Raw genomic sequence first — 72,089 nt, forward strand, 5'->3', positions numbered from 1 at the left:
AACAGTTTTTTAACAGTCATTCAAATGTCACTAAACATGTAATTACACTACTGTTTAAAGTGAATACTGACCTGACTGACTTCCTGGAACTTGCGCTTTTTCAGTCTGAAAATGGGCACGTGTTGTCCTTCAAGCACAGCTTTGGCTTCCTCTCTCCAGTGTGCAAATAGCTTGCCAGAGCTTAACAGAAAATGTTGATATTGTTAAGGTGTGTAAACTTTGACACAACATATAACGGAAGTCAAAATATAAATACAACATACAATACAATACAACAGCAAGCACCACCATTTACGCAAGTAGGGCATGTCTGACTGTAAAATATTAATATGAAACATATTTAACAACTTTCAAAAGATTCAAGACTCCATTGCTGTGAAAGTAAATAGAATACTTACTATAGTATAGTCAAATGAAGCATCCTGTGCCACGTACAGAGCAGACTATTTGGAAGAAAAAATAAAAATGTCATTTTTTTTAGAAGCTTAAATTAGCTTCTGTATGAATCTCAAGAAGAGAAAAGAAAAATTACCATCAGCATGAAGATCCCACAGTCAACTCCATAGTCTTGGCTTGGAAAACCCTGTATTACATTGAAAATAAAGGCTCGTTAATAAAATCCCTTAAAAGAAGACTAGTGTAATTCATATTATTCACCATACACTTAAACTAGCACATACCTTCAAGTCAAAGCTCTTTTTTTCTGACCACTGCCCGGGAATGATCTTCACTGCAAGATACCTTTTTTTTTTTAAAGACAGTTACATTCACAAGTTAACAGATGTCATGATGATGGGTGTGAAATGTTTATTGCCAATAGCACCAACTGTAACTACAGGCCTTAGGAACACGACCTCAATAAAACAGCATAACAAAATGAAAAAGTACAGTCACATGCTCACAGTTGGTCAAAATAAAGCATTTACAGCTTTAAGTTAAGGTTTGCATATTTCATAAACTAATTTTTAATGGTGTTTTATGTTAAACTAAAACATTGGAAGACCCTATTTATGTCTGAAACTCATCTAAAGACAGCATCACTGACTTGATCATAATGTGAAGATGAGAAATAGAATAAAATGTTGAATCATCATGCTGATATATCCATCCATCCATCCATTCGCTTCCGCTTATCCTTTTCAGGGTCGCGGGGGGCGCCGGAGCCTATCCCAGCTGTCATAGGGCAACAGACTGGACAGGTCGCCAGTCTGTCGCAGGGCCAACACACAGGGACAGACAACCATTCGCACTCACATTCATTCACACAGTTACACCTAGTGGCAATTTGGATTATCCAATTAACCTATCCCCACAAGCTGCATGTCTTTGGGTGGTGGGAGGAAGCCGGAGTACCCGGAGGGAACCCACGCAAACACGGGGAGAACATGCAAACTCCACACAGAAACTTGCTGATATAGTTTATAAAAAAAGCATGTGAGTGTACTGTATGTGTGAACACTCAAGATCAGCAGAACATGATCTGGGATGCACTTAACCTGGAACACTGAACAGGTTCCTGAAAACTCCGGAACAAACCAAAAATGCTTATAAAAATGTGACCTCAAAAGTGAAACATATTGTTGGTCACCAAATCCTGCCTTGGTGTATAATGGGTCAAGAAAGAGGATTTCTCTTTTAGGTGGCTTCAGTACCTAAAAGACAGTTAGCCATGACTTCAAACCTGAAAACAATGTCATTGCAAGCGATCACAATCAAAGACTTTTGAAACTGCGTCATAAAAGCTTGAATACATCTCAGACACATAGCAAAATTCTAACAGTTTGTATGTGTCAAAAAACAAGACTTACACACAACTGGAAATGACCAGGTGTCCAGAGAGGGAGAACTATGATGTGCATCCTCTGAGCATCAGTCTGAAACAGAATTGTATTTTTAAGTATCCTGTATATGAACTCTCACCAAAGTTATAAAAAAAAATCATTTTGATTACTTGCTTGTTTCTTTAAAGGACGGTACACTTACAGGAAAGGACTGCAATGGATCACAGCCATAGGGTGCAAGCCAAGTCCGGGTGACATACAGATTTTCTATGTAAATGCTTATCCCCTAGAATGTAAAAAAAAAACATTTAAAACAACAACTCTTTAAATTAAAGCTTGACAATCATCATATACAAGATACAGTACCTTTGACTAAACAATTTTAGTGATAAGCTCAAAACAGCCATTTCCAATCTGAAACAGAAAAAATCATGAAAAAAAATGAATTTACACTTTATTATTTCATATTCATAGAAAAAAAATACTTACAGTGAATTCCATTTGTTTGTTTAAACCCAGTGTCCAAAAATCTGCCCACGTGAGGCATCCAGAAGACGTTTCAACATACAGCTCATCTTTGGGTCTGCTGATGTCCAGTTGAGCTAAAAAAAAACAGGTGGTGTCATAGACTGTGGATGACAAAATCAGATAAGCACTAAAAGTTGCACTTTGCGACATCTGAAAACTTTAACATACAAGCTGTTGTTGACCAGGGTGCGGTACAAAACACCATGATGAACGGCTGGCCAAAATGTTCTCAGGCTTTGTCAGAGCTTCGCACGGTGGTCCACACAGGTCAGGAAAAGTTGCATCTGTTGACCTTCTATTGGCTTTCTTGTTGTCAACTCTTTCCTGAGGTTCTATAGGGATTTTAACAGGTTTCAGACAAAACACTACATAGAATGCATATTAAATGCATACAAATGCAAGAAAAATAACCACTATCTATAGAAGGAAATTCATTTGAAACAGCATGTAACAAATTCGTTTATGAGCCATCAACTACAACAAGATAATGAATGCAAGATTATTATTTCACCTATATATGACAATCACTATTCAAAATAAGAAATTTTACCAGTGTCACCAGACATTGAAGGTGCTGGGTTCAACACCGTTTCTGTGATTTCTCTGGGTTTATTGCACACCTGTGGGGCTAGGTACACAAAGAAAAGAATATACACACACAGATAGGAACAAATCTAACATGTAAACAATGGTAGCGTTCTGGTCATGAGACAATGCATGTACTTACCTACGACAGCTTGACCCAGTGCCGACAATGAGATATTGATTTGTGTGTTTCTCTGCCATGGAGCACGATGAAAAAACATTAAAATAAGAAGGAATGTTGTTGTAACGCAAAAAAAGTGGCAATATGATCTGTCATGGTCCTGGGCCATGTTGGCCCAGTGTTCTTAGTTTTCTTGTATGTTTGTATTTTGTTCCCTATTTAGGCCATGTTTCCTGAGTTGCCCTGTTGTGTTGTTCCCTAAGTGTTTTCCCTTCGTGGCTTTTACCCCCTGTGTGCCCCTCTGTGTATTTATGAGCCCTTGTCTCTCTTTGTGTTTTATTCTATGTTTTCCCCAGCCCGTTATGTCTGTGTTCTCCCCGTGCTCTCTCTCCTCCTGTCTGAACCTCTGTACTTCCTGTTTTACTTTGCCCGTCTCCCGTTAGTGTTGTGTTCACTCCTGCCATGTCTTGTTATGATTATCAGTGTCACCTGTGTTCCCCGTGTGCTCCCACTTCCCTCGTTAACCCTCTGTGTATTTATGTCTGTGTCGCGTTCTCCCTCATAGCTGCGTGGATTTCCCTGTGTCTCTCTGCAAGTGTTAGTTATTGTTCCCGGTTTAAGTTTTGTATTTCTTGTGATCTGCCTTCCAGCATTAAAGCTGTGATTTTGAGTTTATCCCCTGAGTCCGTGAGTTTGCATTTTGGGTCCTCATCCTGCCTGCCACACAGCTATAATGACATGATCATTGTAAGAAAACTAGAATTATCCTAGATATATGAAATCACTAACGGCAAATGTATTTAAGAAAGACTCTGTCCCAACCTTTGCGATCAACTTGCAAGACTTCCACGGTATCCATGCGTGTTTACGGCTACTGTGGAGGTCAAGTGTTTCCGGTTACTGTGGAGCTCCACAGTGGCTGCAGCCAGACCCTTCTCCACACCGTAGGGGGTTTTATGATGGGGACGCCGGCTGTAACAAACAAAGGGGTGAAGATTTTGGAGAGGGACACACCGGCCTCGTCTTCCCTTCTAGAAGTGCATGCTTAAATGAAGATGAATAAAGGTTTTGTGAAATGACTACTGAGTTCCGGTGCAGTCTCTGGAAGTTTCAACGAATAAAAGAACCATAGATAGATAGATAGATAGATAGATAGATAGATAGATAGATAGATAGATATCTTTTACTAATCATGGCAGCACAAGAACAAGCTCTGAGTACAAGATCCATAGAGGCTGGGGTCTGTCACACCAGGCAAGACCCCAGGTGCAGGCTTTGTAAAGATGCCCCAGAGACAATCCAGCACATAACAGCAGGGTGCAAGATGCTAGCAGGCAAGGCATACATGGAACGCCATATCCAAGTGGCTGGCATAGTATACAGGAACATCTGTGCCGAGTATAACCTGGAAGTCCCAAGGTCAAAATGGGAGATGCCCCCAAGGGTGGTGGAGAATGACCGAGCTAAGATCCTGTGGGACTTCCAGATACAGACGGACAAAATGGTGGTGGCTAACCAACCGGACATAGTGGTGGTAGACAAACAGAAGAAGACGGCCGTAGTGATCGATGTAGCAGTTCCGAATGACAGCAATATCAGGAAGAAGGAACACGAGAAGCTGGAGAAATACCAAGGGCTCAGAGAAGAGCTCGAGAGGATGTGGAGGGTGAAGGTAACAGTGGTCCCCGTGGTAATCGGAGCACACGGTGCGGTGACTCCCCAGCTAGGCGAGTGGCTCCAGCAGATCCCGGGAACAACATCGGAGATCTCTGTACAGAAGAGCGCAGTCCTGGGAACAGCTAAGATACTGCGCAGGACCCTCAAGCTCCCAGGCCTCTGGTAGAGGACCCGAGCTTGAAGGATAAACCGCCCGCAGGGGCGTGCTGGGCGTTTACATCTATATATATATATCTATATATGTATATAGATATATATATATATATTAGGGGTGCAACGATACACAAAATTCACGGTTCGGTTCGGTTTGATACTTTGGTGTCACGGTTCGATATTTTTTCGATACAAAAAAATGTTCATGCATTTTTAATTTGTCATTTATTAAAATTATAAATATATATTTTAACTCAAAAGTACAGTTTTTAAATTTAACCCTAACCCTTGTGCGTGTTTTTTATTTTGACAGCGAATGCGCACCTGCGGACCACTTATGTGCAGCCCTGGTTATTTAGCTCGTCATATTGCAGCCACAGAGATTCTTTTGTCCATGAAACCATAAAGCTGCACTTTCTTTTTGCCTTATAGTCTGATTTGTCATAACTTTTCCGTTTTGTGGTAAGCTTTTCTTTGGCTGTCACTTCTTCACCCTGACCTGTCTTATTTGGCTCAGCAGAACTGAAATGCTTTTACACGCTCACTCACATAAGCTCAGCGATTCTCTGCGCGATCAACCTCTCACATGTTTAAGCTTGCTGCGGGAGATTTCACTTGTCATGTTTGCATAGTAAGCTAACGATTAATAAGACGATGTCAGAGGAATTGGTGCACAAATTATCATCACTCACAGATCAGTGCTGTCGCTCTCTATACACAGTTCGCACGATTGCAAAGTGAAAGCAAAAAAACAAGCGCAAATTCAAACGCGATTACAATATGTCACATATTGACAGTGGCTCACCAATGCCAATGACATAATTACCCAGCTACATTTCTGAAAGAATGCAAAAGCATTGACATATATTTTTCCTTCCTACAATAGCCCGACGGGCAGGGAAGAGATAGATTTTGGTAGCCCGACTGGAAAAATCGCTAGCCCCAGGACATCGGGCTAGCGATATTGCAAGCCCTGTATCTGATTGAGGAATCACTCATCTTTGGAAAAGAGAGTTTATTACAGAGAAATGTCTCTTTCCAAAATAAAAGCTATACTATCCGCTTCTTCTGGGCTATATTATCAGCAGCATAAGGAGAATCATGTGCTAACAGCTGTCTAAATGACTCGGCTAAAGTTAGTAGCATGCTTGTTGTTTTTGTCTTTGCACTAGGATGATGTCGGCGTAAATGTGCAGTCATATTCGTTGTGTTCCCACTAGTGCTTTCAGGTTGATCTCGTTGAAATGACCTTAACGCCACAACACGGCAAATCTCCGTTAACGAGCTACCGCCATTATGGGGCTAGACGGCCAACACGTTAACGAGCTAACTGCGCTAACACACTAGTTCCCACCCATGTAATTGAGCATTGCATGGCACATCCAACATACTGTTTTACTTTAGTCCATGACTCGCTTACCTTCAGGGTCATACGTCACATGAAAACCAAAATAATTCCAAACGCCAGATCTGAATGTTGCAAGGAGAGCTTAACTTCTGTCTTGCTAGCTTGCCCTGCGCTCGACAGTGCAGCCTAGGCGGAGTAGTCGAACGCAGATTCACTGAGCGCTCAACACAGACAGCATCGTCAGAAGGAAAGTTGATAAAATAAATTACAAATGTTGTATTGTTCGATACATATGCGTACCGAACCGAAAGCACTGTATCGAACAGTTCAATATCGATACGAATATCGTTGCACCCCTAATAGATAGATAGAGATATATATATATATATATATATACAGTATATACGGATTGTATAAAGTATTAAGACTTTTGGCTTTGTATTTTATGTATTTTAGAAGCACACACAGCAAATGGTCATTTTATCAGTTTGGTGTGGGATCACTGAATTTGGCAATGTACTTTACAGTGAGCAGCAGCATGCTTGCATTTAAGTATATAATTATTTGCAATGTAACAAAGATTACCCAACTTTTTTAATGATCTGTAGACCACTTGTCAAATTGATGACCCACCAATATGTTCCATATATTTGTTTAGTCACCAAATATTTAAATATTACAACTTTTACAGGAATAATCTCAAAGTTTTATTATGACCCACCAATATGTCTCTTGTGTTCAGTAAAGGGCAATATAGGATTCATGTTTTAGTGGCCTTAAGAACTCATTAACCACTCATCAGTGTGAAAAGGATCACCCATGCAAATCTACTCAAACAGAATAACAAGGGTAAATAAAATGCTCTTAAGCAAAAAAAGTGTGTTTTAACATATATATAATATATGTTAAAACACACAGTGCTTTCGGTTCAGTACGCATATGTATCGAACAATACAAAATTTGTAATTTATTTTATCAACTTTCCTTCTGACGATGCTGTCTGTGTTGAGCGCTCAGTGAATCTGCGTTCGACTACTCCGCCTAGGCTGCACTGTCGAGCGCAGATCCACTGAGTGTTCAACACAGACAGCATCGTCAGAAGGAAGAGCGCAGGGCAAGCTAGCAGACAGAAGTTAAGCTCTCCTTGCAACATGGCAAATTGAACCTCCCCCACCCTCATTCAGATCTGGCGTTTGGAATTATTTTGGTTTTCATGTGACGTATGACCCTGAAGGTAAGCGCGTTATGGACTAAAGTAAAACAGTATGTTGGATGTGCCACGCAATGCTCAATTACATGGGTGGCAACTAGTGTGTTAGCGCAGTTAGCTCGTTAACGTATTGGCCGTCTAGCCCCACGCACAAGGTGATCAGGGGTAGCTCATTAACGGATATTTGCCGTGTTGTGGCGTTAACGTCATTTCAACGAGATTAACGCTGACAGCACTAGTGGGAACACAACGAATATGACTGCACGTTTACGCCGACATCATCCTAGTGCAAAGACAAGTGGAAGCAGACAAAAACAACAAGCACATGTTGTTAGCACATGATTCTCCTTATGGGGACATGATACAGTGGGGCAAAAAAGTATTTAGTCAGCCACCGATTGTGCAAGTTCCCCCACTTAAAATGATGACAGAGGTCAGTAATTTGCACCAGAGGTACACTTCAACTGTGAGAGACAGAATGTGGAAAAAAAATCCATGAATTCACATGGTAGGATTTGTAAAGAATTTATTCGTAAATTATGGTGGAAAATAAGTATTTGGTCACCTCAAACATGGAAAATCTCTGGCTCTCACAGACCTGTAACGTCTTCTGTAAGAAGCTTTTCTGTCCCCCACTCGTTACCTGTATGAATGGCACCTGTTTGAACTCATCATCTGTATAAAAGACACCTGTCCACAGCCTCAAACAGTCAGACTCCAAACTCCGCCATGGCCAAGACCAAAGAGCTTTCGAAGGACACCAGGAAAAGTATTGTAGACCTGCACCAGACTGGGAAGAGTGAATCTACAATAGGCAAGCAGCTTGGTGTGAAAAAATCAACTGTGGGAGCAATCATCAGAAAATGGAAGACATACAAGACCACTGATAATCTCCCTCGATCTGGGGTTCCACGCAAGATCTCATCCCGTGGGGTCAAAATGATCATGAGAACGGTGAGCAAAGATCCCAGAACCACACGGGGGGACCTGGTGAATGACCTGCAGAGAGCTGGGACCAAAGTAGCAAAGGTCACCATCAGTAACACACTACAACAGCAGGGAATCAAATCCCGCAGTGCCAGACGTGTTCCGCTGCTGAAGCCAGTGCATGTCCAGGCCCGTCTGAAGTTTGCCAGAGAGCACATGGATGATACAGCAGAGGATTGGGAGAATGTCATGTGGTCAGATGAAACCAAAGTAGAACTTTTTGGTATAAACTCAACTTGTCGTGTTTGGAGGAAGAAGAATACTGAGTTGCATCCCAAGAACACCATACCTACTGTGAAGCATGGGGGTGGAAACATCATGCTATGGGGCTGTTTTTCTGCCAAGAGGACAGGACGACTGATCCGTGTTAAGGACAGAATGAATGGGGCCATGTATCGTGAGATTTTGAGCCAAAACCTCCTTCCATCAGTGAGAACTTTGAAGATGAAACGAGGCTGGGTCTTCCAACATGACAATGATCCAAAACACACCGCCCGGGCAACAAAGGAGTAAGAAGTATTTGAAAGTCCTGGAGTGGCCTAGCCAGTCTCCAGACCTCAACCCCATAGAAAATCTGTGGCGGGAGTTGAAAGTCCGTGTTGCTCTGCGACAGCCCCAAAACATCACTGCTCTCGAGAAGATCTGCATGGAGGAATGGGCCAAAATACCAGCTACTGTGTGTGCAAACCTGGTAAAGACCTATAGTAAACGTTTGATCTCTGTTATTGCCAATAAAGGTTATGTTACAAAGTATTGAGTTGTATTTTTGTTATTGACCAAATATTTATTTTCCACCCTGATTTACGAATAAAGTCTTTACAAATCCTACCATGTGGATTCATGGATTTTTTTTTCACATTCTGTCTCTCACAGTTGAAGTGTACCTCTGGTGCAAATTACTGACCTCTGTCATCATTTTAAGTGGGGGAACTTGCACAATCAGTGGCTGACTAAATACTTTTTTGCCCCACTGTATGTTTAATATTGTGGCGAGCTCAGACAAGGAGGAGACGGAGGTGTCGTTTGGTCTTGCTTCCCGTGAGCTAGCCAGGGAGCACAGCCGTTTATTGACATCTGCAGAAGAACACTGCCGCTAGCTAACTGCTCAGCGCGGAAACCGCACAGCAACAACAACAACAACAACACACAGGGTGCCCTCTGACCCCGGAAGGACACACCGTCGCAGCGAGAGGGCGTCACCCGTCACTATGGCAACATAAACAAAACATAACTGTACAAACAGAACCCTGAACAGCCCTCTGACCCGCTACATAGCCCCCACCTAAGGGGTCAGTCGTCCCCGACGACCCCATTACCCCACACAAAGTCCTGCAAATGTCCAGGTGCCTTCTTTTGGTGCACCGGCCGGTCACGACCGGCGGGGGAAAAGTCACTCGGGTCAGAACATGGGGTGCCACCATCATCCCACTTCTGACACCAATGTGGCGAGCTCAGACAAGGAGGAGACTGAGGTGTCTTGCTTCCCGTGAGCTGGCCAGGGAGCACAGCCGTTTATTGACATCTGCAGAAGATCACTGCCGCTAGCTAATTGCTCAGCGCGGCAACCGCACAGCAACAACAACAACAACAACACACAGGGCGCCCTCTGACCCCGGAAGGACACACCGTCGCAGCGAGAGGGCGTCACCCATCACTATGGCAACATAAACAAAACATAACTGTACAAACAGAACCCCGAAAAGCCCTGACCCGCTACAATATGCTGCTGAGAATATAGCCCCGAAGAAGCGTATAGTATAGCTTTTATTTTAGAAATAGCCATTTCTCTGTAATAAACTCTCTTTTCCAAAGATGAGTGATTCCTCAATCAGATACAGGGCTTGCAAAATCGCTAGCCCGACGTCCTGGGGCTAGCGATTTTTCCAGTCGGGCTACCAAAATCTATCTCTGCCCTGCCCTTCGGGCTATTGTAGGAAGCAAAAATTTATGTCAATGCTTTTGCATTCTTTCGGAAATGTAGCTGGGTAATTATGTCATTGGCATTGGTGAGCCACTGTCAATATGTGACATATTGAAATCGCGTTTGAATTTGCGCTTGTTTTTTGCTTTCACTTTGCAATCGCGTGAACTGTGTATAGAGAGCGACAGCACTGATCTGTGAGTGATGATAATTTGCGCACCAATTCCTCTGACATCGTCTTATCAATCGTTAGCTTACTATGCAAACATGACAAGTGAAATCTCCCGCAGCAAGCTTAAACATATGAGAGGTTGATCGCACAGAGAATCGCTGAGCGTTATGTGAGTGCGTGTGTAAAAGCAGCAGGATATTTTAGTTCTGCTGAGCCAAATAAGACAGGTCAGGGTGAAGGAGTGACAGCCAAAGAAAAGCTTACCACAAAATGGAAAAGTTATGTCAAATCAGACTGTAAGGAAAAAATAAAGTGCAGCTTTATGGTTTCATGGACAAAATAATTTCTGTGGCTGCAATATGACGAGCTACAGTGGGCCAAAAAAGTATTTAGTCAGCCACCGATTGTGCAAGTTCCCCCACCTAAAATGATGACAGAAGTCAGTAATTTGTACCAGAGGTACACTTCAACTGTGAGAGACAGAATGTGAAAAAAAATCCATGAATCCACATGGTAGGATTTGTAAAGAATTTATTCGTAAATCAGGGTGGAAAATAAGTATTTGGTCACCTCAAACAAGGAAAATCTCTGGCTCTCACAGACCTGTAACGTCTCCTGTAAGAAGCTTTTCTGTCCCCCACTCGTTACCTGTATGAATGGCACCTGTTTGAACTCATCATCTGTATAAAAGACACCTGTCCACAGCCTCAAACAGTCAGACTAACCCTAACCCTGACTAAATACTTTTTTGCCCCACTGTATCTCTATCTATCTATCTATCTATCTATCTATCTATCTATCTATCTATCTATCTATCTATATCTAGCTCTCTTTCTCTCTCTCTCTCTCTCTATATATATATCTATATATATCTATCTGCATACAGAGAGGAGAAAGAAGAAGAAAGAATGATACCAAACAAGCAAAGTAAATAGTTTTTAAAGTTGAACTGTAAAGGTAAAATCAAAAGTAGTTAAAAATGGTCAATTATACCCTGGAAAAATGTTAAACTTTTCTTTTTAAAGTAACGCAATAGTCACTTCTCTCCTGCACACGGCAGTAAGGTGTGGTCATCTGCAAAAAAGCAGCATATGCATCAAAATAAACTATTTCCAGCAGTGTAATATGAGTCCTAAGCATCCCAGAAATGACACAGAAAGTCATAAAGTCAAACATAAATTTTAAAAACACCAGTATCGGCTCATGAGGCCTTGATGGTAAAAAAAACTACATTTCCGCGAAAATGACGTCACTTCCGGTTTCGGGCAGGTCATGGCGGACATGCGATAGTTCACGCTGATGGACGTAGGAAGTGTTACAAACAGCTGATCGGATCGGCAAAGCGTGTTTCTGGAATATTATGTTTTTGTTGCTGCAAGTGCTTTTTATGTAGTTTTTGCAAAGCTATATGTGGAAGGAAACTGTGACCTAGGACAAGCTGATGGCATAAGATGTAAGTACAACTCCTCCGGTTTCATATGCAAAAAAAATTATTGCGCTAGCTCATGTGGTTGCAGAGCTACCGGGATTTAAAAATAGTTACGCAAAACGGAGCGTGCCCGCTCTGACCGGTTTTAAAGGGTTAATATATCAGTGGAACAGCTCAGATAGGGTAGCTAGAGAGACAAGACTAAAATGGTTTCAACATGTGCAGAGGACAGATAGTGGATATACTGGACAAAATATGCTGAAGAATAAGTTGCCGAAGTGGAGGAAAACCGTTTTATGAACAAAATGGACAACCTATTTTGTATGGTGGTATACTGAAAGGACTTTATTGTATGTAAACACTTCCAAAAATAAGTAATCTCTGATACCCAACACGCAACTAATTAACAAAACTACACGTTTTTTCTTTTTAGATCTACTATTCTTAAGTATTTTAATTCTACAGTTCTGAGGGCTGCTTATCTTAATGCCCCTGAGAGACACCAAAAGCCAGATTACCATCCTCTGAAAAAATGAATTTTCCGTTGCTTATGAAGTTTCTCGATATATTGATATTCCACCCTTCCAGGATGTTGTCCAGTTTTCAGACGTTTGTTTTTGATTTGCTCATAGTAATGATTCCAGTTTCCATTCTTGTCTGCTCCAAATCCAAACACATCAACCTGAAGACACAAAAATGTGGATTATTAATCACAAATGAAATTAACATAAAATAATTATAGATTATAGACACTACAGATTTCATTAACATGCTTTAGCTCAGGGGTGTTGAACTCCAGGCCTCGAGGGCCGGTGTTCTGCAGGTTTTAGATATCACCCTGGGTCAACACACCCTAATCAAATGATTAATTCATTAACAGGCTTCTGGAGAACCCCAAGACATGTTAAGGAGGTAATTTAGCCATTTAAATCAGCTGTGTTGGATTAAGGACACATCCAAAACCTGCAGGACACCGGCCCTCGAGGCCTGGAGTTCGACACCTGTGCTTTAGCTTAATGCAGTGCAGGCGATTTGCCATTCCATTTTTCTTTTTTTCTTTTTTAAGTATATTTTATTAAAAACCAAAAATAAAAATACAGTCTGTATAAGTTGGGATTGTCTGTACTTGTCATATATTCTACTACTAGCACCCTCACTATCCCCTGGAATTTTCTCATACCAAGAGCCTTATCAAGGCAATAGGAAAGGCCAAGAAACAAACACTTCAACATGCAAATACGGTAACAGTATAAAACTATAATAAATACACACAATTAATAATAAACAGATAAACTGAATAAAGAGAAATAGGAAAGAAATCAAGGTTAATAGTTACCACTATTAACCACTATTACCACTATCACTAACCTGTTCCTGACTGATTAACTGATTGATGCATCAGTGTAAAGAGTGACTTTATCCCCCCACTAATGTGTTCTGCATTGCTCTTAAAAAAGGTATTATTAGGGGACTAAGGACAGGGGGGCAAGTCCCTTGGTCCCCTAATTTCCTTGAAGGAAAGGACTCTAAAAGTAAAAGCCTCAAAAACTTATGTCTTGATGTATCCTCAATCATCTGTGTATGGAAATCTTGGTAAGTTAATTCTATTCATCTGGACATAGCATTTTCATTGGTAAAAATGTCCTACAGGTTTCCCAAGCCTTAACAGTACATTTGCATAATGACTGAAGATAGTATCACTCACTAACAATCGGCTTTGAGGTCAGTTTTATGATCATTAATACACACATTTGTATGATCATAGATCAATTCTCCATGAGTACCATTCACAGACAGTTGGGGAACGGCTGCTGTCAATGGAAAATTGTACTTATTAGTCAGTATAATCTTTTAGTGATATAAGTTCGCATATGGTAGAATACTGCATGTAGTTATTTGTATTAGGAAATATTTAACCATGTATGCTTAGAGGCGTATAATCAATTGTGTAGTGACAGGATGTGTGATCTCTAGCAGGCCGCAAAAGGCTTGGTGTGCACTCCAGGAATGCACCCCCACATCCTGGGAGCATGGGAAGAGCTTGTACCTTGTTTTATTGTTTTAACGTAGCTATGTCTGTTTTAGTCTAAGTGCCTTTTGTTTAGATGAACTGCTGGACTTCCTCACCGTGTTATCTAGGGTGAACCATCTAGGGTGAGGGGGAGACTACCCTCTTCCTGACCAAGGATGTACCTCTTGTGCCTTCATGTTATATGACCCTTTGATCAGCAGGACCCCTCCCCCCACACACACACACACACACACTGAAGTATAAATAAAGACCGGGGCAGTTTCTTAGCGCGAGTCTCAGTTCTGGAGGCTGCCCTTGCTAGCAAGAAGTTCTGTGTGTTTCTCTTCTCTGAGTCTTTACTGAAGAAGTGTTTTAGAGTATATTTCCTTAACAGCTGCAATGTAAAATTTGATTCTCATTTTAATGCTCCAACCTCCACACCTTTTTAATTCATTCACTTCTCATTAGTACATGGGTCATCCAGCCTAGGGCCAACTGCCAGTTCCCTATGAGGCCTTCCAAATGCAATCACAGATTGTCTATCTGTGATTGTCAAATCTAAATAAGGGATATTGTCCCAGCTAGTTTAATGATATTTAGGTAATTCTGCTCTAGAAATAATCAGATGGTAAAGATCCCTTGTGGTAATGCTTAAGCTGGAAATGATATCTATGCTCTCATGTACAACCAATGGGCCAATAATGAATGGTGTAGAAATGAATTATCATATCTGTTTCTTGAACCTACCTCATCACACAAGTACAAGCTGAGAACTAAAGTCAGAAAGCCAGTGGATGGATACCTCCCATGCTTTTTTAGCCAAACATAATGGACATATTTCATGAAAGCAGGGCTGAGGATCATCACCTATTAAAGATTACAATTATAGACTTCAATGACACTTTAGTAAATAATAGAATTACCTTTATTATGACATATCATATTCTGGATGTTTGAAGAATAAGTCATTCTACTCACCATATCCGTGTTAGTTTTCAAACCTGATTTAGCAGTTTCTTTTTGCCTGTTGGATATAACAATAACATGAAATAAGTCCAAGCTCAAAAATGCAACTGCATTTTAAAATATGGTGCAGTTTACCTTTGTGCTTTTGTAATGGTTTGTTTGTTTGTTTTTTAATTCTACACTGCCAGGGAGGCACCGAGACCATGACACAACTGTGTGTGTATATATTACTCTCTGTCATGCCACATGTTTTTGTCATGGTCTGTGGCCCTATGTCTGAGGAGTGTGTGGGCTGCCCTGGTGGCCACACCCCCGGGCTGGGCCATCACCTGCACACCTGTTTTCCATTCTGGGCAATTACCTGGAGGACTATTTAACCCACGCTGACGGATGCTCCCCGCCAGTCCGTTAATCACCCCTCAGGGGGTAACTAGGCTTCCCGCAAAAGCTTTGTACATATGTGTCATTTGAACTGCGTTAATTCTGCCTTCACGTGCCTAGGGTACGATCCGGTGTTTGTGTCTGCTACCTGCCTGTCCTCCTGCTTGCGAGCAGTGCATCATCTGTCCTCATCCCTGCCTCCTCGGATTCGCTTCGCACAGACACACTTCCCCCCCCTTCTGAGTCCCACTGTCCCGCTCTGATCGTAAGCCAATTACTAAAGCCCTGTCTTGTTGTGTCTCCCTATTTCCCAGCTCATTAGTAATTTTCTCCCCTTTCTGTTGCAGCCTCCCATGGTCCTGATTATGGCTTCCCTGTGTCATTTATCTTCCCGTTTTTTCTTCAGTTCCTCGTTTTGTTTCTTTGGTTGTTCCAGGTCACCTTTTGTTAAAGCAATAAACTGTTTTCTTGCTCGCATTTGATTTATTGAGTCTGCTTTTGGATCCCGTTTGTGTGCGCGCACTGTGGTGCATGACAGTTTTATTGTTGTTGTGTGCTCTCTCTCTCCCCCTCTCCTCTGTCTGGGTGGAGCTCATCTTAGGCTCCCGCCTCTGACCCATGCACCTGCCCTGATTACCAAACCTCCCGCTGATCTACCTGATTTCGTGAACACTACTTAAGATGGCAGTTCAATACTTCTCATCGGGCTTAAGCCTAACTAACCCTGAGATATGTTTTTGTGAATCTCTATCCAAATTTAAGACTGTTTGGTAAAGGCATCAGTGCAGTGCTGAAACATTTCTGACAAAGATATAAAAAAAATAGGAATTCAGGATGGAAACACTTTTTCATACAACTGTGTAGGGTTAAAAATATAACTTACATACCCCCATTAGTATTATATTATAGCCAGTTTTTTGCTTGATTACATGCTTTTGGAAGCCGTAAACAAGCTCCTGATATAAATCTGATGAGATATTTGACCACTCTTCTTGGTGGTAGTATAGGTAATTTTAATTAGCTGGCTTCCTGGCACAGAACTGTCAACAGATTTTCAATCTGTTGGGGCTGTGGGAAGGAACTTTATTTGTCTCAATATGTCACAACTTTGCTAAGATCTGAATGATGTCAGAGGATATTGGTTAGGATGTTCAGTTAAAAAAAACCCCCCACCAAGGTTCAAGCCTGTCATGAACTGGAAACTGCTGGGACACAAAGCACCATTGTCTACAGTGAACTACAATTTCACATTTAGTTTAAAATACACACTTTCATGCTTGACTAAAATTTGCAGCTGGGCACATGAACAAAAAACTCCTGGAAAAACCTTTATGGTCAGACAAAATAAAGATTGAGCTATTAGGCCATAAAGATAAGTGATGTGTTTAGAAAAGCAGTGGTGAGACTTTTAAATCTAAGAACACTATGCCAACTAACAAGCATGGTGGTAATAAAATTATGCTCTGGGGCTGTTTTGCAACCGGAGGTAATGGTTGAAAAACATCAATTCAGAGTTATAATTGAATTATATATTGAGACTGACATGTTGAGCTCCAGAGGAATTTGCAAACATTTTTACACATCATAACTAATAGAAGTCAGGGTAATATTTTTCTGGGCCAAGGGACTGCATTATTAAGTCATAAGAACAAGTAATCTGATGTCCTGTAATCATTATGAAGCTATAATTTGAGATACAATAAAAGATACAGTAAAAAAAAAGAAGTTTTTGTACAAAGTATCGTATCGGAACAGTATCGTCGATACCACCTTGAATTTTACTTTGTATCGGATTGGAAAGGAAATCAGTGGTATCGCACACCACTAGCCCACATCTTGTTTTTCCCCATTCTGCTGCCTTCTCAGGCTTGCCTTAATCTCTGCAGGTATTTGGCCCTCGGACGAGGCGGATGCATCTTTTGCCCTAAATAGCTTCAGTAACCACTAGGCATGATTCATGTCAGGGCTTGGTGCTGTCCAACTCTTTATACTTAAGACCCTTTCTTGGTCCACAAGAAAGTCTGCCACTGTGATGCATACTGGATCCTGTTCAGGGAGGTTTCTGCAGTCTGCTCTTAAATGGTAAAGGCACTGATTCTTATATAGCGCTTTCTACTCTCCCCGAGTACTCAAAGCGCTGTATACAACATGCATCATTCTCCCATTCACACCCACTCATACAAGCACTTCCTTCTATACTTAAGTGCAATCTAAGCATTCACACACACATTTAGACTCCAATGGACATACAGTATCGGAGAGCAACTTGGGGTTAGTATCTTGCCCAAGGATACTTGGCATGCAGACTGGGGAAGCCAAGGATCGAACCACCAACCTTCCAGTCAGTAGCTGATCTGCTCTACCACCTGAGACACAGCCACCCTAAATCCACGAGCCATTGAGCATTGCCGTTATGGGTTGCATATTTCTCCCATATGCTCTTCCAGTACTGCTCCATCTCCAGCCTTGGTGAGGATGTTTTCTTATCACTCTCTCACCAGTGAGCGTATATGTTTGGTTCTGTGGAGTACAGATGGCTGATTCTCCTGCTTTCTATATGTCTGGTATACCTTTTTGGCTGGCCGAGGCTGTGAGTCTTTACCTGGCATTTTCCAAGGCCTCAGTTATGGGCAGCTTGCTAACTTCGTAGACATCCCTTTCTACAACATCCCTTTCTGCAGCTTCGATAGATGGCTTTCCTCTGTGCTACCTTGATCTTGGCCTCTAGTGTCTTTCTCCATGGAGGGCATTGCTCCTTTGGCTGTTTATTATGTAGCAGCGCATTCTCCGTGTTCGCTGTTGCTGTGGTACAGATCAGTGAGTTGGTTTCGGTTATGGTTGCAGTCATTCTCATAGACCCTCAGAGGGTACTTCACGTAACCTTGGTAACCGGCTACATAGGGTCCAGGTTTCTATCTTCACAATGATCCCATCTATCAGGTCAGCTGCTCTCGGACTCAACACCTTCACTGCAACAGCTGTACTTGGGCAAGATACTCAACCCTGTCTTTCTGCATAATAGCAGTGTTGGAACACACTGTGGTACTATACTCTTGTGAGCATCAGTTGAACAGTATTGTATTGCAGAAAGTAGTGTGTTGATACAAAAATGATAAGAAAAAGGAAATTAACAATGGAAGAAAGACAGACCATCATTACACTTAAAAATGTAGGTCTTTCCTACAGAGAAATTGCAAAGAAAGTCACGGTGTAAGTGAATGCAGTTTGCGTCACCATTAACAAACTGGGGCAAACTGTGACAGGAAGAAGTCTGGTAGGCCAAAAGCAACAACTTAATCAGAGGACAGGTTTCTGAGAGTTAACAGCTTGCATGACAGGTAGTTCACAGGACAACAGCTTCAAGCACAGCTTAATAGTGTTCATAGTAAGCAAGTCTCAGTTTCAACTGTAAAGAGAAGACTTCAAGCTGCAGGTTTGACAGAACAAGTTGCCATGCTGGCGTCATGCGCTAAGCTAAGCACCTGCCCTCTGTGTGGCTTCGGCACCACCACCTGCATAGCACCACGCAAACCACTCCGGTCAGGGGACCACCTCCTCATAAGAACTCCATCTTGCACAAAAAAAGAAGTGGGGGATTTACTTTCTGCACTCGCGGCTGCGGATATAAAACAGGGAGCCAGTGACGAGTCATTCTGCTGAGCGGTTATCAGTGCATCCTTACTTAACTTTTCATCCAACTCTGGCATCAGTTTTGTCACATCATTGCCGCTTCCTATTCTGCCACTCTCACAGCTGGGAGACTTTCTTTCATCTAGCGTCGCCATAAATGTGTCAGCGACATCCATAATATCGTCAAATTTGCGCGATTGCGCACGAGTAATAGCACTAACAGGAAACACACTTGATATAGGGGTGGCAGCATCAGTGACAGAGACAACAGGCGTTTCCACCACTTCAGGCGGTGGAAAAACTATCCCACCAGCCAAGTCATTTCCCAGAATAAATGAAACCCCTTTAATAGGCAACTGGGAACTCACGGCAACTTTAACATGTCCCGTTATTACGGGCGAATGCAAATGCACCTTGTGTAGCGGCGCCCAAAGAACGCTTATCCTAATTCCCCAAACTAACACATCTGAATCACAAGCAGTTTTATCTGACAATGGCAGTACACTGTCCAACATAAATGACTGATGCGCACCTGTGTCCCGAAGAATAGTAACAGGCACTTTATCCCTCTCTTCTCCCGTCACAGAAACGAAGCCTTTGGTGATAAATGGTTTAAAACGTGGCTCTATTTCAGCATCCGCATGGTGCAAATCATGGGTGGAATGCATTTTAGGCGAAGGGAAACTTTAATAAGACCTACACTGGCTGAATTTTTAGAGCCTTTGCGCTGCTCCTTCCTCCAGAGCGCGGGACAGACAGCGATCAGATGTCCGGGTTTGCGACAATAAAAACAGTCGCGATTACCACCATCCTCCTGTCTATCCTTCCATCCTACCTTTGGCGATTTTATTTTCCTCTCCTGTCCCACCCTGATATTTTGTACAACAGCGGCTGAAAATATAGTTTTGTGAGTGAGAGTAAACTCATCAGCCATCACTGCCGCTTTAGCAAGTGACGTCACCTTTTGCTCATTCAGATAAATGACATTTTTTGAATTCCTCTAACAAAAGAAGCTCTTTCAGCCCATCAAGATCCTTTACTTTACTGGCCTGCAACCATCGTTCAAACAAGCGACTCTTTTCACGGGCAAACTCCACAAACGTCTGATTGGCAGTTTTTGCACACTTCCTAAATTTTTGACGGTAGGCTTCTGGGACAAGCTCATATGCCTGCAACACAGTCTTCTTCATGATGTCATAATCTAGGCTATCTTCAATTGATAAACTGGTACACACCTCCTGGACTTTGCCAACCAGTTTGCATTGCAATAACAGTGGCCAAAACTCCTTCGGCCAGTTTAACGCGGCCGCTATACGCTCAAAAGCGTTAAAATAGGAGTCCACTTCGGCCTCACGAAACGGGGGAACCAGTTTAACGTGCTTAGTGATGTCAAAACCTGTCGAGACAGCGGTGGATGTACTAGGATGACTAGAGGCAGATGTGGAGGGCTTTCGCTCCAGCTCCAAAGCTCTGACACGCAGGTGCATTGCTTGTACCTCAAGCTCTTTAGCATGGGTTTCCACCTCCCTTATACGGAGGGTCAAACGGAGATCCTCCGTAGACCGCCCCGCCAGGAGTTCCCCGGCTGTACCAGACTCAGCTGCTTCAGACTCCGCCGCAGCAGCATCAGAGTCCACCTCAGCTGCATCAGACTCAACCTCAGCCGAGAGCATGTTAACAGGCCCTTTGGCATCCGGCTCCGGCTCAGTCTCCGGCGCCACCCTCACACCCCACCGCCAAGCTGCTCTACAGCTGCCTTTGGGGCAGAAAGGGTGCTCCACCAGCCCTGCACACAAAGCGTCCTTAACCTCCGCTTTACGGGCACTATAGGACACTTGAACATCATAAAAACTAGCAATAATGAGCAAATCCACTTTCCTGCACTTCACCATTTTATCCCATGAAGGCGAAGTAACAAAATCATCCAAAGAAAACTCCATAATCCCACACACCTACTATCCCCACACCAAGAAAACTGCCAAACAGACCAAAACACACGAAAACAACCACAGAAGAAGGCAGAGGACGAGCCCCCAATTCATGTTACGACCCGTCTAGGGCCAGGCAATAACATGAGTGAGGCACTCACTCCCCGCCACCACTTCCCCCCCAAGCAGCCACAGGAAACAAATCTGGTCATTACAATGTGATTTATTTACAATGTGAAAAAAAGGAACAACAAAACGGGAGTGTCAACACTTCAGGGTGAGCCAAGGCCAAAACAATAAACAAAACAAATCTACACAAATCCCGCACCCCTGACCTTACCAAAACAAAAGTCAAAAATAAAGAGTCTGACCTCGTTAACTAAGTCAAAACAGGAGAAAACGGGTGATCAAAAGAAACGGCAGCTCACCCCTACCCACTTCCACAATTTTTAAGCCACACTGCAGCCAGCTTTGGGGTCCTTAGGGACTAGTAAAGCGCTATACAAATATAGGCCATTTACATAAATATGCCTGACAAAAGCAGCATCTGGCTGCAGTTTAAAGACTTTTTTTTTCTTGGTCTTGGTCTCATCTTGGACTTGGTTTAGGAAGTCTTGACTACAAGTCTAGGATGTACTGCCAAATTCTCTGAAACGCAGTATTCGGCACAGATGTTTCTGTATACTATGCCGGCCACTTGGGTATGGCGTTCCATGTATGCCCTGCCTGCTAACATCTTCCACCCTACTGTTTTGTAGTGGATTGTCTCATGGGCATCTTTACACAGCCTGCACCTGGGGTGGTAGACCCCAGCCTCTATGGATCTTGTGCTCAGAGCTTTTTCCTGTGCTGCCATGATTAGTGTCTCTGTGCTGTCTTTCAGTCCAGCTTTGTCCAGCCACTGGTAGGATTTCTGGATATCAGCCACCTCCTCTATCTGCCGGTGGTACATACCGTGCAGGGGCCTCTCTTCCATGATGGTTCCTCGTCTTACTCCTCTTTCTTCAGTTTTTGCTGCCTGAGATATTCACTCAGCACGGGGTCAGTTGGGGCCGTCTTCTTGAAGTATTCGTGGATGTTCCTTGTCTCATCTTGGACCGTGGTGCTGACACTCAGCAGTCCCCGGCCTCCTTCTTTCCGCTTAGCGTACAGCCTCAGGGTGCTGGACTTGGGGTGAAACCCTCCGTGCATGGTTAGGAGTTTCCTTGTCTTGATGCTTCTTTCTCCTCCTTTGACGAGCTTATTATCCCAGCAAGGTACCTGATTACGGGCAGGGCATAGGTTAGGAGTGGCCAACTCCAGGCCTTGAGAGCCGGTGTCCTGCAGGTTTTAGATATCACCCTGGGTCAACACACCTGAATCAAGTGATTAGTTCATTACCAGGGCTCTGGAGAACTTCAAGATATGTTGGAGGCAATTTAGTCATCAGCTGTGATGGATCAAGCACACATCTAAAACCTGCAGGACACCGGCTCTCGAGGCCCCGAGTTGGCCACCCCTGGCATAGGTGTTGATAGCCCGAATCTTGTTCTTACCATTCAGCTGATGCCTCAGGACTTGCTTGACCGTCTGTAGGCACTTGGTGGCTGCAGCTTTCCTAGCGGACTCTTCATGGTTCTCACTTGCCTGTGGGATCCCTAGGTACTTGTAGCTGTCCGCAATGTTTGCGATGTTGCCTTCTGGTAGTTCGATCCCCTCAGTTCTGACTACTTTTCCTCTCTTTGTTATCATCCGACTACATTTCTCTAGTCTGCAAGACATTCCGATGTCATTGCTGTATATCCAGGTGGTGTGGTTCAGTGAATCGATGTCTCATTCCCTCTTGGAATACAGGTTGATGTTATCCATGTACAGGAGGTGGCTGACAACTATTCCATTCCGTAGTCTGTATCTGTAGCCAGTCTTGTCCATGATGTCCTTGAGGGGGTTCAGGCCTATGCAGAACAGTAGTGGGGACAGATCCCGCACTTGATGGTGAGTGTTGTCCACCACATCCCCATTGAGCTCCTGATGAAGGCTCTTAGGGTCCTATTGATCTTGTATAGGTCTAGGCAGTCCAGTATCCAGCTGTGGGGCATCGAGTCATAGGCCTTCTTGTAATCAATCCAGGAAGTGCACAGGTTGGTCAGTCTGGTCTTGCAGTCTCGGGCAAATGCTCGGTCTACACATCTGGTATTCTTGCCAATCCCTGTCTGTGTCCCACTCATGTATTGAGCCATGTGCCTGTTCATCTGCCTGATAGGAGCTTCCATGTGGTACTGAGGCAGGTTATTGGTTGGTTGTTGGATGGGACCGGTCCCCTCTGTGAGTCCTTCAGGATCAGGACTGTCTGGCCTTCGGTAAGCCATTCCGGGTGTCTCTCGTCAACTAGCAGCTGGTTCATTTGTGCGGCCAGGTATTCATGAAGTGCAGTCAGTTTCTTCAGCCAGTAGGTGTGTACCATGTTGGGGACTGGTGCTGTCCAACTCTTTATACTGGAGACCCTTTCTTGGATGTCTGGTACAATCCATCTGTTGATCTCCCGTTCCCTTCTCCTGTCACTCGTAAAGACCCCGAGACACTCAAACTTCTCCACTTGGGGCAGGATCTCGTCCCTGACCCGGAGTGGGTATTCCACCCTTTTCCGGCTGAGGACCCTGGACTCAGATTTGGAGGTGCTGATTCTCATTCCCACCGCTTCACACTCTGCTGCGAACCATTCCAAGGTGAGCTGGAAGCCAAAAAAACCACATCATCTGCAAAAATCAGAGATGAGATCCTGAGACCATCCAAGTGAAAGCCTTCTGCCACTTGACTACGCCTAGAAATTATTTCCATAAAAATTATGAACAGAATCTGTGAGAAAGTGCAGCCCTGGCGGAGCCCATCATCCACCAGGAACGAGTACGACCCACTTCCACAACTTTTAAGCCACACTGCAGCCAGCTTTGGGGTCCTTAGGGACTAGTAAAGCGCTATACAAATATAGGCCATTTACATAAATATGCCTGACAAAAGCAGCATCTGGCTGCAGTTTAAAGACTTTTTTTTTCTTGGTCTTGGTCTCATCTTGGACTTGGTTTAGGAAGTCTTGACTACAAGTCTAGGATGTACTGCCAAATTCTCTGAAACGCAGTATTCGGCACAGATGTTTCTGTATACTATGCCGGCCACTTGGGTATGGCGTTCCATGTATGCCCTGCCTGCTAACATCTTCCACCCTACTGTTTTGTAGTGGATTGTCTCATGGGCATCTTTACACAGCCTGCACCTGGGGTGGTAGACCCCAGCCTCTATGGATCTTGTGCTCAGAGCTTTTTCCTGTGCTGCCATGATTAGTGTCTCTGTGCTGTCTTTCAGTCCAGCTTTGTCCAGCCACTGGTAGGATTTCTGGATATCAGCCACCTCCTCTATCTGCCGGTGGTACATACCGTGCAGGGGCCTCTCTTCCATGATGGTTCCTCGTCTTACTCCTCTTTCTTCAGTTTTTGCTGCCTGAGATATTCACTCAGCACGGGGTCAGTTGGGGCCGTCTTCTTGAAGTATTCGTGGATGTTCCTTGTCTCATCTTGGACCGTGGTGCTGACACTCAGCAGTCCCCGGCCTCCTTCTTTCCGCTTAGCGTACAGCCTCAGGGTGCTGGACTTGGGGTGAAACCCTCCGTGCATGGTTAGGAGTTTCCTTGTCTTGATGCTTCTTTCTCCTCCTTTGACGAGCTTATTATCCCAGCAAGGTACCTGATTACGGGCAGGGCATAGGTTAGGAGTGGCCAACTCCAGGCCTTGAGAGCCGGTGTCCTGCAGGTTTTAGATATCACCCTGGGTCAACACACCTGAATCAAGTGATTAGTTCATTACCAGGGCTCTGGAGAACTTCAAGATATGTTGGAGGCAATTTAGTCATCAGCTGTGATGGATCAAGCACACATCTAAAACCTGCAGGACACCGGCTCTCGAGGCCCCGAGTTGGCCACCCCTGGCATAGGTGTTGATAGCCCGAATCTTGTTCTTACCATTCAGCTGATGCCTCAGGACTTGCTTGACCGTCTGTAGGCACTTGGTGGCTGCAGCTTTCCTAGCGGACTCTTCATGGTTCTCACTTGCCTGTGGGATCCCTAGGTACTTGTAGCTGTCCGCAATGTTTGCGATGTTGCCTTCTGGTAGTTCGATCCCCTCAGTTCTGACTACTTTTCCTCTCTTTGTTATCATCCGACTACATTTCTCTAGTCTGCAAGACATTCCGATGTCATTGCTGTATATCCAGGTGGTGTGGTTCAGTGAATCGATGTCTCATTCCCTCTTGGAATACAGGTTGATGTTATCCATGTACAGGAGGTGGCTGACAACTATTCCATTCCGTAGTCTGTATCTGTAGCCAGTCTTGTCCATGATGTCCTTGAGGAGGTTCAGGCCTATGCAGAACAGTAGTGGGGACAGATCCCGCACTTGATGGTGAGTGTTGTCCACCACATCCCCATTGAGCTCCTGATGAAGGCTCTTAGGGTCCTATTGATCTTGTATAGGTCTAGGCAGTCCAGTATCCAGCTGTGGGGCATCGAGTCATAGGCCTTCTTGTAATCAATCCAGGAAGTGCACAGGTTGGTCAGTCTGGTCTTGCAGTCTCGGGCAAATGCTCGGTCTACACATCTGGTATTCTTGCCAATCCCTGTCTGTGTCCCACTCATGTATTGAGCCATGTGCCTGTTCATCAGAATCAGAATCAGAATCAGAATACTTTATTGATCCCTGGGGGAAATTATCTGCCTGATAGGAGCTTCCATGTGGTACTGAGGCAGGTTATTGGTTGGTTGTTGGATGGGACCGGTCCCCTCTGTGAGTCCTTCAGGATCAGGACTGTCTGGCCTTCGGTAAGCCATTCCGGGTGTCTCTCGTCAACTAGCAGCTGGTTCATTTGTGCGGCCAGGTATTCATGAAGTGCAGTCAGTTTCTTCAGCCAGTAGGTGTGTACCATGTTGGGGACTGGTGCTGTCCAACTCTTTATACTGGAGACCCTTTCTTGGATGTCTGGTACAATCCATCTGTTGATCTCCCGTTCCCTTCTCCTGTCACTCGTAAAGACCCCGAGACACTCAAACTTCTCCACTTGGGGCAGGATCTCGTCCCTGACCCGGAGTGGGTATTCCACCCTTTTCCGGCTGAGGACCCTGGACTCAGATTTGGAGGTGCTGATTCTCATTCCCACCGCTTCACACTCTGCTGCGAACCATTCCAAGGTGAGCTGGAAGCCAAAAAAACCACATCATCTGCAAAAATCAGAGATGAGATCCTGAGACCATCCAAGTGAAAGCCTTCTGCCACTTGACTACGCCTAGAAATTATTTCCATAAAAATTATGAACAGAATCTGTGAGAAAGTGCAGCCCTGGCGGAGCCCATCATCCACCAGGAACGAGTACGACTTATTGCTGGCTATGCGGACCAAGCTCTTCCAATGGTTGTATAAGGACTGAATGGCCCGTAGCAATTGGCCATACACCCCATACTCCCAGAGCACCCCCCCACAGGACCCCTCGAGGGACACGGTCAAATGCCTTCTCCAAGTCCACAAAACACATGCACCCTAAATCCTAGAGATGATGAAGAGCTTATCCAGTGTTCCACAACCAGGACGAAAACCGCATTGTTCCCCCTGTATCCAAGGTTTGACTAACGGACGGACTCTCCTCCCCAGCACCCTGGCATAGACTTTCCGAGGGAGGCTGAGGAGTGTGATTCGCCTGTAGTTGGAACAAACCCTCCGGTCAGGAACTCGATGCGGACCTCATGCATCCCTGGGGCTCTGCCACCAGTGGCGGGTTATCTCCTTTGTCCCCAGACTCTGCTTCCTACACGGAAGACGTGCCAGTGGGATTAAGGAGGTCCTCAAAGTATTCCTTCCATTGCCCGACAATTTTCTCAGTCGAAGTCAGCCGCACTCCACCCGCACTCCACCCGCACTATACACAGTGCAGGTAGATCACCGCTTTCCCATCCCGAGTCGCCTGACGGTTTGCCAGAATCTCTTTGAGGCAGTCCAAAAGTCTTTTTCCATGGCCTCTCCAAATTCCTCCCACACCTTAGGCCCGCGTTGCGTTCCGCTTGGCCTGCCAGTACCTACCAGCTGCCTCCAGAGTCCCACAGGCTAACCAAGCCCGGTAGGACTCCTTTTGCAGCTTGGTGGCTCACCTCACCTCTGGTGTCCACCATTTGATTCAGAGATTACCACCACAACAGGCACCAACTACCTTGTTCAGCATCTCCATTGCAGAAGCCGCTGCACTGAGCTGCAGCCGCATGGTCCATTCTGACTCAATGTTGTTGAGGATCTCACAGACTTCTGCTAGGCATTCCCAGCACACCCCCACTGTGCATTTAGGTGCACCAGGGTGTCCATTGTCCTCCCCCTCCACCTGATCCAACTATCAATTGACAGCTCAGCCCCTCTCTTTACTTTTAGTGTCCAAACATGTGGCCTCAGGTCTGGTGATCCAGGAGGCCGTTCCACCCAATCACGCCCCTCCAGGTCTTGCTGTCATGGCCCACGTGAGCATTGAAATCTCCCAGTAGGACAACAGAGTCCCCAGGAGGAGCACCCTCCAGTACTCCAAGAAGACTCCAAGAAGGCTGTGTACTCTGAACTGCCACTCAACGCATAAGCACAGACGACGGTCAGGATCCATTCCCCGACCCGGAGGCGAAGGGAACAAACCCTTCCTGAGACAATATTGCACTACTTGCCACTTTTAGTCTTGCACGGCTCAAATTTGTACTGCTGCTCACTCCTGCCACTTTATCTCATGTGAAATTACATTGTCACCCCTCCGACCTACCTCAATACATGTCACTTTTCTATTTCTCTCTTTTATGTCTTTCTGTAAGTATCGACAGGAAGTTGAGCCGCTGGTACTCTGGTGCAGTCAGAACAATCTGGAGCTGAACATGCTTAAGACTGTAGAGATAATAGTGGACTTCAGGAGACATCCCTCAACACTGCTCCATCTCACCATATCAGACCACCCAGTGTCTACTGTGAAGATCTTCAGGTTCCTGGGTATTACTATCTCCCAGGACCTGAAGTGAGAGACTAACATCTCCTCCATCCTCAGAAAGACCCAGCAGAAGATTACACTTCCCCAGTTGTCTCTGGAAGTGTAGTCTTCCACAGGAGTTGCTGATCCAGTTCTACACTGCAGTCATTGAGTCTGTCCTGTGCTCCTCCATCACAGTCTGGTATGGAGCAGCCACTAAAAAGGACAGGTGCAGACTGCAGAGGACTTTACGGGCAGCAGAAAGGGTCATTGGAGCCCCCTGCACTCCATCCAGGACCTGTACCTCTCAAGAACCAGAAAACAGGCAGGGGAAATCATCACAGATTCCTCACACCCTGGACACAGACCTTTTGACCTGCTGCCTTCTGGCAGATGGTATAGAAGCCTGCAGACCAGGACCACCCAACACAGAAACAGTTTCTTTCCCCTTGCCCTTTCCCTCCTAAACCGTTGAACTGTCACATTGCAACTGCAGTTTATGTACACTCTGTGGTATTCATTTCTGTAATCCTGTATTTTCTGTATATAAGGATTTAGATGTTTTTATATTGTGGTTTATGTATATTGTTCATTGTGTCGTTCATATATTGTGTATTTTACATTGTTGTGCTTGAGAGACACCAGTGACTGGAACCATATTCATTCACATTGTGCCTGCATACTTGGCTAATAAATGCATTCGGATTCTGATCATTTTTTTCCCCATTACTTTTATTTCTTGTGGGCTCTCCTTTTTTCATTCATCTTTTTCTTTTAGAAAATATAAAACATAATTTTTCGCTGTTTTTTTTTTCTTTTTTAAATATACAAAAGTATATATTCAAAGGGTTTTGTCTTGCAGTTATGCATTCAGACTACACTTTCAAATCATAAATGTTAAATCACCAAGATACAGGACCAAATAAAAATATCACCTTTGTAATACACACATACCTTTGAGTAAAAGACCGGATAAGCCACTGTAGATCGTAAATTTTGAATGGAAAAAACACAAGATGTGTGGTGTTGTCCAAATTTTTGAAACTCCTTGGATACATCACATGGTATGTTGTTTTGTTTCCAACATCTCTTTCAAAGCCTTTTGTGGGCCCACGGTTTATTCTAAAAAGCACAGAGGATATATTGTTCATATTATCATCTATTGGATGATATATGTAGAATGAACATCCATACTGGGGAAAGAAAATATCTTATTCAATTGAGTTTAAGGTTTTAGCAGTGCTTACAGATATTTAAAGATAACACATGCATGACGATTTCAAAACAGTATGTTCTACTCTTACCTTATGACAATATCATGAAAGTCTATCAGTGGTCCATAATGCGATCCATTGAGATTACCAGAATTCCCAACCACAGCACAAGTTCTACAAAGGTCAGGGCTGGATCTTGTGAAATTGACTTTGGGTGGGAAGATCTGAAAAACCTTGTCCACTGTTTTATTGTACAAAGCGAAGTTGCGTCTGTCTGTCTGTATGCCCTGACATAACAAAAGTAATTAATTAATTTGTTGAGTTCACTAGCTTTTTTTGTACTAACTGATTATTCTGAGAGTATGTATTTTAAAAAGAATCCCTATTAGCACTGGAAATTTGGTTTAAAAGATGATAATGACTTGTCTTTGAAATCAGTAAAAAAGTATACATACATACATACGTTTAAAATACAAAAGTTAACATTTACCTTCCACCAGTTAAATGTATTCTCTGAGATATTGTTTGTGGGTGATAGAAAGGGCTCAGGAGATTCTTTCATAAGTTCACTAAGCCATGGGTCATATTCCATTAAACATTTGTTGCAGGAACAAACACTTTCATTCTGAGGGAGGAAGAAATCCTGGTACACATTTAAAATCCATGAAGCTCTAGAAAAGACTCCAATGGCAGTGGCACACAGCAAGACAAAGAAAACTAATGGTTTCCTCTGAAGCATCTTCACACCTTGATATTCTTGAAAGAGGATCTGATCCGTTCTGTAGATACATTACAAAACACAAGATTTAACAATGTGATAACACATGACCATACAGAATCACGTCATCACGCTGCAAACAAGACCAAACTGTTTATTACCACAATGATACTCAAAACAAGACCTTAGCCTTAATGATAGGATGCAACTAATGTCTACAAACATGCTTGGACTAATTGTTACTTCCACATCTCCAAAAGTTAATTCTGTTCATCTGGACATAGCGTTTTCAGTGGGAGAAACATTTCGTTACTCATCCAAGTGACTTCTTCAGACTCAGCTGACTGCAGGTTTCCCCACTCTTATAAGAAGTGCATTTGCACTATGACTGAAACCGGGCCACTGAAGGAACAATGGGCTGGGAGGTCAGTTCCTTCATCATAATTAAGCAAATTCTCATGACCATTGATTAATAACCACTGATCAAAGCCCACTAATCAATGGCCATGAGTAGCATTCACAGAGAGTTGGGGAATTGGCTGCAATCACAGCATTGTATGATGGCAAAAGATGCACCCTTAGGCCCCCTCCTCAATTCAAAGATGGTCTTTCCCTTTTTACATAAATGGCATTCTTGACTCCCCGCTCAAACCAGCGTTCCTCCCTGTACATCCTCATCATTGAAAGAGTGTCCACTGGCCTGTAGGTGTAAATAGAATGAGGAGTCCTGGCCTGACAAGGTAGCTCTTCTGTGTTATGGTATCCACTTTGCCAGAGGTTGTTTGGTTTCCCCGATATATAAATCCTGGAAATCCTCCTGGCACTTAACAGGGTACACTATGTGTTGGAGTCAAATTGTTAATCCCTCTTCCTTCATGTCCTGTTCTGACAACCCCTCACCTGCCTCATGCTTGGCAGGAATGTGGTCAGAGGATGAGGAGCCAGTCACTGCTGCTCCGAGACTCATTTTCCTTCGCCTCTCCTGCTTTCAGGAAGAAGCACCATCTGTGGCACCGGCTCTCTTCACCATGCTCAGAACCCTGGACTTCCTCAGCAGCTGCCCAACTCTGTTAATGAGGATTCGCCACCTGCTGAAGAAATCCCAGTGCCAGGATGTACGGTTCCACTCTAGATTCTTCCATCTCAGTGAGTGAGATTGACTCTTTTCCACGAGCTCTTGCTAAGTCTGGAACTACAAGAACAGATTCTGCTGTTTCCAGTTCAGAATTGAAAACAGTTTCTCGTGTTTTTAAAGCTACTGAATGTAGCTACTGAACCAGTGCTGACCAAGGCTGTGGTTTGTAGTTCCACCAATTTCCTCACAGCCGGCTTCCAGAACTGCTTTGTTGCTGCTGCTGGTTCCGCGGTCGACCTCCAGAAGTGTTCCGTTGCCACTGCTGGCTCCGCGGTCGGCTTCCAGAACTTTCTTGCGTACCCTTGGGGTACGCAAGTGGCTGTAGGGGGTATGCGGGTCGGGGTTGGAGTGAGGATCAAAAATTTTAAAAGCCGAAGTTTTATGTAGCTATCAAATACATGTCCTTGTAAGTTATATCAGGCCCTTGTAGAGCATCACCCTCTGGTGTTCAGCAAAACAATAGCTCTGACAAAATACATAGGTGTCAGTCATTTGGGCAAGTCACGCCCAACAGTTGAAGTTGCCTCCAAGCATTCAGTGCAGCACGAAAATGGACAAGTGGTTAACAAGAAAAGAAAAGAAAAGAAAAGAAAAAAAAAAGGCCCTACCACAGAGACACCGACCACAACAACCAATCAGCTCATATCTGAAGATGCATTTTCTAGTGACCGCACAGGTGATCAACAATGTGTTGTCAGATTTGGATGCTAGCATGGATGTATCTGTGGTCAAAGGAGCTTGCAAAGAAAAGATGTATCTGTGGTTACTAGCCAAGTGGCTAGCATAGCTGGAGCCAGTCATGTGGAAAGTGATGAAGTGTGTGATGCAGAGCGTCAAAGTGGGAGAAAGCATGACAGCTCGGACTGTAACACAACCTCAAAGAAATGCAAATATGATGACAATTATATTTTGCTGGGGTTCACGTGTATAAATATTGGTGGATTTTCCCGGCCACAATGTGTTATTTGTGCAAGAGTATTTTCTCAGAACTCAATGAAACCTTCACTTTTGCGCAGACATTTAGAGACAAATCATCCCCATTTGAAAAATAAACCAAGAGAATATTTTGAGCGACAGCTAAAATACCTTTCAACAAGTAAAACCTGCATTCAAGTGCCAGAACTTATGAATAAAAACAGACAAGCATCTTACATGGTCAGTTACAGAGTGGCTAAAAACAACAAACCCCACACTATTGTGGAGGACATCATTCTCCCTGCTGCTTTAGATATGGTAGGGACACTTTTGGGGGAAAAGGCAAAAAAGACGATACAGTCCATTCCATTAGTGGTGGGCGGATCGATCCAAATATCGATAGTATCGATCCCAAGTCGACATCGGTATCGGATCATACTAGCCTGGTGAGATTGATTCTTTACTTTGAGCTCTGCTTGTTTGCTATGCTGTGCTTTCGGCAAAAACGAAACAAACAGGTCGCTGGACTCACCGCTCCTGTGTCAGCAGAGAGCACTTTGCTCCCTCTCCCCCACTTTTATGTTTCGATGTTGCACTGACACCGTCAGGTGACTTAGACACTTTGGGGGTTGTTGTTGTACACACACACACACACACACCCTTTTTTTTGTTGTTGAGAATTTTAATTGTGATTTTTTGTATTATAGTTTATCAACAGTATTTGTTTTTATTAGTTTACTGGTTTGCCTGCACTTAAGATTAAAGGGAAAAAAAAATCGCCACCACGGCAGACCCGATGGCATTTTCATGCTTCACAGCATCATTTCTTACAATAGTCACACGGTTGCTGTAACAGTACATTCAACTTCAACTTCAGCTTCAGCTTCAGCTCTCCCGCTGGCAGCCGTACACATCACCACCACCAAACCTGCAGCGGCATCGCAGAACACGCCCTGCAACATACCCCCCTCGCCCGTTTTACCTCACCCCGCGAGCAGGCGAGGGAATCGGCGCCCCATGCCCCAGCCCAGCGATGGGAAAGTGTCCACTCTGGCGGTTCCCCGCGCCTCCAGAGGAAGCCCCGGGGCTAGCCTGATGGCCACCCATATGGCAAGCAGCGGCGGCGCAGCAGCCGTGGAAGTGAGCTGGGGCTCACAGGCAGCTAGCCCAGGACCATGCAGCCTGCGTGCCGAAGTGGACAGCATGCCGCCTTCAGGCGTGGCAGGACCCCCATGCACCTCGACCTCCGTCTCCAACTTGGCAGGTCCTGTTGGCGCGCCAGCCTCCGGCTCACCCAGAGCCGCGCGCTGTCCACCCTTACAGTGATCATACGGTTGCTGTAACAGTAGCCTACATTCAACGCTGCAGCCCTCCTGCTGCCAGCAGTACACATCAACACCAAAAAAACAATAACAACAACAACAACAACAACAACAACAGCACAAGCAGCGCACAGGTTTTAAGCCGGCAAGGCATCATTGTGGATGCAGTGAAGGTGAGTCCTTCTCACCTGCAGCGGCATCGCAGACCAAAAGCCGCCACAATAATAAAACATTTTTTATTTAATTATAAATAAATTATTTCTCCTAATTATGTCCTGGGTTTTAACTAATTAATAATAACAAAGGAAACATCACAAAAAACACTTGTTAATTAATTGCGATTTACCAATTCAATGAGGCATCCACCTTATTTATTCAAAAGTATCGTATCGGCGTTACTGGCCCGAATTTACTTGGTATCGGATCATACCAAAATACACTCAAAAAAATGAACTCAGCCTATCTCTGCTTTTACTAAAGTAGATTTTGTTGTTTGTTCTTAATAAACTCGATTTTGCAAAAATTCTTAAAGTGTTTGTGCAAATTTAATGAAATGTTGTTACTTTTTGTTGTTACACAAAGTCATTGAACCGCTCCGAGCTCCCTGACCTGCACTCAATCTACAGCAGGCGGTGCCGGACCAAGGCCAGGAAGATCGTGAAGGACCTCAGCCATCCCAACAACAGACTGTTCTCTCTGCTGAGGTCAGGAAAGCGATTCCGCTCCCTGAAGACCAACACAGAGAGACTGAGGAGGAGCTTCTTCCCGCAGGCGATACGGTCTCTCAATCACACCACCACACAGTACTGACCCACACATATGGTTCTTACACACACACTGGACTTTCTGGACTTTGTTTTTGCACAACACTGGTCACTATATTCTTCATTTCCGGTTAATACTTGTACAGCTGCTGTTATTGTGTATATATTTATTTATATTTAGATTTCTTCATACATTCTTATATAGTTCTATATTGTGTATTGTGTATTTTGTTGTACAGTTATTTTATTTTCAACTTTAATTTATATATTTTATCTTATTCTTCCCAGTTAAATTTACCCTTCATTCTAATTTGTGTTGTACAGTTATTTCATTTTTAACCTTAATTTATATTTTATTCCTTCCTAGTTAAATTTACCCTTTTTAATTTTTCATATTTATTTCCTATCTTATTCATAGCCTTTCCTTTTTTGTTTTCTTTAGGTCACGAGCAGTTGTCCAAGCATTTCACTACATATCGTACTGTGTATGACTGTGTACGTGACAAATAAAATTTGAATTTGATTTGAATTTGAATTTTTGAATTTGAACTGTGTCAACGTAACATTGTTGAGTAAATTCACAGGTTTGTCCCTCTGCACATACTGCTACGTGCAGAGCCCGCCTAAGTAAGGGCCAATGCGCATGCGCACCACCCTCTTTCTCAAGCTTGCTTTTTCTTCGCCATGTGGACTGGTTCAGCCGCATTTTTGTCCAAAAATCAGGTAAGAAGTCATTTTTCTTGTAAAGCCCGTCTACATATATATGTTCACACGTCAGTTAATGTCGCAAGTGCTACTAAGAAAAGAGTACAGGCAGGGTTTTGCCCGGTAAAGGTTTGCTAACGTGGACTTGCTGCACGTGAGTTTCCAAATGATTTTGGAGGGGACTCCATTGCAATAGCAAAGCTCTGTTTTCAGCCCAAATGTAGTGTAGCGCTAGCGTCGGTATGCGTCGGTACAGGCAGCGCATTCGGTCCGGCACGCACTTTCGCGCCGAGTTTATACTCGGACGCCTGACTGCGTTGCACTTTAGCCAACAACAGTGGAGTAGCGCTCCTCGCTAGCAGACAGGTTAGGGTGTATTTTCTGTCTAATATTTCAGCTTACGTTTTGATGTAGCTTGCAGAAAGCATTTAGTAAGCTGGTGTAAGATGAACTGCATTAATGTTGTACAATGTCCATGGGATTTCTCACTCGACTTTTAATGTCAGATTACACACACATTTACACAATATGCAGTGGTGATGATGTAGATCAATAAATTCATTGTTGTAGCATACAATATTAAAAATAAAACTGATTAATATGAAACATTAACAATGTTTGCTTCGGCTAAAAGTTATCAAGGCTGACGAAGGCTGACGAAAGCTTGGTTTTGCATTTGCTGGATATTTGCTGGATATTGATCTGAAAACTCTTTTTTTTTTTTTTTGCTGCGTCACGACTAACTTTTTAGCTAACGTAAGCTAAAGTGGCAGTGTCTGTTTTTGTTTTTGACGCTGTCGCCGGTACGAGATTCCAGAATGGCACCACTTACCTCAACATCCAGCTGTGAAAGCTGCATCAACCTGAGCCAAAAAGTGATCGAGCTGGAACAAAGGATATCCACGCTATACCAAATCCAGGGGGCTGAATGCGAACTTGACACGATCCTCCTTGGCAAAGCTCAAACCACCGCTACTAGCGCTGAGCTAGCCGACACAGTGCACCATCCAGCTGCTGTGTCCCAAGATCCCGCCAACAGTCAACACAGGCTCTCAACTTGCGTCGCTGGTGCTTCTGCCAAGGACGAGAACTCCTGGTTTCAGCTAGGGGCCAGACCCAAGGCTCTGGTCAGCTCCACTCCACTCCAACCAGCGCCATGGACCATGGTTGAGACGCGTGGTGGCTGCAGAGGGGGCAGGAGGATCCGTCTCTCGCACCCTCACCCCTCCGGTGCGGTAGTATTGGAGAATAAATTCAATGTCCTGGATCCTGTGGACTTTCCTCCTCTGACCGCTAGCCCTCGCCATCCCGCTGTGTCGCTGAGGTCTGCGCCATCTCCACCACTACGCCCCCGGAGCCGCGGCGGGCAACCCGACGCTGTGGTGCAAACTCACCGCGGAGAGCTGTGCTTTACCCCGGCTCCTCGGAGAAGAGGACCCACAGCGCTGCTACCTGGGAGTCACTCACGCAGTCCGGCTGGCGCATCTCAATCTGAACACCCCCGGTGTCGCGGCGCGGGCGTCTCAGATGGCCAACAGCCCTCGGTGGCACCTCCTCTCTCCACGCTGGTCCTCGGGGATTCCATCGTCAGGAACGTGCGGATGAGGGGGGCGCTCACGCTGTCGTTCCCGGGAGCCACTGTTGTTGACATAGTGGACAGAATTCCCAACATTCTGGCATCCCACCCACAGGTTAACCGGCTCATCATCCACATCGGCACCAATGACATCCCCAAACAGCAATCTGAGCTGCTGAAGTTGGACTTCCTCGAACTCTTCAGCCTCCTTGGTCAGTTGCAGGTGAGTGCTTTTATCTCTGGGCCCACCCCCACCTGTGGCAGAGGGATAGGCCGTTTCAGCCGGCTGCTCAGCCTTAACACCTGGCTTTCCTCTGCCTGTATCTCCCACGGCATGGGTTTTATTAACAACTTTGATGCCTTCTGGGAGAGGAGGCATCTTTTTGGGGCAGACGGGCTCCACCTCAACGCCTGGGGACGCCGTTTGCTGTCCGCCAATTTGGCATTTGGCGTACAGCACTCCCGCACATCGCCACTGTCTGCCACTGACTGATGTTCCCCTGGTCCCAGCTCCTATATTTGTTCCACTTTTAACAGTAATACACAAAACTCTGGACTAGGACCTTTCTCTCCCACAGTCAACACAATACCCGTCATAATCACAAACAGAGAGCAACAGAATTATCATAAATCCAGTAACTCCAAAAACATTAATAACCTCCGGCCTCTTCAAAAATATCAACATCCATTCAACTCTATTGTCAATAATCCACCAGTCTCAATCAGTATGGCACTTTTAAATGTACGCTCTCTGTCGAACAAGTCTTTTATTATTAATGATTTAATCTTAGATAATAAACTTGACTGTTTATTTTTAACTGAAACATGGCTGGGCTCGGATGCACCAGTTGTTCTCACTGAGGCCTCCCCACCAAATTTTAGTTTCTCTTTTTCTATTAGAAGTGGTAAGACAGGTGGTGGGACTGCATCTTTAGCCAACAACACACTCACCACCAAACAAATTTTATTTGATCATTTTACCACTTTTGAATTCCATGCTATTGTTTTCAGCAGCCCTCCAGTTTTATCTGTCACAATTTATAGACCACCTAAAGACAGCGCTGCTTTTATCAAGGAATTCTCAGAATTTTTAACAAACATACATTCAAAATATAATATGATAATTTTAACCGGTGATTTTAACCTGCACATAGATAATCCTTCTGACCCTGCAACAAAAGAATTCTTAAACATTCTTCACTGTTTGGATTTTATCCAGCACGTCACGCAGCCGACTCACAACAGAGGACACACTCTGGACCTGGTCATCACCCATGGGCTGTCCACCAGCGTGTCCTCTGTTGTTGACTTGGCTGTCTCTGACCACTACTGTGTGTTTTTTAACATCACCGGTTTTATTCAGCGGAAGACCTCAGTGCGAACTGTGAGGAGGCGCTATCTAACCTCTGAAGTGACTGCAAATTTTACCAGGGTTTTAGTCAAATGCCCCCCTGTGATTTTACCTGCACCCTGCAATTTGATTTTTAGTTATTTTAACAGCAAACTGAAGAAAAGCCTTGACTCCGTTGCTCCACTCACCACCAAAAAGATTAACGTAAAACATGCATCACCCTGGAGAAACGAAGAAGTCAAAAAACTCAAAAGAAATTGCAGGGCAGCAGAAAGGAGATGGAGGAAAAATAAAAATAATATCAACCATCAAATATTTTCCGAGCAACTTAAAATGTACAATAATACATTGAGGAAGTCAAGAAATTCATACTTCGCCAAAATAATCAGTATTAACAAAAATAATCCCAAGGTCCTCTTTTCCACCATAGATCATTTATTTAACCCTGATTTTAAAAGCTCCAAAAGAACCCCCACAGACTCACTCTGTGAGCAGTTTGCAGACCACTTCAGGGGAAAGATCAGCGCCATCAGATCTGATATTTTATCTAATCGTGATATGTTTGTAAACACATCTGAGGGCTCGATTGTACCTGAGGAGACACTGGACAGCTTTGTCCTGGTTAATGCTGAGAACTTTCAGAAGGTTTTCTCCACAGTGAGACCCACCACATGTCTTTTAGATCCAATCCCCTCTTCACTCTTTAAAACACTTTATGGATTTTTTGAGGCTGAGCTTTTATACATGATGAATTGCTCTCTTCAGTTGGGTGTCTTCCCTGCTGCCTTTAAAACGGCGGTGGTGAGGCCCCTTCTGAAGAAGAGCAATTTGGATTGTAATGATTTTAATAACTACAGACCTGTATCCAACTTACCATTTTTAAGTAAAGTCTTAGAAAAACTTGTTTTTACTCAGATTACTGATTTTGTCAATGATAGACAGATCCTGGAGATATTCCAGTCTGGATTTAGGGTGAACCACAGCACAGAGACTGCTCTCCTAAAGGTTTTAAATGATCTTAGATGTAACTGGGACGCCCAAAAGCTCTCAGTCCTGGTGCTACTGGATCTAAGCGCAGCCTTTGATACAGTAGACCACGCTATTCTTTTAAACAGACTAAAACACATGGTGGGCCTCTCTGGTGCTGTACACAACTGGTTCACTTCCTATCTCTCTGACAGATCTTTTATGGTGAGTATGGATACATGCTCCTCTAAGATCCATGAAATGACATGTGGTGTGCCTCAAGGGTCGGTTCTAGGCCCTGTACTTTTTAATTTGTATATGTTGCCTCTCGGCAGTGTCATCAGGAGGCATGGAGTGAACTTCCACAGTTACGCTGATGACACGCAGCTGTACATCTCCGTGTCTCCTGATGACACCAGACCAATGGATGCCCTTTTTAACTGTATCTTGGATATACGATCTTGGATGGCAGAAAACTTTTTACAGCTTAACCAGGACAAAACTGAAGTTTTAATTGTCGGTCCTGAGGCTCAGAGAGAGAAACTCTTGTCTAAATTAGAGGCATTTTCACTATGTCCTTCGCTACAAGTGAAAAACCTGGGTGTTATTTTTGACTCTGAGCTTGGTTTTATCCCACATGTTAAACATGTAACCAAAATTGGATTCTATCATCTAAAAAATATAGCCAGAGTTCGCCCTATTCTCTCTCGGGCCAACACGGAGATGCTGATGCATGCTTTTATTACCAGTCGCATTGATTACTGTAATGCCCTGCTCTCTGGTCTTCCTAAGAAGAATATTTCAACTTTACAACTCTTGCAAAACTCGGCAGCTCGTGTGCTGACGAAGACCAGAGGGCGGGCCCACATTACACCGGTTTTAGAATCGCTGCACTGGCTCCCCGTGTGTTTCAGGATCGATTTTAAAGTTCTTTTATTGGTTTTTAAATGTCTTAATGGTCTTGGGCCTTCTTATCTCTCAGATCTGCTTTTACCATACGAACCCTCGCGGACCCTGAGGTCCTCTGGTGCTGGCCTTTTGATTGTCCCTAAAGTCAGGACACATACTCACGGAGAGGCAGCTTTTCAGTGGTATGGTCCTCGTCTGTGGAACAGCCTGCCGGAGGAGCTCAGGGCCGCAGAGAACGTACATGTTTTTAAGAACAGGCTCAAGACCCACCTTTTTAATTTAGCTTTTACTTAGCGTTTATTTATTTTTTATGCTTATTTATTCTATCCTGTTATTCTATTATTAATTTAGGATTTACCTAATATTTTTTGATTTTATTCTTATTCATTTTTTAATCTTCTTACTCTATTTATATTTATATTTATATTGTATCCTGTTCTTATTTATTTTATCATTTTACCCTGTATATATCGTATTGCGTCATATCTCCAGTGTTTCCTCGGAGGGCGCTCTCTGCACCGGGGCTGTTATTGACCGTGGCTGCTGGTCTCTGGGGTCCTCTCAGCCTGGTTGGGGGGCTCCTTGGCCTCCCTCCTGCTGTGTGCCCAGCCCGGAGGCTGCGGTCTGTGACCGGCTCCCGGTGCAGACGGCTCTCTGTTATAATGTTTCCTCACTTGGCTCATGCGAGCCCAGCCCAATTTTTACTCTTTAAGTGTGCGCGTGTGTGTATGTGTGTGTGGGGGTGGGGGGATATATGTGTATTGAGAGTGTGGGGAGTGAGTTGGAGGGTGGGGTGGGCTGCTTTTAACTATGTAAAGCACTTTGTGCTACATTTTTTCTGTATGAAAAGTGCTTTATAAATAAAGATTGATTGATTGATTGATTGATTGAATGTGCAAATTATTTAGTTTTTTCAGGGACAGTGTAATGAAAATGTCTTTTGTGCTTCTCCCCCAGATACGTTGATGTGGCAGTGCAAATTGTGCAAAAAAGTGGTGTCATCACGAGCTCTGTTATTAAAACACTACAGGTTAGTTCATAGTAGACAGCAGTATCCATGTGCCTATTCTGATTGTGTCTGTGTTTTCAAAACATGGAATGCTCTACATAGCCACTTAAGCAGATCACATACCCAAAGAACTCTAGACAAGTCTGTGAGTTTGGCAACATTTAACTGCCATTTGTGTTCCTGCTGCAACATAGCTTCAGAGCAGGAGTATTTTTCTCACATTAACAACCATCTAAAATGTAACGAGACTGTGCATTGCATGTTTGAGGGTTGTTCTTTCAAAACAAATATCTATGGTACATTCAAGTCTCATCGAAATAGGAAACACAATCCTTATACCTTAAAAGACTTTAAAATCGGTATTGCTAACACTATTGTAGGCCAAAAATCAGCTGATGACAGTACAGACACTATTGTAAAAGAGGACATAAGTGCAAATATTGATCACGATACAACTACAAGTGAGACTGAAGATTTGGCAAATGTAATAGAACTTAATTTTGCATCTCTTTTACTTAAGTTGGAAAACTATTTTCATGTTCCCAGCATAGCAATTGACGAGTTGCTTTCAGAATTGCACTACCTGATAAGCTGTGCATCAGTGCCTTTGACAAATCAAGTAATTGTAGACATACTCAAGAATCATAACCTTTGTCTAGACCAGCCTGTTATTGAAGAACTGACAAAGGCAGTTTCTTTTAACCCTTTGTTAAAAGCCATAGAAAAGGACGGCACACTTGCCACTGCCTTCAAACGCAGACAGTATTACAGAAAACATTTTGAAGTTATTGATCCAATTGAATACATTCTCGACTCCCAAAGCAAGAGGACCTTTCAGTATATTCCTATTCTAAAATCATTACAGCAGATATTTAAACAAGAAAACATACTGAACAAATTTGTCACTAGCCACAATCAGAATCCTTTTGTAAATAAGGAAAAGTATACATCATATAAAGATGGTCTACATTTTCAAAATAATGAGTTTTTCTCAGGCGGTGAACTAAGAATCTCTATTTGTCTTTATGTTGATGATTTCGAAATTTGCAATCCATTGGGGACATCACGGAAAAAGCATAAACTTTGCTCAGTTTACTGGATTTTAGGTAACTTGCCACCAGGTAGTCATTCATCCCTCTCTTCTATTTATTTGGCTCTCTTGTGCAAAAGTGAGGACCTTAGGACCTTTGGCTATCCAAAAATATTTGAGCCACTTTTGCAAGACCTTGTCATTTTAGAGCAGCAGGGAGTGTTCATTGACAATTTAGGGATCAACTTTAAAGGCACTGTCCAATATGTAGTGGCAGACAGCCTCGGAGCTCATGGATTGGCCGGTTTTGTGGAAAGTTTTTCTGGAGATTACTTTTGCAGGTTTTGTACTGCTACACGCTCAGAGATTGAATCAAAAGCTACAAATAGTGACTTTTCTCTGAGAAGTGAGGAGCTCCATCGTGTACACATAGCAACTGCACGTGAGACAGGGGTAGCTTGTTGTGGTGTGAAAAGCTCGTGTGTCTTGGCAAACAGTCTGTCTTTCTTCAAGGTCACTGCAGGATTCCCCCCTGATCTTGCACATGACCTTTTTGAAGGTATTGTGCCTTTTGAGATAGCTGAGTGCCTTCGAATACTAATAGGCAAGAAGTACATCACTTTTGAAAATCTAAATAGACTTGTTCAGTCATTTCCCTACAAAGGAGGGGATCAGACTAATCGCCCTCAGAAATTGCCTCACAATTTTCTTAGTAAAAAAACTGTTGGTGGCAATGCACATGAAAATTGGTGTTTACTAAGACTTCTGCCACTTATTATTGGACAACACATACCTGAAAACGAACCAGCTTGGGAACTTCTACTAGATTTGAAGAATATTGTTGAGCTTGTTGTGTGTCCTGTTCATAACAGTGACTCAGTTGCATACCTGGAGAGTAAGATTTTAGACCACCATCAAAGGTACAAAGAAGTATGCCCAGATAGAAGACCATTGCCAAAACATCACTTTCTGGCTCATTATCCCTCAATAATTCGCCATTTTGGTCCACTTGCCTTATTATGGACAATCAGATTCGAGGCAAAGCACACATTTTTTTAAAAAGTTGCTAGACACACAAACTGCTTCAAAAACATAACCCTGTCTTTGTCAACCAAACACCAGCTCATGATTGGCCATTACATGCATTCATCAGGCTGTAGCAAAGCCACTTTTGAGGTTTCACGAGTCTCGGCAGTCCCAGTAGAACTTCTCAAACGTGAAATTGCACATTGTCTTGCTGAAAAGTACCCTGACACAGCTGTAGTTAGCCTTGCCCAGAGTGTGTCTGTTGCGGGCATCTACTACAGGAAGGGCATGTTAATAGTACATGGATCACTGGGGGGTCTGCCAGAGTTTGCTGAAATCCTGCAGATGTGTATTTTGGCAGATTCGTTGGTGTTTATAGTAAAAAAACTGAGCTCGTGGTACACTGAACACTATGGATCCTTCAAAATTGACCCATCTCCAAAGGAAATTTCTCTTGTTGCACATGAGGATCTGGTGGATTGTTATCCACTTTGTGACTACCAAGTCGGAGCTTCTCGCATGGTTACATTAAAGAGATACATACACTGTTCAGGTAATTTTAATGTCCATGTTGCCGATTTAATTTATGTGCTGTATAGCAGTTCTTCTCAAAGTTTGGTTCTTAAAAATAGTTGGACCAGAACTTAAATCTACTCGGATATGTTTCAAGCCTTGTAAAAATACTAGAAAAAAAATTGTGCTGCAAAATTCTGAATACCACTAAAAAAATACCTGCTTCACCATTGTAACATGTACTGAAGTTTGGGAACCACCTGCTCATGTTCTTGCACTTATTTTTTAGAGTAACAGTTGGAGATTGGGACATCAGAAATGACAGCCCCAACAAAGCTTCTGATAATCCTGGGGGAGAACAACGCACTCAAGTTAACCCTTCCTTTGGGGATACCAAAGAATGTTAACGAGCTCAAAGCGGAGATTGAAAATCAGTGCGGAGTTTCTGAACAGTTCAGATTGCAGTACATGGACACAGATTTTAATCAGTTCCTTAACATGACATCCACATTTGATCTAAAAGACATGGACAAAATAAAAGTGATTAAAACAGGTGTACCAGAAACATCCACTGGTAGTAATGAAAGCAGTGTGTCCTCATTTAACTTGGGTAGCCCCTGCTCTGGCCACAACCCTGATTATGACACAGATATACTGTCATCGCCAGAATCCAGGTCATCAAGCTCCTCGAGCTCAGCAAACTCCACGCTGCGATCAGAAGCCTGGCCACTGGACTTTCGCATACCTGAGTTTAGCTTCGATGTAGAGCTGCAATTGACAAAAGGCAACCAGGAATTCCAAGCCAATGGAACACTTTTAACCCTAAAACCAAAGCTCAAGTCTGACATTTTAGAGAGCTTGTCTTCAGAAATTCTGAAGTACAAAGCTTACCCTTCAGCGACCATGGTAAACAGACGAGCGATCTGTCTTCTTAACGGCCAAAAGAACGTAGTATCACTGCGTCCGTCCAGTTGATCATAAACAAGCTGAGCAGCCCATGGTCTGCCTGTGTTATTTACTTCTGCTGTCAACCGAGGCAGCGCGCTGCTCTGGCTCCACTACGGGGGACTTCCCTCTGTGACAAGAACGCTTGATGTGCGTTCAGCGAACAAAGGTGAGGGACTCAAGCGGCAATATTACTACGAGGCAAAACGTATCAGAATCGAGTTTTATCACTTTTCACCTTTGCGCCTTGCCGCATTTACGCGGCTCACAGATTCGGATTTATCACTCTGTAATGATGCGATGGTCTGTCTTATAAAATCAGCTCAAAAGTAAAGCTATTGCACCAACATGCTTTACCTTACAAACAGTTTTGAATCTGGTACTTGTTGGTGTTGTCTGTAATATTCAGATTGTGGTCCTGGATGTCCTCTGCTGTTGGTTGTTTTGTGCCGGGATCACACCGTGCGTTTTTTCGGCCGTCGCACACGGCTGCCCATGCAACTCTCTTACGGTGTGTTCACACCGAACGCGATAGAGGCAGGCAGAGCGTCAGGCTTACATGTAAAGATGGAAAGGCGCGCTGACCCGCGATTGCGGCTCCCGCGAAAATTCGGAAGCAGATTTGCGTCGCGAAAACGCGAAAACGCCTGAAACGCGCGTGAGTGTAGCGCGTTTCAGGCGTTTGACTCGCGAAAAAAACCACGCGCGTGAGTTTATGTGTTGCATTTTGTGCATACACGCGTTTCGCGTCCCCCGCTCGAGTTGGAAAAATCTGAACTCCAGCGTCAAATCGCGCCGCGACAACCAATCAGGAGCCTGGTGACGTGGCTGTTACCTAGTTCAAAGGGGCAGATCCAGCCAAAGCCCTTTATTCTTCAATAGAAGGAAGGCTAATCAATGCCGTAGCAAACAACCCGGAGCCGTACGACACCAGCTGCTTTCTGGACCGAGACAGGAATATAAAGGACGAGCTTGGAGGAAGATATGTAAAGAGATCGGGCAACCTGGTAAGTTCATTCATTTTTCTTAAGTTTTCTCTAAAGTTTTCACTGACCCGGGGAAGCCGCACAAAAGCTAGCAAGCCACCGCTATTTTCCCACTGACGTACAAATACCGTTCTGCTTTTAGGCATGTTGTCATTTAGGAATATATTTTATTGTTTATTAATAAACAGCACACAGTGGTCCCGCTGTTCATCCGTCACTGCCTCTTTTTTTTAAATTTTCTTTTTCTTTTTTTTGCACCGTACAGCATTGCATTCTGCAGCCTGATTGACAAATCTGCTCCGTGTCGTGTCTCCTGCGCTTGCCAAATTTATCATGTTTGGTTTTGATAACCATCACGTCCAATAGAAAAACAGCACAAAAACACCCATAACTATGAGCCTCATTCGGAAATAGACACCTGCACCGCGAGGGAAAAAGGCGCACGAAAGTGGCAGGCAGATGAAGACAAACCGCGGCATATTAATACTTTTACGTTTTGCAATCTACAAAGGCTTGCACTTTGAGAATCAACTGTGAGAACTGTGACCAATGTTCATGTGTGTGTGTGGAAAACAGTGTATAAAGTGCGTGGCCAGGGGCTAGTTATTCTGAGAACCCCTGCTGCAATAAATGAGGGACCCCTGTATATACTTTCTCTATGATTATTATATTCAACCTGTTAACATTTAATACTGTATTGATAGAACCAACTGATTCTGAAGCAGAGCATCCCCTGTTGATTCTCCTGGCTTCCCAGTCCCTGAGCTCCTGCTGCTGCACCCACAGGTATGTACAGCAAGCACTGATACCTTTTTAGTCGGTGGGATTGCCTTGTGATCACCTTTACTAAAGATCTACAACCAATCTGATTATATCCTGTTTTTGTTTTTTTCTCAATGTTGAAATTAAAATCTAGTAGCAGCCTTCTCATTTCTTTGTGTTTTGTGCTGTTTTACAGGCCCACAGGGGAGGACGGCTCCGAGGCAGATGAGGGACGGGTCCCAGGACGGTCCATCGGTGGTGGAGCTGGAGCCACACCAGTCTCCAATGGAGCATTTCCTCCTCAGCCTGGTTCCTGCTCTGGAGAGCCTTTTTATTCCTGTCTCTCTGTAAATACTTATATTTTATATATTTATGTTTAATGTATTTCTGTGTGAGAATTTTAATATTATTTCAAATAAATTTTTATAATGACTAATGTCTCAGTTCTACTACACAGCAAATGTTGGCACATGACTTGACACATGTAGAATTTATTTCATATTATACTAATGACAAAATATACTGATACAGTGGGATGCAGAAGTTTGGGCAACCTTGTTAATAGACATCATTTTCCTGTATAAATCGTTGGTTGTTACAATAAAAAATGTCAGTTAAATATATCATATAGGAGACACACACAGTGATATTTGAGAAGTGAAAAGAAGTTTACTGGATTTACAAAAAGTGTGCAATAATTATTTAAACAAAATCAAGCAGGTGCATAAATTTGGGCACCACAAAAAAGAAATGAAATAAATATTTAGTGTATATCAATGTGTGTGTCTCCTATATGATATATGGGGTGCCTTTGTCTGGACGTGCTTCCCATCCAGAGCTGCACAGCACAGAGGGAAATTCCAGCGCTCCTGGAGTCCCTCTGTGATGGACCGCCAGTCTCCAGGTGAAGGCACAGCCATGAAGTCGTCCACTAGACAGTCCCAGATGGCCGTCGCTGCCTGGGGGGTGATCTGACACACCGACTCTGTAACTGAACGCTTGGTGCTGAAGGAGTCCGCGGTGACAAGGAACCTGGACAAAATTGTTCAAAATCAGTATTATGTGTACTGCAGTTACAAAATACATTATTCAAATTCCAAAATACTTTTGTGATGTCAGATTTAAATTACAAAACATGAATCTTACATAAAACATTTTGTAATTATAAGGATAATTACAAAATGTATATTAGATAATATCTAAAACAGTTGTGTTTTATTTTAACTTTAACATATCATAATTTGATTGGTAGCAACTTTCACAACTACAGTGAGCCAATCACTCATAATTCCTAAACATGTCAATCAGGTAGGAATGAAGTGAGACATTAATAGAAATAAAGAGTTGTATGTTGACATGTAGCCCTTTCCTTGCTTAAATCATTAATATTTTTGAAAAATTAATCTGTGATAAGACAGCTTATCAAGATAGAACCATGTAACTAGAGATGAACCAAACTGTTCACAGTTTTATCTAACTCTGTTTTAATAAAGGCTGTGACCCCTGCTATAGAGTCTGACAGCTGCAGGGATTATATACAAATATTCAACTATCCCAGAATTAAACCAGGTCTAAATAAAAAGGAGTGAGTATCACTACAAAGGTTAACTCAGTGGTCCTAATGCTACAGTTTGATATCAGCAAACACCGAGCGCATACATTGATGTGACACCACAGCCATGCTATCATCGCAAACACTGATAACAGCATAAATCGAATTAAATCGGGACTTGATGAGAGCTTCTGAGTATCACTAGAAATATTATAAACAGTCGTCTTTGTACCACAGTTTGCTTTCAGTAAACACCGAGAGCATTCACTGTTAGCATAGCACATCCATGTTAGCAGTGTATAAATGGATGGTTTAGCATATTAGCACAGGTATCAATAAAGGACTACCGTATTAAACACTTTTACTAACCTCAGGCAGACGGACAGGCGCTCTGCAGGTGGGATTGAGCGCCTGTAATTGGTGTCTAGGCGGGCGATTCTGGGACCGATGCGGGACAGCAGGTCCTCAAACTGGCCGAGTGAATGACGGTGATAGCGCTGGAATCGGCCGTCATCCAGGCGCAGCTCCTGGAGCAAGTGGTGAAACTCACCAAACTGCTCACGCCTCTGGAGGACCTGATGGACCCAGGTACGGCAAGGATGTCCTTTACGCCGCTACTCTGCTCTCCACAGTAAATAGAGAAGGGAGACTCTCTCTTCAAGCGCTAGCTCGACAGCTGCCATCTTGCAAAGATACCGGTCTTGCAAAACTTCCTCCCACATCCCTCCCACATTTCCAGTTCACGCGCGTTAAAATATGATATTTTGGGGCGCGATGGATTTTTCTTGGACACGCGTAGAGGTGCGAATGTGCACGCGTCAAGTTAGGGGCGTTTGGGGCTTTTTTCACGCGCCCATCGCGTTCGGTGTGAACACACCGTTAGGACTCTAGAGACGTGACACACTGTGCAACACACGAGTTCAGTGACCCAAACTCAAGCAGAGATATAGAAAACATGCAGAACAGTGGGCCCTGAGGACCAGGGTTATGGGAAACCCTGGCTTAATACTACAACTGTTTTTTCATTTGTCCTTGCAAAACCTCCTGTTCAAGTCCTCCAAACATACCCACATCACCCCGCTTCTCTTCCAGCGTCACTGGCTGCTGGTCAACTTCAAGGTTCATTTCAAGATCCTGGTTCTGGTCCTTAGGGCCTTAAATGGACAAGCACCATCATACAATGGAGATCTTCTCAGTCCCAACACCCCCAGCAGGTCCCTGAGGTCCAGTGATCAAAGCCTGGTAGTGCACAACAGTCCAAAGACCAAAAGTGACAGATCATTGCTGCTGTGGCCCCCAAACTCTGGAATTCTCCTCCTAAGCCTTAGATCAGTGGACTCAGTGGTTTACTTTAAAAAAAAAAAATCCTCTGTTCAGGCTGGCTTTGGTGTGACCTCTTGTTCATCCTCTTCCTCACTGGATTCTTCATGCTGCTGTTTTTGGTCGGGTTTCTGTTTTTTTTGGGATCCTGTGGTTACCTTTTTTTGCTCGTCACATTTTTTCAAATGATAATGTTCCTTCTTTCCTTAATTTTTTTTTTTTTAAATTTTGTTGTGCTTCTGTAGTGTGTCATGGACTTTTTTTTCTCAAAGCATTATATACATTTATTTTGCTGAAGTTAACTGAAAATGTCTTTAAAGTTTAGCTAAGTCAAATTTGCTTTTATGTTTTACAGAACGACACAGTTGCAATGAGAAGAGTGTGTACGCTGAAAGGACTTGCAGTCTACCTCAATGAAGATCTGAACAGCTTGATCAAAGAATATCAGGCAAGTAATCAAATAGAAACAATTTCCAGTAATAAAAATTTAACTGACGGTAATTTTTCCTCACACACATTCACTAGATTATAACAAAAAGTTAAAATTAGAACATTATTGGAGATATAAAAGCACAAGCTTATGCGGGAGTGACCCTTGCCATTACAGTTGGGGTGTAATGTGGGCTGAGTGTACTGTCTTTCTGCTTTGTTGTTCTGCCGTGTAATCTAGATGATGGACCAACACCTCTCATCTCGCTCTGAGCTGTCTACTGTTTTGCAGCTTAAAGGGATATTCCACCCCAAAGTGAAAATTGGTCTATTACCATATTACCCAGAGTAAGATAAGTGAGAAAAAATAATTTTGTAACCAGTGCAATAATTCTCCTGATCCGGCAGCAGTCTATTTGCTTTTGCCTAGCATTTAAAAAATGGAGTGAATGGGAACTATAAGCATTTTGGTTGCAAATGACTCTTTAATGGTACGAATTATTCCTGGTGAGCTCAATAATCATGTCGACTTTAAATGAAAAGTAATAAGTAACTTGAAGGATTTGGAGGAGTAGATTTAGACTTGGGAATACATTATGGTTACCACATACAACACTGTAAGCCGCCGCTGCATGGTGCATGGATATTCGAATATGTGTTTATTTATGGAAACCAGAGGCTTTTTCAACCACTGTTGTTGTATCCAAGTGCTATGCCATGGCGGGTTACAGGGTGCTTTGGCGTAACCGTCATGTAGGCCCAAGTCTAAATCGCCTCCTCCTGCAAATCCGTCGTGTTACTTTTTACTTTTCATTTGCAGTCGACATGATTATTGAGCTCACCAGGAACAATGGGTATAAGATCAGAAATGTACTGTGCTGGTTACAAAATGCTTTTTTCTCACTTCTCACTTTCTCACAACTCTTGGCAATATGGTAATAGACAAATTTCCACTTTGGGTGGAATATCCCTTTAATTGATAAGAAACCCTGCAACTTGTATTATTATGTTTATTTATTTTTTTAGGATGTGGACTTCCATGAGGCCGAAAGTGAAATGGAGAAGACGCTCATTGGCATCTACGTCATCAAACCAGAAGGAGAGCGTGACCTTGACCCGGCAGAAGACATTGGTATCATAATTGAGGGTGTCGCTGTGCTCAGAGATCTTCCTGATGTTGCCACTGCTGTTGTGTTGTTGTTCGGCCTGATCTACACTTTAAACATGAGCTACCCATCCAACCTCAGGTACACTTTTGAGTTTTTTCAGAAAGTACTGATGGGACTTGATGCTAAGAAGCTATCAAACAAAGTTCAAGTGCTCAGAAACAAACTCCTTGAATAAAGAGGAGGAAGCGGGAGGCCCTTATTGCTTAACTTAGTTTGAATGCTTTATGTTCAGGTATAGTTAAGTTGTTCATAAACACTTTTTTTCATTGTCAGTACGGTTTCTTGGGAACATTCACCAGTTTTAGAGAACAATAATGTTCATTTGCATTTTAGCAAAATACTGTTACTTTAAAAATTGGTGTTGCACTTCTTCTACTACTTGACAACATACAGAAAATGACAGACATTTTAAAAAGTTTTAGCGGTTAGGCCACTGTGATTTGATATTTCAAAGAATGTGACATTTGGCAGCTGTCTGCAACTTGGGATGTAACCATAACTTGAAAAACTGAGTAGCACTGTTTTACAGTACAGTTTTTGAACAAAACAGCCAATTTTCACTGTTTTAAATGAGTTTAGTTTGCTCTTTCATGCTTATCAGTGTTTGAAAATAATTCCTGAAACGTCTTGTAAAATGTAGGATTTTTTCACTTCACTGATCTTTGAAGTAAAATATTGTTTTATGCACAAAGTATTTAGTTAAAGTTGTAACAAGTTGTCTGCATTGATTGCACTTTGTGTTAAGCTACGGCTCTACAGTCTTTTCGGTCTGTCAACAAGTATTTAATATGCACTGAATGTGCTTAGTAAAGACAGGACTTTGTTGGATCATTTTTTTAATCATTTTAGTTTGACGACAAGTTGGTTAGCACTTTATAATGATCTACATTTTCTGCACAAAATATTCACTTGGAATTTGTAACAAGTTGCATTGATTGCACTTTGTGTTAAGCTGTTGTGCTTGGAAAAAAGTATTTTATATGCACTGAATGTGCTTATTAAAGGCAGGATTGTGTTTGATAATTTGGGTGCTGTCTTCATTTCTTCCTAAAAGATCTCCCTAAGATTTACTTAAAAATGTTATGTCAAGTGGTTCCACATAACTGCTTTAAGTAACTTTTAAGAAACTTTGCTATTTTGTATGGAAGTAACCAGTGTAAATGATTTATTTGTAATTGTATTGAATAGAAATTACTTAACAATTTTATATAATTCAAAAGCAACAAAGTTATGTAGCAGCTACATAACAGTTTTACAAAGATACTACCTAACCAGGTTATGTCCTTCTAAAGCAGAAAAGTTATGTACCAGCTAAGTAACAGTATTACAAAGATATTGCCTAAACAAGTTATGTAGGCTTAAAGCAACAAAGATAAGTATCAGCTAAGCATTGCAATTAAGTTACATTTAGCCAATACACTTACGTAAATCTAACTTAACAGTATTGAGTTCAAACTAAGTAACAACATTTCTTAAAACTTACTTAAAGCAGTTGTGTGGAACCACTTGACATAACTTTTTTAAGTAAATCTAATGTTTTATTTTTTTGAGTGAATATCGCACACCACTACATTCCATCATCAAACAATACTGTCTCACTCACGGCGCATCAATGCAATGTCAGAAAATGTTTTACAGCAGCTACTTCTGCGCATACGCCACAGTGAATTTTATGCAATATAGCTAGATGAATCCATGGATGTGGCTGGCCTGGCGCATCTCCTTGTATATGTGCGCTACATTCATAGAGGAACCATCAAGGAGGACATGCTGTTCTGTAAACCGCTGGAAAAAAGGACAACTGCCGCAGATTATTATTATTATTATTTTTTTTTTTAAAAAAGCTGGACACATTCATGAACACACATGGACTCGTGTGGGACAGATGTGTTGGCATCTGTACTGATGGCGCACGGGTCATGACTGGGAGACACGGAGGTGTGGTTTCGCGTGTGCAAGCAGTCGCGCCAGATGCCTCCTGGGTACACTGCAGCATCCACCGAGAGGCTCTTGCTGCAAAGGGAATACCTGTCCGTTTGAAACATGTTTTGGACACGAGCGTAAAAATGGTTAACTTTGTGAAAGCCAGGCCGCTGGACTCCCGCTTATTTACTGCGTTGTGCAATGAGATGGGCAGCGAGCACGAGACATTATTACTTCACACAGAGGTTCGCTGGCTATCTAGAGGGAAAGTGCTGACCCGTTTCTTTGAGCTGAGGGATGAACTTAAAGTTTTCTTCAGTAACCATCCCTTTGAGCTGTCTGAACATTTGCATGATGAAGAGTACCTTACATGCCTGGCTTATCTGTGGGATATATTTTCGCGTCTGAACGAGCTCAATCTCGGATTACAAGGCGTTTCTGCAACTATATTCAATGTTCAAGATAAAGTTGAGGCCATGATAAAGAAGTTAAACCTTTGGAAGAACTGCATCGATACAAACAACACTGAAGTCTTTCCCGTGCTGCATGATTTTCTGCGCTCTAATAATCTCACACTATTAAAAAGTGTAAAGCGCGAATGTAACGTGCACCTTCAAGAGCTGGCGGTGCAGTTACGCCGATACTTCCCAGAGACGAATGGCTCAAATGATTGGATAGGTCACCCGTTCACCGCCGTGCCTACTTCGTTATCACCGTCTGATCAGGAGAGCCTAATTGAGATCGCCACAGATGGATCTCTAAAAGTTGAACACGCTCAAAAGACCCTGGCGGATTTCTGGATAGGACTGCGTACTGAACAGCCCGCGCTGGCTAAGCGCTCTGCCAAGACTCTGATGCCTTTCGCCACCACATACTTATGCGAAAGGGAATTTTCTGCTTTAACAAACATGAAAACAAAACACAGAGCAAGACTTTGTGTGGAAAACAAGACTCAGCCTTTCCCAAATTGAGCCAAACATCGAAGAGCTATGTGCCTCTGCTCAAGCACATCCATCACATTAAATAAAGTTCTGTTTAATGAAAGTTCATATATGGCCTTTAAGCTCTCGACAAAACGGTGAATTCTAATAAATCTTTTGATACACTGCTAGTATTAAGTAGTAAAGTTCGTTATTAAAATTTTGTCATAACTAAAATATATTAATAAATTCATTTGGTGGTGAGAAATAATAGACTGCAGTATTTATTTTTATGCATGCGGTATTGCAATGCATTTATAGACACTAATTAAGAGTCGTTCATAGCAGGGGGTATGCGGCTGAGGGTGACAGATCTCAAGGGGTACATGGCTGGAAAAAGTTTGGGAAGCACTGGTCGAGACAACCCAAAATGTGATGTCCACATATGTGGACGCCAGGTCCTAGGAGGTTAATGTTATCTGTCTGATTTCAAAGTATCTGTCGCATCTGAAACATGCTGCAACTCGCAGCTGAACTCTGGTCCAGTTTAACCAATATATCTGTGCAGCAACGCTAACACTGGGATTACCTAATTTGTAATCTTTTTAAAACCATCTGTTTAATCTTATTATATGTAAAAAGAACTAACAGAAATAAACAAAAACACATTGAGCCATCTCCCAAAATGAGAGTACACGACACCCCATTTATAGTAGTGAATCATATAAGTGATCATTCTATCATATTGAAATTAGATCTGTCAATCTATTCAAGACTTTTGATACAAATTAGGACAGAAAAAGTGTGTCTAGGAGCTACATTTGAGAAAAAATAAAATAGAAATAATGATAAAATAAAAACTTCATTATAATAACATAGAAAAGAGTTATGTGTCGTTATAAAGGTGTTGAGATAATAACACACTAACCTGTTTTACACAAAGAAAGTGGAGAGAGTAGTTGTAGATGTGATCAGTCTGCAGTCTCTTTCTTGTCTGACAAACTTTACCTTGTGGTAAAGACTTGCAGTATCCTGCCATACTCAGAACTGCTTCCTCCTTGTGGTGAAGCCCTGTAATTATCTACAGTAGTGATGGTAAATTTGATTCTTTTTACTGAATCGAGTGTTAATGAGTCACTCACCAAAGTGAATCGGATTTTTGAGTCATTTGATTCACTGAGTCAGTTGACCAGAGAGTGCAAAAATTTTAGATTTTCACTCAAACTTAATTTGTTTCCCTTTTCATGTAAATCCCACTGCTAAGATGAATGATTAAAAAAAAACAAAACTATTTTATAGAGAAAAAAGAGCAAAAACATTTCTAAAATTAAGCAACTTCCCATCAAAATTGCTTAATAAACATTTATTTTGTTTATTTGTATTTTATTAGTATTTTCCTTAAGTGTGTCAAATATATATTTTCTCATCTAAATGTCCACTGCGCTGTGAGCCAGGGAGCGGTAATGCGCCTTAACATTGGTGGCCAACCAAGAAGAAGAAGAAGCTGTGAGCCAGGAGGGAGGGGGTGAGTGAGTGATTCGTTCGCTCGCTCTTTGATTCAGCACAGGAGGGAGGGGGTTAGTGAGTCCTGAGTGATTTGTTCGCTCGCTCTCTGATTCAGCACCTAGCTGGATACTGGAATGCCTAGAATTGTACAAGATCAATGGGACCCTAAGAGCCTTCATCAGGAACTCAATGGGGATGTGGCGTACAACACTAGAGGCCAACTCCAAGCCCATAGCACAAGTCACCATCAAGTGCGGGATCTACCAAGGAGATGCTCTGTCCCCACTGCTGTTCTGCATAGGCCTGAACCCCCTCAGTGAGATCATTAACAAGACTGGCTACGGATACCGACTACGGAACGGAGCAGTTGTCAGCCACCTCCTGTACATGGATGACATCAAGCTGTATGCCAAGAGTGAACGAGACATCGATTCACTGAATCACTGATATATATATATATATAGTGTGTGTGTCGTTGTAAAGCAGGGGTCTCAATCGTAAATGAGCTGTGGGCCACTGATGGCACTATCATCTCACTGACATATTTTTTTAGCTTAAACTTTTTTTTAAACTACCTGAAGCCTTTCATTCAACTACCAAATAATCAAATTGGTACTCACTTTCTGGCCAGACACGTGGCAGCACTTCTGCTATAATTTTGTTTTTATATAACAAAATAAAAATGCAGACGTAAGTGTACACATTAGTTTTTGACTGCTAGTGAAAACTGTTTTCTTTACAAATAATTCTCTCACTGAACTAACACATCCAATCCCTCAAGATGTTTGTGTTCTCTGGTCAAATTGTTTTCATATGAAATTATTTTTTGCTTTTTAAAGAAATTATTTTATTTTGCACATAAGAACAAACAAATCCTCCCTAACATAAAATCGTAACTTCAAGGGCCAAGTTGGATTACATTTCTTCACGTAAATGTATTGACCACAAGTAGGGGTGATGTGGGCCGCGAGTTTGAGAACACTGTTCTAAAGGGTGGAGTTTTAAGGATGATGACTTTAGGACATTTGTGACAGGTGCTCAAGTCTTGATGAAAAAAGGAATATTTAGATCAGTTCCATAAAAGGGTGGAGACCAAAGAAATTGCAGTGAAAAACATCTTGGCAAAGATGCAATCTGTGGATGCAATGTGTGGTGGACAGAGGTGGGTCGAGTATCCAAAAATTGTACTCAAGTAAGAGTAGCATTACTTTAAAATATTATTACTCAAGTAAAAGTGAAAAGTAGTCTTCAAAAAAGTTACTCAAGTAAGAGAAAAAAGGACTTGGTGAAAAGACTACTCAAGTAGCGAGTAAGTTTTTGAAATGTCTGATTTATTTTTTAAATAAATGCTATCAGACAAATAAAACTAAAAAAATATACAAATTTTAGTATTTTCAAAAGGAATATATGTAGAATAGAATCAGAAAGGGGTTTATTGCCAAATGTTGAGCAGGTTTACAACATTAGGAAATTGCTGCGGTGCTTCAGTGCAAACAGCACAAAAACAAAACAAAAGTAATTAGAATAGAATTCAACTTTATTGTCATTGACATGCACAGGTACAGGGCAACGAAATGCAGTTTGCATCCATCCAGAAGTGCTTTAGTGATATAGATATATTACAATATATATTAGCAATAATATAGATATGTGAGTATATTACAGAAATGGGTCTATTATGGTATGTTATAATGTACACAGTATGAAGTATGTTGTGAATATTCTATAACTATAAGTATGTACAGGCTGTAGTGAGTACAAGCTATGTACAGGATATGAACAGGATATAAATATGAAAAACTATACAGAATATGAAATAAATAACTTTACAGAAATCTGAGAAATACAGCTATACAGAAATGGGAACTATGCAAGTTGTAAACAGTTGTAAAAAGATCAACAAAATAAGGCACAACAATTCAAATTTCCACATTTCAGTTTTTCAAAACATAAAGCTTTTTTTCACCAATACCTACAGTAAATAATATAAATGTATAAAAAATGCAAACAATTTCCAGTGACAGGATATGCTGTAAACTTTATATTCATTTTTGCTCCAAATGGCACAGCAGCCTCAGAGAAAACATTAGAATGAGGCAACTTCAACAAATGTACATACAAGGCAGCTCAGTTTACCATAAATTGTATGGGTGTGCATCTATTTCTGCATATTTAGCAAAAATGTGCCAATTCTTCACTCAGTGAAGTGATGGTTAAGCTTCAGTAGCAGTTTGCTCTCTATCTGTGAAGCTGTAACTGTTTAGCAGTGAACAGGAGTCCTGCCTGACTAAGAAGTCCTTCACAAGCTCCAGATGCATGAAGAGCTGCATTGATTGCATTTGATAAGATAAGATAAGATAAGATAACCTTTATTAGTCCCACACGTGGGAAATTTGTTTTGTCACAGCTTCTTGAGATCGACAGCTTCTTGAGAGCTTCTTGATGTGAGGAAAGCCATGCAATAGATCCACACCTCCAGTGAATGGACATGAAAGGTAGCTCTCCAGCTCCCTGCTTCTGGCTTTCCTGACCCCATGGATCCATCATCTTAGTTGGTTAGGCTGCTATTTCCGCTGGCCTCATCCAGCTCTGAGTCTAAGGCTACGTTCACACTGCAGGCAAAAGCGCATCAAATCTGATTTTTCTGACACTATGCGACCCATATCCGATCATGGTATGACAGTGTGAACGGCACAAATGCGATATTTTCAAATCCGATCTGGGTCACTTTCGTATGTGGTACTGAATCCGATGTATATCCGATGTTTTAGAAAGCGACTGCTGTTTGAACGGTCATGTCGCATTAAATCCGTCCTTTACGTCACTGACACAAGACAGACGCCAATTATCAGCGTCGCAGAAGCGCCCGAGAAGACATCGCGAACGGTTCCTGACCATCCACTGTATTTGTTAGTGAAACGTTAACATTTTATTTGGACTGCATAATCTGCAGATTCTGACAGAAATGTGCAACTATCATTTGAAGCACCGCTCCTCTGAAACAGCAATAAGGATAATTATTAGGTTATCTACATTATTATGTAAATAACAAAATAACTTAAAGCAAAAAAACGTAAAGTCCGAAGTCTTTATTTTAACCCTTTAAAGCCGGTCAGAGCAGGCACACTCTGTTTTGCGTAACTATTTTTAAATCCCGGTAGAACTGGAACCACGTAAGCTAGCGCAATAATTTTTTTTGCATATGAAACCGGAGGAATTGTACTTACATCTTATGCCATCAGCTTTTCCTTCCACATATAGCTTTGCAAAAATTGCATAAAAAGCGCTTACAGCAACAAAAACATAATATTCCACAAACAGGCTTTCTGGAATATTATCAGCTGTTCAGAACACTTCCTACGTAGGAATAGACGTCAGCGCGAACTATCGCATGTCCGCCATTACCTGCCCGAAACCGGAAGTGACCTCATTTTCGCGGAAGTGTAGTTTTTTTTTTTTACTTCAGGGCCTCATAAGCCTATACTGGTGTTTTTAAAAGTTATCTTTGACTTTATGACTTTCTGTATCATTTCTGGGATGCTTAGAACTCAAAATTTTGATGCATATGCTGTTTTTGCAAATTTGCATTACAATATTTATTTTTGTTTTTCCTGCAGTATATAAAATTTGGTGTATTTCAAAAATAAAGCTATGAAGACACTCAAGCTAAATTTCCTGCAACTAAATTGTGCAACTTTTTTGTATTTACAGTTTTGAGGGATAAGCCTCTTAAATTTCTTTAACTAGAAATATATGTTAAAAAAATAAAAACGATTTTCAATTTTTTTGTAGTTTATTGCACTTTTTGTAGTTACTATGCAATTAATGCATACATATTATTAAAATTTGGGTTATAATGGTTATATTGATGTATAGCAACTTGAAATGCTCCCAAAAATGGCACTACAGCATGTAAAAATATAATATAAGATCTGGCGGACTTTGTTCTATGGTAGGTCTTAAAGGGTTATGGGCCATCAGTCAAACAATATTGTTTGCTCTCGGTCTAAACAGAGCGCGTTGTGTGTGACATCTTCTTTTGCGCATGCGGGCCGCTTTGAGCATTCACACTAGAGAGCGTTTGCTGTCGCATTTGATTTGTAGTGTGAACAAGCAGACAAAAAAATCGGATTTGATCAAAAAATCGGAATTGAGCATTAAGACCTGCAGTGTCAATGTAGCCTAAGTCTTGTCTGATGAAGTTGAGACCTGTGGAAAGATGTATGGTTTTCAAAAGAATTAGGTCTGGTCATTATAGTGCTGTATACACTGCCAAGCTGCGGATGTTTGGCAAGAAGATTTGATGACACTGGAGATGTTTTTTACTAACTCTTGTAGAAAAACAAAATCTTGTCATTCATATCCTGCACAAACAGTTTGCAATGAATTCCAGATTAAGTTTAAAATAAGAACGCGTGCAAGGCTAAGCAGTGATAGCCAATATATCCTACTGTTTGGCTGTTACTCTGGGAAAAGATGAGAAAGACAGTGATGGAAGCCGTGACTGGAGCTGCGATGTAGCCTATTTAATATTTATATTGTACGAACGTGATAATTATGCATATTGTAATAACGTGATATTATATTGTGCAAACGTGAAAGGTATATTGTACTAACATGATAGTATATTGTACAAACATGAAAAGTATATTGTTAGAACAATATACTTTTCACTTTTCTATTTTTCTTTTGCCTGGGTGGCAGCTCTACGCTTTTTTCAGTGTGGCCTCACAAAATTATCACGACTGCAACAACCATGAAAAGAGCTGGATGGACACTGCTGCTCAATTGCAGCTGCCTGGCCAATGTTTTTCATAAGTAATTTAGCAAAGTTCATGGTGGTGGTGCGTGTGTCTGTGTGAGTGAAAGACAGAGAGAGGGAGAGCGAGAGACAGATTTTGTATGATAAGCTTCATGTTATGGACACACAGTTTGAACACTCAAGTTGCATCAGAGCATCGGGCCGTATATTGTGAGACCCTGCATCATCACCTATGAACTTCTAACCCCTGCGATTCAATTGTACAGTTTGAGCAGGAGCTGAATAATGCGACTGGAAAAAAAAAATCGCACAGTATTTGTCCAGCTTAATGCAGACTGTTTAAACTAAACAAGCTGCTGTTTCACATAATAAACCCTGTTACCCTCAGTATTGCCTTCTGTTTTAACAGTTAAAGCAGTAGAGATGAGCTGTTTGCATGTGCGTGGAGCTCTAGCGTCATTAACCAGGCTAGCTGTTAGCTTATAGCTCACGCTAGCTAACCAGCGAGCAGTTAAAAGGACAGCGAAGCTGCACAAAGCATCCACAAACTTACTACAACGTAGCACCGAAAATATGACTCGCAGCTCGAGCTCGACAGCTTGTCCCAAGGGCGTAGATTTGGTTTTGCCGTTGGTGGGGACGGATGATTCAGCCACCGAACCCTGCCCTGTTTCTTTTTTTTCCTTTTTGTCTTTGCTTCTTCATAAAAAAAAAAGAAGTAAATATACTTGCCTACTTATGCTATTCTACCTGCTTTTAAACCATTTAAAATCACAATTCATAGTTTTATATGTTAATTATATAATGTTAAATTACTATTAAACAAATGACTGACTAAGTATTTTAGGCTTTAGTTTACTTCAGCCATATTCCATATAAATCAGGTATCATATAAAAATAAAAACAGCTTCAAATACAGTCATGACAATAAAAGAATATGACTTTAAGGACTTAACAACATTAGTTCAGTTATAGTGCACCAACATCTGTTATATTTTGGCACTAAGGGAACACTGAATGACCTGGTGGGTTTTGTCCATAAAACTACTCATCTAAGATGACCACAAAGTAAAAGATCTCTCAGCAAAATTATGCAACATTTTAGGCACTATTGCCCCGAGCTGGGATTTTGTTTATTCTAAACATGAACTACTGTTACAGCAACAGACATGAACTACTGGTGTCCCACACAGCAACTCAATATCCACTATGTGAAGGAGCCAAACACATGCTTTTTTCTCTCGTTAATCTACAGCACCAAATCATCAGTCAGTGACCTGTGAGCTCGCCTCTTCTCCCGTCTGAGCTACAACATGGCAGAGCTGCCTCTGTCACCTGATAAATACCAGTGAGACATTCCACATACATGCAGTCACACATGTGCTTCAAATACAGTCATGAACCAACAAGTCATCCTCCAATTTCACCTGTGATCTTGTGTCACCATTACTCTCTGAGCTTTGTGTTGGTTCTTCTGTCACCTGACAAATAGGACATACATGACAATAAGAATAAAATGTGGAGCCGCTTCAGTGTTTCTGTCAAATTGGGCAGATCTTGACTCATCAGTAATGTTTGTAGCGTGAGTGCATTTTAAAACTGTGCAAACTGCACTACAAGGTGGAATATTTGCAAAATCTGACTACCTCATGATATTTTGTCTCAAAAATTAACCCTATGAATATGTCAGTGCCATTAGGATGAAATTATTGTGTCACCAACATTTAACCTTAGACATATAATTTTAACAGCCTCTGTAAACTAATATCCTGGCCTGCTCGAGACTGCTGTTTTCTCTGACAGTTTCAATCAAAATTAGAAATGCTGCTCTGAGACTGAGAGAACTAATAGTGCCGCCTGTTGTGCAGTTAGTTTCCAAAACACGTTATTCATGGTTACATACTTAGACTGATGTGGGCCAAAGCCTAGCATAGCCTGTAACGTTATTATGACGGACACATTTCACGAGTGAACTTGGCTTTAAGTGACTGACAGGTTTCTTTGAAAAACACTTTCTTATATACAGGTTCTTCCTCTTTGCTGCCGTCCTCCTCTCTTCCTTGCAGGGCCTCGCAGCGCATGTTTGCCGCTGCTAAAACTAAACAGAGCTCACTGAAAGGCTCAGCCAATCACATTGGCCATATTTGTCACATGATGTAGGACTCCAGTAGAGGACGTAATTTAACTCTTTCTCCACCGCTGGGTGCTATAAGGATTGTTTTTCTTTAGTCGAAGAGATCAAATTATTGGTGGGGACAATTCAATAACCGCTGGATATTGGTGGGGACGTGTCCCTTCCGTCCATGCCAAATCTACGCCCTTGGCTCGTCCCTTTAACAGCTTGAGCTGCAAGTCTACTGTAACATGAGACTGACATCCAGCTAACCACAGCTAAAAAGATATTTAGAGAAAACTTACCGTTTCCTCAGGTTACACGTTTTTTCACGCGGAAAAGTTGGTTTGTTTTGGCTCTCACTGAAGACACTGACACTGAAGACATAGCTGTTCTTTTGTACTGCTTTTATGCAAAACATTCTTTGTATATGAGGCCAAGGGTGTTCATCCTCTTCAGCTCTAGCGTAGACAATAGGCTCTGTCATGTTTTCATGTGTTTCTTCTTTACATGTGTCCACTACTTTGAAAGGCTTGGGCGGCTCTGCCCGCCAGTTTCAAACTGGTCATGTGACTGCATGGCCACATCTGATTGGTAAAAACGTTATCAGAAACTTCACTGGCAGCATGATATCTAATGTGTTAAACTAATTATTTTTTAAAAAGTAATGAGTCGAATTTTGCAAATGTAGTGGAGTAAAAGTACCGTTTCTTCTTCAAAAATGTACTCAAGTAACAGTAAAAAGTATCGTACAAAAAAGGTACTTTAAAAGTACATTTTTTTCAAAAAGTTACTCAAGTAAATGTAACGGAGTAAATGTAACTCGTTACTACCCACCTCTGGTGGTGGACTATTCAAATGAGAACCAAATGTGCAAATATGGAAACTAAGAGTAAGCCCAAAGGAAAACAATAACAAAATTATATTTATTTTTTAAAAAGTATTGATTGTTTGCTCCATACCAATGCAGTAGAGTGGACAAACGTCACATAAGTACAAAAGAGGCGTTAGTGTTGTCTTGTATTATGATACTTGAACTGAAAAACTGCTCTTCAGTTAAACTTTCATTGTGATGCTGGTCTTAGGTAACCAAAAATTAAGTAACATAAAAAGGAAAAAAAGGATGATTTTTTTTTTGCAAAATGAAAAAAAAAAAGAACCCAACCTCAAAATGACATGTATTGAAATTCCACAAAGGACTGTCTACTTGAGGCAGATTAAAATACTTTTTAAGTTAATGAATGAAAAAATTACCTACATGCAAATACTCTTGCTTGATAAATTCAAAAACATGTAAATTCAGTGTGCATTATCAGTAAAATGAAAACAAAACAATAACAACAGGCAGATGAGTCAAAAAAACTTGCATGATGTAACTATCAAGCTACTGTATATATGGCGCTGTGTTAAAATGCTAATTCTAGCTAACACAGTTAGCATGCAGCATATGAGTGTGGCAATAAAACATGTAACAAAGTAAAGGAAAACATAAATTGCTTAATTAAAGCCACTACATGCTGCCAGAACAACAACAACTGGATATCCTCATTCATACTTAGGAATCTGTCATATATTTTTTGTTTGTCTGTTATTAAATGCTTCTTTCAAGACTTAATCTTCTTTTTCACTTATATGGTTCATAAGGGGTTTGTCCTATTCAGAAAAATACATTTAATTTATTAATTAATTTATTTTAAACAAAATAGTAGTTAGGTCTCTGCTCTTTTTATTTATTTATTTATTTTTGTTGTTTTTTTGGAAAATGACAACCACTGTTATAAACGTAATGTTATGTGATACTTTTGCATGAAGACACATTATAATGTTTGCTGTTAGCTCATGTTACTCAGTAGAGTTCAGCAGGCATATTATGTTTAATGTTTATTTTTCTCTCAAGTGAAACACTGCAAATGTCACAGAGAAGTGTTGCTTGGAATTCTTCTTTTAATTCCTTTTGTTTTCATAGATCCAAATTAACAATAAGCTGTTCGTAATATTCCAAAAAAATTCAACAAAAACCCATGACTGTAGAGCAGCTAAAATCCAAACAAGAATTGGACATAAATCCCCTCAAACTATAGCAACTGGTCTCTTCATTTCTTACAAGATTATGAACTATTGTTGAATGAAAAGAATGAAGTGACTGGATTAATACTTGGGCAGGACCCTGTTTCCATCAAATTGTAATAGACATGGAACCTCTTTGACATAATTTCTTTTAACCTCTGTCCACTGTTGTCACTGTGTTGAGATCATCACTCTTGCTGTGATCTTTCCTAGAATTTAACCAAGACATCTTGACATCAAAACCTTACCAATTCTCTATAAAAACTCTTTTGTAGTGTTGTATGATGTGTTTGAGTTAATTGCATCAATGTACAGTAATATTGTATGTCTAAAATCTAGGATGAAATTGTGTTCATTTTCAATTACTCCGTAAAAACGTGGTGAAATTAACATGGTTACAATCTGTATAATACACAACATACACAACAAAAAAAGGCTAGACATGTGTAGCTTATAAACCTTTGTGTAACGTTTGTTCCTAATTAGCCTAACAATGTCCTGAGAAAGTGATTTACTAATAACTCCTTACAAAGCAAATTTGTTCCTTAATGACACTTTAGAGGTTTAAGTCTTTTTTGGTTTTATGCCATTATTTATAACATTGTGTGACTATATGACTGTAACATAAGTTAAAGGGCAAAAATGTCTGGTGTTTTTTAAGGGGAAAATGTAGATTTTTAGGGATTGTGCAGCAGCCCTATATAGTTGATAAAAAGAGTTTTTTTCTCATGAGAGTAATCAGTGTTGCCATCCATCACTCTTGTCCTGGTTGTGATTTCAGTAGAAGTCAAGAAATAGCCAACTCCAATCAAGAAACAACTTAATGATACTTCACTAACCTTGAGTAGATTTTCATTGTATTAGAACTAATTTTCTTGTTGCAGTGCATTCATTTTCTACAATTAACAATTCAAAACATAGAAAAGGACTTACATTTAGTATATTTACCTTACTTTGGGGGCTTAATAGATTCATTTTAAGTAATTTTATCTAAAATTGAGCTTTTTAAATGTTGTTTAACCCTCTTGAATTCTCAAATGTAATCATTTTTTTTCTGGATTAAAAAGTCTTATTTCAAGATTTCTTATTACGTGAAATCAGATTGCTGCATAGGACAGATAATTCTTAGGTAGGTTGCATAGTTTTTCTATGGTGAGTGTAAAGCCTACCTTTGAAATTATAATGGAGACTTTACCAGGGTGCAGTATTTGCATTGAAAGCTGAAATTATTAATTACCTCTAGTGAGAGTTTTCATTTTGAACTTAGAGACTGAAGAGAGATATAATGACTGACATGTCAGTGTCAGGGTATTGGTAACACATGTGCTGTGATGGAACTTCAAGTCAAATTTCTGTTGAAATGAATGTTGACAGAGAAGGTGTGGATGTGTCAGCACACAAACAGTCAATATTAGACAGGATTAGTTATATATATATATATATGCTTCCATGTTAAATTTGTAGCTGTAAATGAAAACACTGCAACCAGTCATGTGTACTGAAAGGACATTTTCTATTGTGGCAACACCATCAACTTGTATAAAGACATGAAATTATGAAAAAGGGGGAAGAGGGGAGGAAGGAAATCTGTCAGACAGACACAAATGGCCAAGACAGAGCTCAGAGAGGGACTCAAGTCTCTCAGTTCTTTCAGAGATGAGAATATTAAATATGTAGCTCACGTAGGGATGAACGTAATTTCTCAGTCTTGACCCATGTTCGGTTCTTCAGTATTACTCAATGTTAGTGTTATTGTTGCTACTTTAGCAGACTGACAACCTAAAAACTATATTCAGGTCTTCAAATAATATATTCAGCCCACTGAATTCTGTTAAATAAATGAATTCATTATTTTATTGGAGATGAAAATATATATACCTCAAACATGAACATGAACAGAAACGGTTCCAAAGTGCTACAAAGACACATTTATATTACAGGTCTTCAAAAAAGACAGTTTCAAAACGCAAGATAGCTGACATGTGTGTTTTATTGTGTTAACTAATTAACCTGGAAAGTCAAAATCAAAATGATTTAGGTGTCATTAAATTGTGTTCAGATTTGACAAAGTGACACATCGATCTCCTACATAAGGTGCCTTTATAAGTTGAAAGTATCAGTATTTGTACTGGTATTGGTATCAGCAATACTATTCCTGCATTAATTGGTCCTGGATAAATGGCTGTATCACACACAACTAGTCTTAATCACACACAAACACACTCATTACCTTTTTTGCTTATTGTGGCACAGTGGTATGTTATGATTTGCCCTTTCTTTCAGGTAAAGGGGAAACTGGATGATTTAGTAGTACAATAATACTAACCGCTCAGTATTTCACTTCAGAACACATTTTGATCATTGTTTTAATTTGATTTGATTGGCTCTGTATTTTGAAAGGATGCTGTTAGAAGTCAAAATGGATCTGTCCACCTTCTGTTCTCCAATCTTAAAAGGACTTTGGAGGGCAGTGACCATCTCTACTCAAAAAACAAAAAAACTGAAACTGTCATGAAATTAATATCATTAGTATCCTTATTTTCTTATTATATTGTTTTATGTACTTTAATAATGAAGGCTTGTAGAGCAAGGCCACGTTTGACTCACAAACTAAGTGCTCAGCCAGACTGAAAAACAGTAAGTTTTAGTGCACAGGCATATTAATAGATAAGACACAGAAAAGAGGAGCTTTGCCATATAAGCAATGTTTGAAACTGTGTGATTTGTAGAGTACCAAAATAAAACCTATATGAGGCACAGTTTATAATTCTAATGTTAGAAATCCTGCAACAGGCGTTTGGGCTGTACAGGGGTCTCTCTCTTCCGGAAGATGATTGAATAAAAAGAAATATAAATGTTTTAACACACTATTAGTCGGTTTTCTCTGTTCTGTTCATGGGGACAAAAGAATCAGGGTTTAATAAAACCAACCAAACAAGATATATAGATATCTATCTATATAGATATCTATATCTCAGTTAAATCAGCTGATGAATTGGGTACAGTGATTTGTAAAACATGAGTTTTTCATACAGCTTATTGTTGCTCTGTCACACCATCCTTGTGTTGGACAATATTTTAGTACTGTATATGTGCTTTTCTGGCAAAACTTCATTATCTGTCATGTTAGAGAGCAGTAAAACATTTAAGACTTGAGCATGCATCAAGACATTTAAGACTCCCTTTTTTTTCCTCACATAAAAATTTACATTGCTGTTTAAAAAAAAAAAATCAAAATAAAGAATTACTTTTGAGACCACTGCTGCAGCATTTCATACATGTACAAGAGAATAAAAATGATCAGCGTGTTTGTAAGGAAAACAACATGAGGAATCTAATGACGATTGACCTTTTAGTACATGGCGTCATGCACTGTAACTGTGTTCACCACTAGATGTCATGTTTGTGCTTATATTCAATCAGCAGTCTAATTCTACAACTCACTGGTGACGATAATGATAACTTGGCTGTTTCCTTTTCCTGGTTACCACAGTATATTAAATATGTTACTATATGAGTAGTTTTAAACACAACATGTTCAAATAGTGCAAGCTATAATGAAAATATTGGCAGATTTCAAACATAGTGACAACAGATCAACAGATATTGACATCCAAAGGCTGAGGATAGAAAGTGAGTCGAAATCTTAATTTTAGACCTGTTACAGCTAGACTTAAAGTCTAGCTAAAGAGCAAACTTAATGGGTGTGATACTGTATTGTTGATCACTCATACTCACTCTCTTATATGGTTCAACCCCCCCTCAGGTATCCCATTTGCCTCTCTTCTGTCCAGTCCACAAAGGCTTTTGAATTTCTGCAGTTCTAAGTTACGTTCTTTGACGTAAATACATTTACATTGCTCCAAATGCACATGCAATGCTCATAAAAACTGTAGGTGGCAGAAGTTAACCATAAGTAAAGCACAGTTGCTGTTGTGCTGTTCAGCTATATTTGATGGACCAAGAATGTATCATACTTGGTTTGCAGCTCTTTTACACCACTGTTGTACTTTGACAACCTGTAGGTATAGTGAAGGCCTGGTGAGGTATTATTTCTTTTTTCCTGTAAAATCCTGACTTGCCAACCACTTTTTCTAGTGAATATACTTTTAAATACAATCGCAATGTAAATTCGATATAAACGACATTGAAAATACACTTAGTTACAGCTGTGTATAATGTATTACCTAATATTCTCATCACACTACAGGACACCAACAGAATCCCCCAAGTAACCTAGAAGATACAGGGAGTGCAGAATTATTAGGCAAATTAGTATTTTGTCCACATCATCGTCTTCATGCATGCCTGAAAGACGACCACCACTGAACAAGACACACAAGCTGAAACGTCAAGACTGGGCCAAGAAATATCTCAAGACTGATTTTTCTAAGGTTTTATGGACTGATGAAATGAGAGTGAGTCTTGATGGGCCAGATGGATGGGCCCGTGGCTGGATTGGTAAAGGGCAGAGAGCTCCAGTGCGACTCAGACACCAGCAAGGTGGAGGTGGAGTACTGGTTTGGGCTGGTATCATCAAAGCTGGGCCTTTTCGGGTTGAGGATGGAGTCAAGCTCAACTCCCAGTCCTACTGCCAGCTTCTGGAAGACACCTTCTTCAAGCAGTGGTACAGGAAGAAGTCTGCATCCTTCAAGAAAAACATGATTTTCATGCAGGACAATGCTCCATCACACGCGTCCAAGTACTCCACAGCGTGGCTGGCAAGAAAGGGTATAAAAGAAGAAAAACTAATGACATGGCCACCTTGTTCACCTGATCTGAACCCCATTGAGAACCTGTGGTCCATCATCAAATGTGAGATTTACAAGGAGGGAAAACAGTACACCTCTCTGAACAGTGTCTGGGAGGCTGTGGTTGGTGCTGCACGCAATGCTGATGGTGAACAGATCAAAACACTGACAGAATCCATGGATGGCAGGCTTTTGAGTGTCCTTGCAAAGAAAGGTGGCTATATTGGTCGCTGATTTGTTTTTGTTTTGTTTTTGAATGTCAGAAATGTATATTTGTGAATGTGGAGATGTTATATTGGTTTCACTGGTAAAAATAAATAATTGAAATGGGTATATATTTGTTTTTTGTTAAGTTGCCTAATAATTATGCACAGTAATAGTCACCTGCACACACAGATATCCCCCTAAAATAGCTAAAACTAAAAACAAACTAAAAACTACTTCCAAAAACATTCAGCTTTGATATTAATGAGTTTTTTGGGTTCATTGAGAACATGGTTGTTGTTCAATAATAAAATTATTCCTCAAAAATACAACTTGCCTAATAATTCTGCACTCCCTGTAATATAATAGGGTCAGTATCCATGGGTACATTTACAAGTGCACAATCTGCTTTAAAATGCCCTGCCAAGTTAGCTCTGTAGCTGGCATGGAGTTTTGCTGCAAACAAATGTCCTTGCATGATTCACCTGTGTGCTTCATCCCCCACAAAGTAGTAGCACACCTTTTTTGGCTGTGAGTTGACAGCCATCATCTCAGAATTCCTCAGTTTAAATAAGGACACATATTGATTCAAGATCACACACCGAAAGAGGATTTTAAAGGTTGTAGTTAAGGGCAGGGTTCAGCAGTCTTTGTGAGAACATGCACATGGAAAAAAGAGAGAGAGAGAGAACAACAAAAAAAATAAAACAAAACAGGAAAGACCAGAAAATGCACGAATGGGTATTTGTAATATAGTCACTCGTGTTATTACATTTGGCAAACTAGAACACTGTGTTCTAACTTTGACATTTACAGTTTAAACTCTGATGAAAGGCATTTTTTAAAGAGCTGCCAAAATATTTCAATAATGACTATATATTCTACTTGCAGCAATGAAAATTAATGGTTCGAAATTAATCAGCTTGATGAGGGAGTTTCTACTATCAAAGGAACACATCTAAAAATGTCTGAGAGGCAGACATGCAGCAGTACATTTTGGGAGTGAAAACTACTGTAAAAAACAAAACAAAAGCTGATAAGGACTGTGTTAGGGCTTGTTGAGCATGCAGGCTTCATCCAGAGAAGAACTGGTTTATACATTTTTTAAAACTACAGTTACATTATTTCCTGTGTTGCTTTGTTGAAAGACCTTAAATGGATTCACCCCTTTTTACCTCTTACCTCTGTGCTTACTTCTTCTACAAGAATTACATATTTTTGATCTGTTGAATGACGTCAAAAGGTTTAAGTAATGAGAAGCACTGACTCAGAATGATAACACATTGAAACATACTTTGAATGAAACAGCATTTCATGCTGCAGCTGAAATGCGGAAATGAGTAGGTGTACCAAAGCAAGACAAAAACAAAAGAAACCATGCCCAAACTGGAAAGACTCGGAAAATTACACAGTAGGTATTTGCAATTATCACATTTGGACATGGACATGACTATGCTCTCAAAACAACTATGACTATGCTCTCAAAACACTTCATTAAAGTTGGAGTGAGTGCGATGGGGTAATAGTCATTCAAACCAGTTATCTTTGGGAGAGGCACTATGGTGGTGGACCTGAAGCATGTGGGTACAGCTGACTGGGTGAGGGACAAATTAAAAACGTCTGTAAACACCTCAACCAGCTCTGTAGCACATAACCTCAATCCCTCTTTTCAGGGATTAGTCCTCCTCAGTACCTTGACAACCTGTAGGCATAGTGAAAGCCTGGTGAGGTAGTATTTCTAACTCACCAGAGAGAGAACAACAAAAAAACCCCCAAACAAACAGCAAAGACCAGAAAAATGCACGGATGGGCATTTGTACTATAGTTACTCATCTTATTACATTTGACAAACTAGAACACTGTGTTCTAGCTGTGTTTCTGAGACCAACACTAGCACTGTCAGCAGATGAAGATCAGGGTGGAACATCACAGCAACAGGCTTTGCATTTTCATTTTTTTAAGAGTTGCTAATACACTGAAAAGAAGAACCTAAACTTTTAAATGATCTCTTACTGCAGTCAAAATATGACACCAAAATGATCACTAGTGATACAAGTTAAGTTGCAAGTCAGTTAACTAATTTAAAAAGTTCTCTCCTCTGAGGTGTTGCTGTAAGCACGCACACTCAAACGCAACAGAAAACCATGCTAAGCCCTTGGGCATCTTGCTTTCATACAGAACTTTCTACATAACATTCTACTACACCACTAGCATGTCACCAGTGTTGGTCAAGTTACTTGAAAAAAGTAATCAGTAACTAATTAGTGATTACTACCCCAAAAAAGTAATCCCGTTACTTTACTGATTACTTATTTTCAAAAGTAATTAATTACTTAGTTACTTAGTTACTTTTTAAAAACACGATTTACAACCTGAATAGGTAATAAAGCGATAGATCTTTCAGCCCAATTCTACTTTTTCTGCATAATCCATCATACAAAATGTAATCAAATGGAAAAGTCTCTTTGTTTTTTAACTTGTTTTATCAGTTTTAATCTTTTAACTTTATGCATCAAGTAAAAATTAAATTATATGCACCATTCTCTGACTTGAAGAAATTAGTTTAAAATTGAAACCTATTTTCTGCACATTCCAGCACATAAAATAAAATATTTTTTGTGTTTACACTCAGTCTTTCAAATAGATGCAAGTAAAACACAGCAGAAAATACATAAAGTCAAAGACTAGCGGTCCTGTTGCTCTATTTTCACCTGTAAAGCAGGAATAGGGTAGGCAGAGGTGTGCCCTGGTCTAGGTGTGCCGCAGCGGTCAGTGGAAGAATCCGCGAGTTTCTCTGTGAATTACCCATTACGTCGTTGCGCACTTGGTGCTTGTTTAGGGGGTTTTTTTTCGCTGTAAAAAGAAGTTTTCTTCCCACGCACAACGGACACTAATGTTTTTGTCACTTTTTATGGAATCAAACTCAAAGTAATGTTAATACTTCCACGCTTTAAACGCTGCACACTCATACTCTCTCCCGCACTCGATATATTATCCATTGTTGATCTGCACACAGCTGTTGTCACAAACGTCGCACTCGCTTACGTCACTGTCATGAGACATTCTCACAAAAAAATCACGGTTTTAGTAACGCAGTAACGCAGCGTTCCTACATGAAAGTAACGGTAATCTAATTACCGTTTTTGCGATAGTAATCCCTTACTTTACTCGTTACTTTAAAAAAGTAATCAGATTACAGTAACATGTTACAAGTAACGCGTTACTGCCCATCTCTGCATGTCACTGTGACTGTGATGTGATACTACACTATCATGCTTTATGCTATCAAGCTAGAACAGTGTAGGTATAAAACAATATCTTTAGTGATTGTCACGGTCGGACGGCTCTTTCCGGACGACCCTGCTTGTGTTTATGACACGTATGTGAGAATGCTGTTTGTAGATTACAGCTCAGCATTCAATACCATCGTTCCCTCGAAGCTGGACAGGATACTGCAGGATCTAGGACTGAGCAGCTCCCTTTGCAGCTGGATCCTTAGCTTCCTGTCTGACAGACGCCAAGTGGTCAGACTGGGCAGCATCACCTCATCCCCCATCACACTGAACACTGGTGCTCCACAGGGGTGTGTACTGAGCCCTCTCCTATACTCACTCTACACCTACGACTGCACAGCCACTAACAACTCCAAAATCGTTGTGAAGTTTGCGGACGACACTACAGTGGTGGGTCTTAT

At 41.6% G+C, this 72,089-nt stretch overlaps 2 protein-coding genes and 1 long non-coding RNA gene across 4 annotated transcripts in view; 1 reads left to right on the forward strand and 2 right to left on the reverse strand.

The window, feature by feature from the left end:
* Positions 1-2,296, reverse strand: part of LOC146610118 (uncharacterized) — a 2,787-nt gene extending 491 nt beyond the window's left edge. The window contains exons 1-8 of the long non-coding RNA XR_014905075.1: positions 2,271-2,296; positions 2,148-2,195; positions 1,984-2,067; positions 1,809-1,874; positions 681-741; positions 533-583; positions 399-443; positions 72-180 (exon numbers count right to left, since the gene is read on the reverse strand). This is a non-coding gene — a long non-coding RNA (uncharacterized LOC146610118). The remainder of the gene's footprint in view (positions 1-71; positions 181-398; positions 444-532; positions 584-680; positions 742-1,808; positions 1,875-1,983; positions 2,068-2,147; positions 2,196-2,270) is intronic.
* Positions 2,297-11,352: 9,056 nt separating this feature from the next.
* Positions 11,353-53,985, reverse strand: LOC146610119 (CMP-N-acetylneuraminate-beta-galactosamide-alpha-2,3-sialyltransferase 1-like). 2 transcript variants are annotated; one of them, XM_085346707.1, is made up of 7 exons: positions 53,921-53,985; positions 29,538-29,826; positions 29,138-29,334; positions 28,788-28,955; positions 14,902-14,947; positions 14,671-14,790; positions 11,353-12,594 (listed from the first exon to the last, which is right to left on the reverse strand). In XM_085346707.1, the coding sequence occupies exons 2-7, from the start codon at positions 29,784-29,786 to the stop codon at positions 12,427-12,429; spliced, it is 948 nt and encodes a 315-aa protein (XP_085202833.1). In that variant the 5' UTR covers positions 29,787-29,826; positions 53,921-53,985; the 3' UTR covers positions 11,353-12,426. The 2 variants fall into 2 exon arrangements, with proteins under 2 accessions (XP_085202833.1, XP_085202834.1); XM_085346708.1 differs by lacking the exon at positions 14,671-14,790.
* On the forward strand, positions 38,017-39,702 carry LOC146610120 (putative RNA-directed DNA polymerase from transposon BS). Its single transcript, XM_085347060.1, has one exon. It carries the CDS (start codon positions 38,092-38,094, stop codon positions 39,700-39,702), a length of 1,611 nt encoding a protein of 536 aa, XP_085203186.1. The 5' UTR covers positions 38,017-38,091.
* Positions 53,986-72,089: the final 18,104 nt, after the last annotated feature.

The sequence above is a fragment of the Diplotaxodon limnothrissa genome, linkage group LG22 (genome assembly GCF_057381915.1).
Source record: "Diplotaxodon limnothrissa isolate DT_005_m linkage group LG22, D_limnothrissa_male_GT1.1, whole genome shotgun sequence".
Lineage (NCBI taxonomy): Eukaryota > Metazoa > Chordata > Actinopteri > Cichliformes > Cichlidae > Diplotaxodon > Diplotaxodon limnothrissa.

What these genes read in the sequence shown, in the direction of transcription:
- LOC146610119 (XM_085346707.1), bottom strand. Translation starts at nt 29,786, where the DNA reads ATGCTTCAGAGGAAACCATTAGTTTTCTTTGTCTTGCTGTGTGCCACT. An exon ending in TTTCATGATATTGTCATAAG is followed by an intron (nt 28,956 to 29,137) that starts GTAAGAGTAGAA and finishes TGTGCTTTTTAG; the next exon opens with AATAAACCGTGGGCCCACAA. An exon ending in GCTTGTACTTGTGTGATGAG is followed by an intron (nt 12,595 to 14,670) that starts GTAGGTTCAAGA and finishes TTGTGTCTTCAG; the next exon opens with GTTGATGTGTTTGGATTTGG.
- LOC146610120 (XM_085347060.1), top strand. Translation starts at nt 38,092, where the DNA reads ATGTTTGTAAACACATCTGAGGGCTCGATTGTACCTGAGGAGACACTG.